General features: G+C 38.8%; 3 protein-coding genes across 3 annotated transcripts in view; 2 read left to right on the forward strand and 1 right to left on the reverse strand.

The window, feature by feature from the left end:
* Positions 1–142: 142 nt before the first annotated feature.
* Positions 143–27106, reverse strand: LOC139714983 (dihydrolipoyllysine-residue acetyltransferase component of pyruvate dehydrogenase complex-like). Its single transcript, XM_071626626.1, has 14 exons — positions 26958–27106; positions 25148–25227; positions 24577–24659; positions 23773–23913; positions 22804–22904; positions 21531–21546; positions 21143–21364; positions 19525–19662; positions 18233–18318; positions 16514–16651; positions 15172–15253; positions 11179–11250; positions 3621–3760; positions 143–908 (listed from the first exon to the last, which is right to left on the reverse strand). The coding sequence occupies exons 1-14, from the start codon at positions 27080–27082 to the stop codon at positions 779–781; spliced, it is 1554 nt and encodes a 517-aa protein (XP_071482727.1). The 5' UTR covers positions 27083–27106; the 3' UTR covers positions 143–778.
* Positions 27107–34243: 7137 nt separating this feature from the next.
* Positions 34244–45349, forward strand: LOC139714982 (uncharacterized). The gene is made up of 8 exons (XM_071626625.1): positions 34244–34344; positions 35940–36230; positions 36932–37064; positions 38676–38777; positions 41314–41374; positions 42704–42924; positions 43783–43973; positions 45171–45349. The coding sequence occupies exons 2-8, from the start codon at positions 36087–36089 to the stop codon at positions 45324–45326; spliced, it is 1008 nt and encodes a 335-aa protein (XP_071482726.1). The 5' UTR covers positions 34244–34344; positions 35940–36086; the 3' UTR covers positions 45327–45349.
* Positions 45350–68749: 23400 nt separating this feature from the next.
* LOC139714984 (membrane progestin receptor gamma-like) overlaps positions 68750–72089 on the forward strand; it is a 6005-nt gene continuing 2665 nt past the window's right edge. The window contains exons 1-2 of the mRNA XM_071626627.1: positions 68750–68782; positions 70222–70576. Of these exons, the coding sequence (XP_071482728.1) occupies positions 68750–68782; positions 70222–70576 (388 nt within the window). The remainder of the gene's footprint in view (positions 68783–70221; positions 70577–72089) is intronic.

Below are 72089 nucleotides of genomic sequence, written 5' to 3' on the forward strand. Positions count from 1 at the left end.
AAACGATAAACTAAGTCAGCAACAGCTGTTCAGGATCAGTTGTGAAATGAATACATGTCTTTGACTATTAACATGTAAATAAATATGGACAGGTTTCTTCCTGTGTTATGACCACTTTGTGTGTGTGGGGGGGGGGGGGATGTGTATCTGGTACACCACCATACGGTGCAGTTTTTAGTCCCCCATTATCTGTTGTGCAACACAGCAGGCACGTGACTGATCAAGAGACAGAAATAACTGAGGAACTGAATTCCACTGCACACAGCGTTTCATGGATAGCTTTTCACTTGTGACAATCACAACTATGAATTTGCATAGATTTGGGAATTGGTTTCAGAGACCGTTACTGTGATCGGAGACAATTTGGTACTCAGACAAATGAGAACAAGAGAGAGAGAGAGATAGAGAGAGAGAAGAAATATGGGGAATCAGATTAAACATGACAGAAGAGTCTCTTCCATGTATGTGATCCCTGCACCATGCAAACCTTGCCAAAAACTTTCAACACTTGTCTCCTCCTTCAACAAACACCAGACTGAAACATTATAAAAACATCAAGAGCCATAATCTAGTAGATTAGTCCCTGTTCAGTCATTTGATCTATTCTCCCTCACCATAATTTTATGATATCGATCTATTTTCTTTGCATCTATTGATTTCATCTCCTCTTTTGGCAACAAAGATTATTTTTTTTTTTTTTGTATTTTACATGGTTATAATTCTAGAACAAGGAAAATAAAATTGAAGTAAGATAGGAAGTATGAAGGTCCTTTGGAGACTAAAGCAGCATGGATTCCGGCTGTTCCAGATATCTCTTGAATTGCTGCAGCCACTGGGCCCCGACGGCTCCGTCCACTACTCGGTGGTCACACACCAGAGTGACCGTCACCAGGGAAGCTGCCCGATACCTGCAGGACATCAGGACAGAGATGAATGGTCATTTCAATCATCGTTATCATCATCATCATCATCACCATCATCATGATACATTTAACTTGTTTGGCAAAAGTGTGAACAAATAATGCAATATCTATAACACTGAGAAAATTCTTTCATCGGACTTAAACACAAAGTCTGTATCAGAAAGGAAATCTATAGAAAGAAAGTCAGAAATAAGAAAGGAGAACAAAAGAGTGAGGAAAGAAAAAAACTCCAATAAATGTCTTATATGATATTGTAAAACATTACCCTATGAATATCATACTTATTATACAACCGTCAGGTATTATGATGGCAATTTTTGTAAGTGGTAGAACTCATTTGTATTTCAATAACATCATGAATATTTTATACATCCATGCTAGAAACCATCCACTTAGATGACACGTGACAAAAAGATCATGCTTGGTTTTGGGTTCGGTATGCTGAAATGATATCGCCTCTCTCATCCCCCCCCCCCCCCCCCCCCCCCCCCCCCGATATACACAGGCATACATTTACTATGAACTGTTCATTAATCATCACAGGAGTCCTACAATTTTCCATACAAAAAGAAGCTCAAAACTACAATCTATCAATACCGCTTTGTAAAAGGCTGTCATGTACTGTCACAGCTGAATGGATATATTCAGTCTGAAGCGTAATCATGATATACTAGGCCAATTTAAAAGGGAGAAAAACAAAGACCCGATAGACTGCGCTTGAGTTATGACAGGATGCAAATGGCAATGTACAATTTTCAAACCTTCAGCGTATCAGAAATGAGCAATAATCATTTCTAAAATTTCTTCAATCTCTCTCTTTTTTAATGTTTTTATGTGTGTTTTTTTTAATGTTTCATACGCCCTTATGCCTCATTGCTGCGGAATGATTTTACACAATCTAAGAAATTCATGATGTTCTGATGTTCATGTGTCATGTGACGTACAAACCACCAGAGATGTTGCTCCTACGTGTGCTCATATGTAGCCATAAGGTATTATTCATTATTGTTTCATTTTTTTCTGTTGAAAAATCATGAGGTAGTGAAAAGAAAATACAAGATAACTAGATAATCAGATGGAATTGATATGAAAGAAAGAATGATGGCTAGCTTCTATACAAATAGATAGATACAGGGAATAATTTTCCAACTCAGATTTGATTAGCAATTTCAGCTGATGAACAATATCTAAATGTTATCCTGTACACTTCTATGGAAGAAAACTGCTACACAAAAGTTAGTTTGTGTAGCAGTGTTGTAAAAATGCATAGCAAATTGCAATGCGATACCAGGAAAATTATTCAATGAGATATATGTGACCGTGCACCTCAAAACGAACATACAGTCGCACACACTGATTTTGCGTGAGGACTGAAAATAAGTGAAATGGGTCAACCTAGCCGAACTTGACTTTTTCATATTTTCTGAAAGAGCTGGTCTTCATTTACATTATGCTAAAATTTGGTATCAGAAATGCTTAATTTCAGTTTAATCTGATAATCCCTTCATTGTTGTTACTCAGGTGGTTTACTTCCTTTATTTTTGTCCCATTCATCGCGCAGCCAGCACGGTTTGGTAAAGATTAAGCGCTTGAATAGACACTGTGCTTCAGAGCCTCTTTTCTCAGTTCACACTTTTCCTGAGTTTGTGCTTTCTTTCCAATATTTAGATAGGTTAGGAGAGTCCATAGATTTGAGTTATACATCATTTTAAAGCTTAAAGTCTGCTCTTTCAGAATATGGTCTTAACTAAAAATTCATGTCTGGCGACTTTTTGTTTGTTTTGAGGTGCAGGGTCACATATACTGCTGCTTTCAATTTTTTTCATCAGGCTTTATGTAATACTGCTGTCAGTTAATTTATAATGATTTTACATTTATGATTGTATGTCAATACACGGAAACCTTGTTTTAATAAGCTACTTGAGACCTCAAAAATTCCCCCTTACATTGGGTATAGTCTAATAGTCAAGTCAAATATGGACAGTTGGGTTATTACGTATAATTGATATGACGGCGAGCTGAATACCTAGTCAGAAATAGATAATATTGATTTTGATATTTATCAGGCCTTGTGCGATGTAGTTGACAGTGTATTCAACACGAAGGTGGATACAATTTTGTATTTCAACGCAGGAAAATCTTGTAATATATCGAGCTGCTCGGGGACCACAGAAATTTCCATGTTATACCAAGTATCTCATTATATCAGGGACAAAAACAACATAACATAAACAAAAGGAATGGCAAAATTACCTCAATGTATCAGGTATCTTGTTATATCAGAGGTAAAAACAGCAGATGATACAAGGAATGGGGTTTCCATAATTGCCTCTTAATATCAGCTACTGTAAAAGTGGATATTTTTGCGCGACTAATTTTTCGCGCTTAGCCGGGTAAAACGAGTTTCGGGTGTTTTTAATTCCGCGGACTCAAGACCTCAACTACTGGAACACATGGAAAGCAAAAATATTCGCATGCTTTTATTTTCACGCTAGTTTCTGGTTGCGCGAAACACGCAAAAATTTCAACACCGCGAGAATTTTTACTTTTACAGTATTTCGCTTTATGATATGCAGACTCATCATTAGGAGGTTCTACTCTTCCATGATTTTGATGAACTACACTAAAATTACAATGAATTCCTAAGAAAGCAGTTATCAATGAAAAACATCCATCATTCCAGAAATCAAGCCTCACCCTTCCTCAGCATCGTCATCTGGCACAAATCTCTCCTGCACCGCCCCAACCCCCAGGTGGCAGGCCTGTGGGGAGGGGATGATACCTGCCACACCCCTCACACCAAATTCGCTGAAGTTTGAAACACTGAATGTGCCACCCTACAGTGAGAGGAGAAAAACAAAACAAAACAAACCAAAGTCACAGAAAACTTTCATCAGTTGGGGAAAGAAGTAACACCAAGAAACTTCAAAAGAAGCTATCTATATTCATGACAAACAATAATCACATGAAACATAAGAATTTCATTATTTCTTCATTTTAATGTAATTCTATTCTTTGTTGAATTTTGCTCTGCAATTAAAGGTCATATTCAAATATTTGCATAAGTTAGCTTTTCTGTTCACAGTTAAGTGATTGCCATCACACACTTTACCCTTTTACCCACCACCATCTATTCACAAAATTACTGAACCGTGAATAGTTGCATTTGGTGTGTGTATCTGTGTGTTGCGTTTGGGGTGCATACATGCGTGTGCATGATGGAGATGTGGTGTGTGACGAAAGTGTTTGTTTCTCTGCATGGTACTTACACGGCCGTGATTTGGCAAAACAACGTAAGATCTGCATTTTGATACTTTCGAGATATTCGCGATTTTAGATTTTGAAGCCACAAAGTACTAGAATTGTTCCCATTTCTCTCCAGTCGAATAATTTTCCAAGATACTTTTTTTTAAATATGGCTTACATAATTCTTCTAGTATCAAGTTAAAATCTAAGTAAAAAAGAGATTTTTTGTTCAAAATATCAAAGACTTTTTGTAGATACGTTGTTTGCCAGATCACCTAAACTTCGGATCACGTGCGTGGTTAGGCAAAACAACGCAAGTTGTTCTGCGCACCACGGCAGTAGCATGGCAGAACAACGTATCTTACCTCGCACTGAGCAGTAGCAAGGCAGAACAACGTATGTGCAGCGTGCAGCCTCTCTGCGCATCATTCTGTGCAGGGAATGTGATTTAGCAAAACAACGTATTTGCGTTTTGGTGCTCGGCAGTAGCAAGGCAGAACAACGTATGTGCAGCGTGCATCCTCTCTGCGCATCATTCTGCGCAGGGAATGTGATTTGGCAAAACAACTTATCTGCGTTCTGGTACAGTAGCTGCGCTGCGGCTAAGACCGGGCGGGCAACTGCATGCTGCAGTTAGGTTGTTTTGCCATGTCACACAACGAAGATGCGTTATTCTGCCAGAAAAACCGGAAGCTCAAATGAGATTCTGGGACAGAAACTGTTTTGGCAGAACAACGTAAGTAAGTTATGTTGTTTTGCCAAATTATTTGGACTTATTTTGGGGGGGACATTGAAACCTGGCCTTTGACCCTTAACCTTTGACCTTTGACATTCTGGCTGGAAATTTCCTGGAGAATCTCCATTAGGTAATGCATGTATATATTAAGTTTGAAAACTAATAATGCAAGCATTTCATATACTAGTGTATGAGGGAAATAGTAAAATATTGAGGAGTTGACCTTGACCTTTGACCCCATGACTATTGACCTATGACCCCTAAATTCCCTAGATAATCTCTGCCAGTCAGTACATGCGTATGTACCAAGTTCCATGAAGATACATTGAACCATTTGTGAGAAAAGTGATATTACATTTTCACCTAACCTTTGACCTTTTGACCTTAGACCTTATGACATGAAACCCTCTGGAGAATCTTTATGCAGTAGTACATGTCTACACCAAGTTTCAAGAAAACACCTTAGGGCATTGCATAGATATTGGGGAAATAGCAACATTTTTAGCATTTGACCTCGACCTTTTGACCTTTGACCTCTTGCCAATGTCAATAAAATCTACTCAACTAATTGTCCCATCATTGGACCAAGTTTGGTGAAAGCTGCTTCATCCAGTTTTGAGTTATAACGTAAACAGATAAATTTCAGGATTTGACCTTGATCTTTGACCTTTGACCTCCGTCCGATTTCACTAAAAAATTAATCAAGTAATTGTCCCATCATACATCATCCTCCGACAAAGTTTGGTGAAATTTGCTCGATCCAGTCTTGAGTTATCACATAAACGGATATATTTTCACGATTTGACCTTGACCTTTGACCTTTGACCTTTGGCGGATTTCACCCAAAATCTAATCAACTAATTGCCCCATCATACTTTATATTTGGACCAAGTTTGGTAGAATTCAAGTCAATATTACTCAAGTTATCGCGTAAACGAAAGCGGACGGACGTACGGACGTACGGACGTACAGACGTACGTACGGACGTACGTACGGACGTACGGACGGACGGACGGACAACCCGAAAACATAATGCCTCCGGCACCACTTCGTGGCGGAGGCATAAAAATCGCTGAAATTTAAATGCATTTTTCTAAGAATTGATATCACTTTGAGAGCTGAAATTTTGACAAATGTTCAAAAATGGCTTAATTTATCTAAAAAGCCAAAAACCTGAAAAACCACAAATTTTCAGATACGTTGTTTTGCCAAATCACCGCCGTACATCATCCCGACATCATGCTTCTATGCACGCCTATTTTAGATAATGGTCTAAATTTTGTACCATGGTGTAAGTTTAAACGACCTTTGTGAGATCGGACCTATATGTCTATTTCTCTTTTTTTCCCCCTCTCTTTTTTGTTTTATGTGCTCTGTCTCTCTCTCTCTCTGTTTACCAGTATATCTCCACCCTGCTCTTTCTCTTTGTTTGTCTCATTCCATCTCCTCTGTGACTCTCTGTGATTGTTCCATCTGTTTTTACCTGTGTCTGTATATTTTCCTCTCTCCCTCTCCCTCTCTCTCTCTCTGCATCACTCCCCACTCTCTCTTGCTTGTTCTCTCCGTGATCTATCACTTGGTCTACTCCCACTTCGTCTAATAGCCATTTACACAGTCTCAACCCACATGGTCTAATCCCGTTTGGTCTACAACCAGTTCGTCGATTGACCATTTAGTCCAATTGCCACTTAGCCTCATTACCAGCTGGTCTACTTCTAGATGGGCTATACCCATTTCGTCGAATACCCACATGCTATTAGACAAAGTGGGAAAAATCCAAGGAGACAACACTGCAATTAGACCATCTGGTCATTAGACGAAACGATAATTAGCCAAATGGGCATTACACCAAGTAAGGATTACACCAAACGGGCATTAGACAAAACTGATAGTACTCAGACCAAATGAGTTTAGCCGTAGTGGTGTTAGAGGAACTGGGAAGTAGACCATCTGATAGTAGACCAAGTGGCAATAAACCATTCTCTCTCCTGCTCCGAGCCTGCACCTCTGGAAGGCAGTCAAGTCTCTCTCTCTCTCTCCCCCTCTGTCTCTCTACCACTCTCTCTGCCCCTCCCCCCTTTCATCCCCTTCTTTATTTCTCTCTCTCTCTCTCCTCCTCCCTCTCACCTCTAGAAGACAGTCAAGTGTCTCTCCTTGTCCATCACAAGCACATCACATCACTTATTCATGTTGAACAGTTTTCTGTCTCATCAGTGATTCAATACCGGGTCCTACAAGTAGCAGCAGCAGTGGCATCCCAGGGGAGATGGGGTGCGGGGGGAGGTGGGGTGCGGGGGAGGGGGGAATACATGTGTAGACAACGAAAGCTAATCACCCATGGCCCCATTATCTTCTTGCAGCCCTGCTAATTCGCTCACACCTTGATCTTGTAAATATTGAGTGAGTGGGGGTCACGCCGTGGCATTGAGCTCGCGGAAGAACGAGGATTCGCAATAAATGACAGAGGACTTGTTGGGTGCTTACAATGAGCAGTGAGCATTTTTTTTTTACGACGTGCACAGTCCCAGTAATTGAAACAGGGTCAAAGTACCGTAGAAAATGGAGTTTGAATGAGACAGAATATCTAGATGTATAATGCATGTCTTTGATTCCCTTCGCTTTCAACATCATGCATAGTACAACATAATATCGGTATACTGGCCTTTCTCTTTTATCTCATGTTCAATTCATTCTCCTGTTCTGTAGCATCCTTTAGCAACACTCCACATGCATTTATGATAGGTTTGATAAAATTGCCAATCATTGAACCCTCACCTTTTACATCAAGAGCAGTGAGAGTAATCTTGAGTGATGAAAATAATCTGAATTTTCACTTAAACTTCAGAACTTTTATTTCAACTCTTTCTTTTTTGTTTTCTGCCATATACCAAATTCAAAATACATTGGATGAATGGTGCATTTTTTTTTTTGCCAAGCACCATCAAACAGTTACAAAAAAAAGAGAAAGATTTTCTTTTTTATATTCATGATCAAAGAACACACAAACTGAACAACTATACCGGGTGTCCCCAAAAAAGCGGAACGGTGGATTTTCATTATCTTGCATTCTAAAAGTAATATATTTTTTGACATCATTAGAAAGAGCATCTTCCGCAGAAGACAATGATACCAAAATCTTTATATTTGGTTCAGTACTTTTTATTCTACGCCAATTTCTGTAAATGCAGTCATTTTCAAATTTCGTCGGATTTTTGCAACTTATGAGATAATAATTTGAGCGCCACACGCGATCCACACGGTGAATATTGTGTAAGCTCGGTGATCCGTGTCAACAAACGATACAGCTTTAACATTGGGCGCGGGCCAGGAAAAAACAGTGTGTGTGTGTGTGTGTGTGTGTGTGTGTGTCTGTATGTGTGTGCTGAACCAAATTTAATGATTTTGGTACCATTGTCTTCTGCGGAAAATGCTCTTTCTAATGACGTCAAAAAATATAAAACTTTTAGAACGCAAGGTACTGAAAATCCACAGTTCCGCTTTTTTGGGGACACCCGGTACATATACATGCCTCTCTTAAATGTTCTTAGAAAATGTTTAGTATTCACCCCCTCCCATCCCCCCCCCCCCCCCAACTCATTGCAAATATTGCGATGGTGAAAGTAGAGCCTACTCTATATTGAGGAAAGTCAATGATGCATGGTACAACATCTACTCAAAACTAAATGAATGAAAGTCGTGGCAGATGCGAGATAAAAATACACACAATTTTACATCAAATATGATTAGATAAGCTTCGGTGTGTTTAATGCGCGGAATTTATGAATCGTGCGAAAAGGAATGATATTGCCGTGTCGACGTCAGCGCTATCCAGTCTGTTGCCTCACTGTCTATGTTCCTGACCAACCAGAAAATTAAACGGTCATCAGATATTGCCAGAACTCTGCAGCACTACCTCGCGAATGCCCTCATTCCATTTCATAAATTGGAAGGGGAAAGAAGAGCACAATTACAATAACAGCTGCTTCAAAACTGTCTCCCCACCCCCCCCCCCTTTCGAAACAGAAAAAGAATGAAATGGCATTACTTTACTTTGAAATAAGCCTATCTGCTCCACGGACTTTTGCATATGAAATAACTAATGGATGTCGGTTCCAATTGCAATTCGCATCAATTACTCTAACAGGTCTCACGAGATGATGAAATGAGTGTTAAATGAACTACTGTAAATGTATTCCTTGTTACTTTATTAGCATAATCATTGTCACTTCATCATTATTATCATCATTATTACATTATCATCATCATCAGAGGATTATCATAATAAACATTCTTTACCACAGGCATTTTCACTATCACCATTAGTAGTACCATTTAAAGGCAAACAATACAAGGATTTGCCCTAACCCGATAAAGACGGACTGATTTTTCTACCACATACATTTTGCTACGACACTTGCCCGAGTATACTCGGGACTCGCCCTCAATAGGTTAACCCCATTAGGCTGGGCTTTTTTGGCTATGCTAAATCACCCATGTCATAATGTACAAGATTGTGTTTTATCACTTTTTTCTTTAAATTACCAGTTTTTAACTTTAATCAACTAATATGCAAATTAAGCCCAACATCTCTTTTTAGCCTCTTAAACACTAATTAAAAGCATTGAGAGTCTTTTTTTTTTTTTTTTTGGTTTGCATATCTGTTTTAACATGTCCAAGAACATCATTGTTCATCATAAAAACTTCCAAAAGTCTTTTAAATTCTAATGTATTTTATTGTTTATGGAATTTCTTACGTATTTCTTCTTTTTTACTTTAATTGTTCTTTCACTTTCTTTTCAATGGAAATTGTCATGGACCACTTTTTTTCCATAGGAAATGTACACAAAATTCCAACACTGTGCCCATTTAGATCGAAGGCACATTACAAATGATGTACTTATTATCATTATCATTGTTATAAAAATGGGTGTGGCTCCATAACGGTATGCATGGACATCACAAATTTGGTCTCAAAAGTTGCGCGAGACTTGAAAGAAAAACGTCAAGAAGCCTCGCAGCGAGGTCTTCATGCATTGCAGAATTGGGAGGGGGGAGGGGAATCTGCCCTTTTAGGGGTAAAATTCTACATTGTACTCACAATCCTCATGGTATTGATAGGTTCTGTGTTAAAAAACAATGTGTATTTTTGTTCTTTCAAATTGTCTTTACTGATTTCAACACATGAATAAATCATATTACCACAAATATGTAATCGTATTCGAAGTCAAACAAAAAATCATGGGGTAAAGAAGAAACAGACACATTTTGATACTTTGAAAGACAGTTGAAACATACATTTGTATTAAACAATCATTCAAAGTGAAATACATGTATGTCAGGAAAATATACATGTATATGAGTAATTCCTGTATGTTTACTCACTCACACACAAACACACACACACCATTCACATGTGCTTACACCCACACTTACACACGCACACAACAGGGGCGGATCCAGGAATTCTGTAAGGGGGGGGGGGGGGGGGGGTGTGCAAAGCGAGGGAGCGTAATGATTGAGCCCGAGGGAGCGGAGGGAGCAGGGGGGTGTGGGAGGGGAGTGTCTGCCTTCCTATGGTAGGGATATATTTTTTTTTTATTTATGTTGGTCATCGTGTGATTTTATGCATACTTTTGGTATTTCAAAAAAAAATTAAAGGGGGGGTTGTCCACCCGGATCTGCCACTGCACAAATGTACACATGTGGGAAGGAACGCAATATTCTAAGCTCTCTATACAGCTGAAAACTAATACCAAGACATAAATTTAGATAACTTTGCACTGTCAAAATTTTCTGGCTCCTATAGCACTCTGTAAATCCAGCAATGAGATTAAAAACATGCAACTATTTTGCTTTCAACATTCCCTTTCCCATGCATACTGTAAAACATGTTATATTCGCGGCATGAAATTTTCGCAAATTGGAGCCAATGGCCTTTTTCGCAAATTGCCACTAGCAATTTCGTGTGCATGTTAATTTGGCAAATCTTGGCTCTCACGAATTTCACGAAATTAAAATGCACATGAACATTCCTCGTTTTACCGTATGACTCTGCAATAGAGAGTGGAAATTGTGAAAACTATGCCGTTACATTCTTGTTGGTTCATTTGTTTGTCTGTTTGTTGTTTGTTTGGTTTGATGTGTTTTGTCTCATTAGTTTTGCTGGGGTTTGCTTTGGTCATGAAAACAGAAAGTTTTACTTAGAAGGATGAATTAAGAGAATACACAACATTTGTTTTTTACATAAAATGGGAATCAGTTTACTGGCCATACCTGAGGTTGAATTTTGCCGTCTTGGACCATGGCAGTCAGGTAATTCACTTCTTGTCGTATAGCCTCAAGACCCTGGAAGTGGAAAAAGACAGCAGAGAGTAACAAATGCCCAGTAACCTTCCACATCTAAGCTACCAAGATTTGGATGAAGCAATCAGGGAGGTCTTCCAACAACAGAGAAAGTCTACTCCCAGTCCTCCATTGACTGCCGTAGCAATCTTGACAACTTTCTTTTTTAAAGGGATGGTATAGTACTGGTGGAGATGAGGATTGGGCTTTTAACTTTTTGCGAGATACCAAGAAACCACTTCTGAAATAGTACAGAGCGTATCATTCATAGAGGAATTAAAAGTTTATTTGATTAAAATCGGTTTGGAAATGGCCGAGACATCCAAAAATAAGATAAAACAAAGTGATGGCAGCAAAAGGTGGGACTTATCAGGGTCGCTCTGTTTTGCGCATCTAGGCCATTTCAAAATCAATTTTCATCAAATATACGTTGAATTCCTCTTGAAATTACATGCTCTTATATATTTCATAAGAGATTTCTCATCATCTCACCAAAAATGTTAGAAACTTGAGTGAAGTTATAGGTCTCAACCAAAACTATACGATCCCTTTAACCCTTACTTTGCTTTGTGCACCTAATGGCAAGAACACAAGAGTGCTTTCTGCCCCAAAAGCATGGATATCTGGAAACTAACTGTCACTCAATGGAAATTACATAACATCGCTGGGGTGACAAAACCCTGTTTCTCAAATTTTGGCAAAAATCATTTTTTTGGGGGGATTAACTGCCAGATAATCAGTTTGAGTGATATCCTGTCCAAATCCTATTTGTCTCAACCCAAAAAATGAAGCCACCATATGGCATGTCAAAGGAAGGACGATCCCATTTGTTACAGTGCTTTGGCTGCCATGTTTTTTCGCTCATCTGAACATTTGATATTTTTGAGATATGAGGTTTTGTCACCCTCACAGCAATAATCTCCCTGCAACTGATTGACAAATTGCCCTGCATCGACGTAAATGGGCACTGAACTGATCAGTGTTTTAGTAGTAGCCATGATATAAAATCATGGGCATACATGTACATACTCGACCGGGACTCAAACCCACGACCTCCTGATCACTGGACAGACGTCATCTCCACTAGACCATCGAGCTTTCGCCCGACAGCAAGTGTAGGTTCTAATCCTTATAGCATGCAGCGGGTACTGCGTATTTATTCAAATTCATGAAATTCTTCCGTCGAGATGCTTTCATTGCAACTGATTGACAAATTGCCCTGCATTGACGTAAATAGGCACTGAATTGATCAGTTGATTGATTGATTGATTGATTAAGGATTAGAACCTACACTTGTTGTCGGGCGAAAGCTCGGTGGTCTAGTGGAGATGACGCCTGTCCGGTGATCAGGAGGTCGTGGGTTCGAGTCCCGCTCGAGTATGTACGTCCATGATTTTTTATCATGGCTACTACTAAAACACTGATCAATTCAGAGCCTATTTACGTCGATGCACAGCAATTTGTCAATCAGTTGCAATGAAAGCATCTCGACGGAAGAATTTCATGAATTTGAATAATAATCTCCCTGATCCCTATCGTGTCACCTTGGTCTTCCAGTGGGGCTGAGACACATTGCTACACTGGTTCCATGACATTTGCTCCTGCTACAATATTGCTCCCATGAAATTTCTGCATGCTATCAAAGCCAATCATAAATTCAGCCCACAAACATAACCTTAACCCTAATCCTAGTCCTCACATCAAACTAAACCTAAAGCCCTATCGGAACACTAACCCTAACCACAAGTCCTTGAAGAAAATGAGACAAGAGCAATTATCGCAGGAGCAAATGTTGTGTAACCAGCTACACCACAATGTGTTGCTCAGTGTATTCAACACTACAACTACAATAGGTTAAGTTTGGATGGATTACATGCTGATTAACCCTAAAAAGACTGGGGGGGGGGGGGCTAAAAGGCCCCCCCCCCTCGACATTTCGCGTGATTACTCTGCAACACGCAATGCTCTCGCCGCGATGCTCTATGACTTTTTTCTTTCGAGTTTCCCACACATTTTGACACCAAATTTGTGACGCCCAGGGGTATGGTTCTGAATTTACATAACTTTTTGTACATGCACGTGAGGCCGAAAATGGCTAAAAAATGTGATTTTGTGTACAAAGTCAATGCAAATTGAGTTTTTTCACATGGTTCATATAAATATGCTTACTTTTACTCTGAATGGCTAAAATTAATTTGTTTTAGGGGTATCATGCTTAAAAAAGTGTCTGCCACAAATTTTGTTAAAAAAAACAACAAAAACAAAAGGTCGAAAAAACAAAGAAATACATACAATGTAAGAAATTCATGAAACAATACAATAAATAAGAAATTAATTTTGATACCGAATTTTTTTTCAAGTACATTTGCTAAGAATGCCACAAAGAATAATTACAAACTGTACACCAAAAATGAGCACTTTTGGAGCTTTATTTATTGATTTAGATCAAAGAGTCTAATTTCTCGCATTAATTAGCATAATTAATCAAAATAAGATTAAAAAAGGCTATTTTAGAAAATTTGAATATACCATCTTGTAGATTACATCGCACACTACCTTTGTACAAATTTCCGCGGTGATCGCGCAATCCACGGCCGAGATCTTAAGGGGGGGCCCTTTAGGCCCCCCCCCCCCCCCCCCCCCCAGTCTTTCGAGCTACCAAAATAGCCCAGTCTTTTTAGGGTTAAAAGGCTTGCAAAGTTAATGGCTATCATAAGTATCTTTACGCATCAAACATCTAAGGGCATGGCATGTAGTGGCTGTGGTCCAGAGGTCTGGCTCTAGACCCCAAAAGGTGTGGGAGTAAACCCACTCCACAGACTGTGGGCCCCAAACCTAAATATACTTGTACTTTGAGACCTCGGCAATTAAAATGCTTCAAACTATATGTGACCCGCTACAACAAAAGGGTCCTAAAGTCGCGCACGGTCGAAGCCGTGAAAATCGAGTTTGAAGTCAGAGCATCAAAATTGGTCAAAACTTACGATTTTCTGACGTTGACATATTATTGTAGTCTGACATATTTTCTATCATCTATCGAAATTTTGAAGCAAAATGGTGAAAGGAAAGACCAAAAAATAGCGTTTTTCTGGGCCATGTTTTTTGGCGTTTCAACGAAGCAGAAACTGGTTCCAAAATTTGGATTGAGCGCCACAGATAGGCTCCGCCCCTAACAACGACCAGAGTGATCTCATTGGTCAGTTTGCTGCTTGCCGCTAACCGAAGCGTGAAGCTCACACACTGCCCAGTCGACTGGTGCGTGTAGGCGGGGTGCGCTATGCCCAGCCGCTTCTCCTGGCATCCTGGTCACTGATTGGTCGGTGAGGAGACCGCCGACACTGTGCTTGAATGAGCATTTCGGGAGTTGCTAGGGCTTGCCTTCTATTGTCCGGAGGTGAAAACTGACTTGTGTGTCCCTTGATCGCGATTGCGTCGCAAGGAAAACTTTTAGGGTGCTTTTCTCGAAACAGTGATTTCCCAGACGTCTCGACATGCTCTCTTTTAAACATCGATATCTCCGCAGCCGATTATTTTTATAAGATGTGTTATATATCAGCTTAAAGCAGAAAGATTAGGAAATTAAGCCATGCAATTTTCAAATAATTGACCTCGCCCGACTTTAGGATCATTTTGTTGTAGCGGGTCACATATGCTCATTTGGGCATATTTTGAGGTTACAATTTGGGGTTTCTGTGTTACAAAACTGATATCAGAATTATTAATCACAGTGACAGTAGCTATGATTAGCAGACTTAACAAAAAAAAAAAAAAAAAAATCCCAAGTTTTTAAGTTTGAGTTTCGTGCTACACAAGTTTCGAATAGCGAAACTACACAAGGGTCTGAGCTGAATTTAAGTATCAAATCTAATACCTCAAAAATTTTGAGCATGTTGTTTGTAGATATGAGAGGGATAAATTCCTCACCTTTGTGTTTGCCGCATTAACTACTGGAGTCACTGTACCAAAGTCTGAGGTGACTGCAATATTGACGTCGACATTGTGGTATCTGTCAATACACAAGAAAGCATTGAGGAAAAAGAAGATCATGTTACATAATCATAGTAGAAAGAGAACTGATGAACTAAATTACATGTATCATATCATTCCTGTCTGTGTCTATACAATGCAAGGCTGCCCATCTACTGAATGTGTGTTGATGTTTACATTTACAGACTTTGATCTGTCAGCACGTACATTCTACATACATGCTTTTTCATCTCTAATTTCAATATTACATGAATTGTAAGGTTAACTTTTTTTTCCTTTTATCACACAACATAATTCCACAATTTTTTCATTGAAATCTCAAGTTATTTACTTAATTATAATTATCATTATTACTGCTTTTACTATTGTTATTAATATTCTTAACATTATCATCATTATTATTATCGGTTCACCTCATTAACCTGCCTGGGCTGAAACAAAATTATTTCGAATAGCAAATATTTGTTGTTAAAGAAAAACAACCCCAAAGTAAACAAATGCTTAAATCAACAAATGTATCAGATGGCACTTTTTTAATAATTTCACATGGATTTTTATTTCTTTTATATAGTGACAACATCAAAACATCAAAAATTTTGAGGGAAAATTTGTAGTTCTTAATATTTCATATCATTTTTTTTTTCTTACATTGAACATGCAGCCAGTAAAATGCAATTCACAGCTCTCAACCAATGAGATTGCGGAATTTTTTCAAGCGGTTCTTTAACTCTTTATGTGCTACATTCACACGCCTGACTACGTCGACCGCGTGCTAAGTTTGCATATTCTGCTCAAATGCACGAACCAGCCCAAACTGATCTACAAATCACCAAATGCAACAATATAATGAAAGCGTTGGTTTTTTTTTTTTTTTGTGATTCTATTCCTGTCCCATGTAGCTTGCATTTTATGTGGTGATTGACTATCAAGCGGTGTTCCCTACTGGATTTGCTAGTAAATTGTAAATTTCTGCAGGGAGGTGACTGGTTTTTGTCACTGTTTTTGTGTGCAAAGGTCATGCCTGGACAATAATGTAGTTACTGGTCATTTGAAAGAAAAACAATCATAGATTTGTCATACCATTTTAATATACATCACAGCAAAGCTTGGCATTTTTCTACTACTTTGCTCATTACATGTCCAGGGTAACAAAAATCTATAAAAGCTACATAGATTTGAAAAACAGAATGTTTTCCCCAAAGTATGACTACTTTGCTGTCTCAGAATAATGTGGCACACTAATGTGGCACATTCATTTTAAGAGTTAATTAAGACTTACTGTCTGATCTTGTCACCAAACCACGCTGAGTTTGCATCTGGTATCTTCATACAGGCGAGGGAGGCAGCTTTAATGATGAATTCATTGAGGGTGATTTGATTATCCTCACCCACCATTTCATTTAGATTCCCTTGTAACCTAATACAGAAAGGAGACAATGGTAAGAGTCAGTTCTGTCAAATCAAATCAAATCAATCAAAAGAACACTAATTGCAACTTTCAACTACGATAGTACTTTTTTCATGGACAAAGATAGTTGTGTGGTGTTTTTTTTTTTAACAAAACAAAACAAAAAAAAGACTAAAATGTCTGTGGGCGTCAATGGGAGACTTGTGGGTCCATGACATCATCAACTGCTCAAATTTGTATCTGTGGTTGTCACTATAGGGCTTTTTACACTTGTAAATTTTTGCTTAGTCCCGTACCAACGGTGGGGCTAAGGGGGGGGGGGGGGGCCCTTAGCCCCACCGTTGGTACGGGACTATCCTTAGCCCACTTTCTGTTTACACTCGTTTTTGCCAAAGTGGGCTAGCCCCACCGATAGTCCGGTACTATCTGGCCCTGCAAAATAGCAGGGTTAGCACCGCAATTGCAGTGCCAAGCAAGGGAGTGTAAACAGAACGAAAAAATAATCCGGGGCTAAGCAACGGAGACGAAGTCCGACCCCCACCGACCAATCAGAAACGAGGTATGTGTAATCAAGTGCTGCCGGTGCGTGCGTGTACGTGTACAGTGCACAGCGTAATCATGAATAGTCATGTGGTTTGGAAAGTCCAGGGCTAAGAAATACGAGTGTAAAAAGGTCAGTTTTCTCCTTAGCCCCGGACAAGAGATAGTACGGGACTAATTGGCCAGTGTAAAAAGCTGAAAAAATTGGTACGGGACTAACGATAGTCCTGGGTCAGAGAAAGTCCAGGGTTAAGAAACACAAGTGTAAAAAGGGCTTACAGCATCTTGACTGACAAGCTCAATTAGGCCAAAGGAAGTTGGTGGCCAAACTATAGTCAAAACATTTTAGGAAACATATAACACTAAGAATAAACATACCCCAGTCAGAAAGTAATATGACCACCTTGTTGTACTTGTCAACCCATGAGCCGAGGTCTTTGTTATGGCTTATATGTCAATCATTCAACTGTATTTGGGGGCTGATCAAATGCATATTATGGGCTGAAGGAGTTGGATACAGAGGCCCCAATGAAATACAAAGCATACACCACGAGATTGCTCTGCAGTAGTTACTCTTCCGATTTAAGTGCAACGCTTGATTATAAAATGAAGAATGCTACAGTTACTAATATCAATGAGTCATGGAAATGTGTGGAACTCCAAACTTCAATTACTTATTCATCTTCGATCTGATTTTGCTGAAACCTCTATCACTCCCTTCTATCAAGTTAACTTTATTCATAAAAGTTAACTTGAATATGGAGTGGAGTTGTACTTTCCGACCACAGGATTTTTGGTAATCCTGCTGCTTACGCATTATAGATTTCTGTCACGCCATAAAGTACTGTATGTCACAATAACAAATACATTGCAACATGATCCTTTTTTTTTCTTTCCAGATCTTTAAACATTCTTGATGAATGCAATATACCTGAAATGATCTGCATACACTCGGCATAAAAATGCGCTTTCAAAATACCGTATGGTTATTCCTACAACGTATACTGGCGCACATCAGACTGTTCAGCAGATTCTTTGGGGACTTCTTACCTAAGCACGGCGGCGACATCAATGTCTGCCATGAGATAGTAATGTGGGATGGTCTGCTTGGAGTAGATGGCAGCGTTGGCTTGCTCCTGGAGACAGAATGTGAGAAAGTTGACTATCTGATGATGATAGAGGGCGCTGTTTAACAACGTTTCCAGAGAGTGAAAGATTGAAACTGTGTAGTCCTACACGCTACCTGAACTTTTGATTTGTGTGCATACAAAGGTATGAACACGTTTTGGTCGAAAATTGAGTAAACGCTGTATGCTTGAAAACAGTAAAAATCTGTGAGAAACAGAACTTACCACATTACTAGCCAGTAGTGTGAGAACAAGTCATTCACTAAGCATGGTGACTTTGTCTATAGACCTCTCTATAGTGACAGCACAATTCTAAAACTGGTATGCTGGAGAGTTTTGGTATTGTGGAACAAGACATTTTTGTGTGCATGAAACTTTCACAAAATAAATTTTACGAGGAGCTACAATTCATGATAGTGAAATGCACAATAGAATCCCGTACAAGTCGAATACTCAAATATTTTTCATAGAAGGCAATTTGCAGGAGTTTCATGCTGCGAAAAAGGCTGCCTGGCTCAATAAAAAACTATTGCAAACCTACTACACGGCAGGTACCATGCAGGGGTTGGGGAACATTTTTTAAACTGGAAAGGCTGCGACCACCGAGTGGGGCAGGGATGAAGGGTACCCCCCTCCCCCCTCCCCCCTCCCCCCCCCCAAAAAAAAAACAACAACAACACACAACAAACAAACAAACAAAACCCCAAACTACTATACCTGCAGGTAACATGCAGGGGTTGTGGAACTTTTCTCTTCTTTTTTTTTTAAGTGGAGGGGCTGCGGGCAAGGAGTGGGGCAAGGAGCGGGGCAAGGATCAAGGGCACGCTCAAAACAGGAAGTTACTAACGACAACACCTTCAGAAAAAAAAAAAAAGGTGTTAAGATTGTCCTGATTATCTCTTTTGAAGACCAAAATAGGGGGGCTGCAGCTTCTCACCTCTCACCCCCCCCCCTCCTTAGTTTAGTGTCCCCTGCCATGGGAGCAGCATGGTCACAACTGATCAGTTTGGGGCATTATCACATGTTGTCATGGCAACTGTAACCACCTATCCTAGCTCCAAAATACTTGAAAAATCTCTTCATGAAATGCCGTCCTAATACACCTTGTTGAAAATTTTATGGGTTGTTATAACCATGATGGTATTCACTGGGTCAGTATCATTATTATAATCTGGGAAAGGAGAAAAGGCATGCACATTACAGCAGCTTCTTTACCATTCTAAGGGCATCAACTGGTATGTCGGTGAAAGCAGCAGCCACTGGTGCGCCAGGCATCGCCACGGCAACACCTGGTACGTAAGCCTCGATGTCAGCCTTCACAATTCGACCACCAGGGCCTGTTCCTTGGACGAGCTGCTCAGGACAGGGAGGATTCAAACATAAAAACTTAAGTATACATTTCTTTGGTGAAGTCTATGCTGTAAACCCTTTTTTTTTTTCTCTCTCTCTTATTTGCACTATTTTCTTTCCACATTTGAACACTGTATCAATCAATTTTAAGCGCTTGGAAACACAGTATGAGGCATTCATCAGTGTATGATAGCTTTATCATAAGCTCAAAATCTCTTTTTGGGGGGCCCTACTTGACACTCTGCACATCTGAACACTGTATTAATTAATAAACTGCTTAGAAACAAAGTATGAGGCAGTTTATCCAGGGCTCGACACTAACAGTGGCCTGGTGGCCCGGGGCCACCAAAAATGAAAGTCGGGCCACCAAATTTTTAAAAAGGGCAAATTTGGTGGCTTGCCTCGGGCCACCAACATTTTTTTTTAATTATGTTAATAAATTTGTAACTTTTTGCGCCGGAAATGCATAAATGCATGCAGTGAGTTAATGGTTTTTAATGTTTTTTTCGGGCCACCAAATTTTTTTCTCGGGCCACCAAAAATTTGAAATTGATGATTTTGGTGGCCCCATTGGGCCACCCCAAAAAAAAAGTTAGTGTGGAGCCCTGGTTTATCAATGTATACAATAACTTTACCATTATCATTCGAACATTGTTTGTTTTGAGCTTTGCAGCAAGATCAGCATTTTGCTTGCATTCTGCTAAATCCTGATGCATACAGAAATGGATTGATGAGTATCATCCTTTTGGTGAACTTGCCTTGATGTCGAGCAAAGAGAGACTACCGGTAAACATATTTATCACATTGTTGCTGATAGTACACGCTTTACATCTTCATGAGCAAAATCAGCACAAAATGTATCAAGTTTCAACAAAGGAGCTCTACTGAATGTGCTCATGGCTAAATAGTGATTCAAGAAACACACCCATCTACAGGCAGCTACGGGTAACAATTTTCAAGCTACGGATGAAGTAGGTATCGCCTTGGTGCATCAAGTCTGAACCCATTGAGGACGGACTAATTTTGCTATAACACTCATTTCCCATAGACACCTGTCTGAGTATTCTTTCGTCTCCAACAGGTTGATACTATTTACATTCTTTGAGTTAGGCAGATGCTCACTACTGATTGGATTACTATGATCATGTGATTAGTGGTTTATTTGTCATGTTCTCCCATCGAGAACATTTTCACATACATACTAGAGAAGCAATACTATACACAATGAAATAATATCTTAAGCAAAATCATAGCAATAACCTTTTCATATTACATTCTATGGGTGTGCACAACTTAACCCATTGAGGACGAGTCCCGAGTATTACTCGGGCAGGGGTCTACGGGAAATGCGTTTTGTAGCAAAATCAGCCCGTCCTCAATGGGTTAAAGCATAATGCTTGCTACCGGCTTCATAGTAATTGCATGAAAATGGCTAGATGACATGCTCATTGATAAACATGGCACAGTGAGGGTTAATACTTACACCAAGCTCAACGCCCCTCTCTGCTGCCATCTTCCTCGCCAGAGGGCTCGCAAAGACTCTCCCCTGGGGTCCCGAGGCTGGGGGGACCACCCCTACCCTCGGGGGCTGTGGCGGGGGAGGGGGTGAGGTTGGAGCTGGGGCCGCTGGGGGTGGGGTGGGAGCAGCGGGGGCCGGGGGTGGCGTGGGCCTGGGAGGAGGTGGGGCTGGGGCTGCTTGAGAGGCCTAGGAGAGAATGTAAAGGTTGTAAGGTCATAGGGCAGGACAGGGCATACATTTCAATATTCTCAACAAGATAATAAGAGATTAAATAAACTGAGTGTATCTTCATTTGCTTGCTTGTCTAAGACAAGTATGAATGAATTGCTGTAATTGTAACAGTTACTGGAACTGGTGGAAATTGAAGGCTTGTTTTAATCAGATCACTTTAATGTTTTTCCTTGTGAATGTAGTTTTTATCAAATTATTCTATTTTAATCTTGTACATTATTGGAATAATTGAGAGGATAAAACAAACTATTTTGGGGTAACAGTATTGTTGAGAGTTGGAACTGCATCAGTTTGAAATAAAGGATACTTACTGCAGCTTGACACAAAATGAATTTCACACAGTAACTCTTCTGCAACAGATTAAACCATTTAAAGATCACCTATCAGTGACAGTTTGAGTTAAATATGGCACATCAAATATCAATTTATCATCTGGGTGGCAAAGAACTGTCTTCCATGTGACATCAACATACATGTACATCTAAGATGACTACAACTGTACTCCAAAGCATGACATAGCTAGAATTTTTCATTACTTCAGAAACGAAAGAATTCAAGGAGCAAGTCTCCTTGCCATTGTGGGAAAACAGCGTCTCAACCAAGTCAATGTTGAGTTTTTCATATTTTCTGAAAGAGTTTTCCTTCATCTACATTACTCTTTAGTTTGGGATCATAACATGAATGGAAAAGTGTGTTTTCAGCAGTTTTTCTACAACCCTTTTTTTTTGGGGGGGGGGTGAGTAGAATGATAAGGTATGTCTTAGAGACCCCCTTTTCACTTCTTAAAATCCGTTGCACACTCTTTACTTTCAAGTCTAACAACTTTTGAATGGATAATGCTACTGCTTTGAAAGTTAGTATTATTCATGGACAGAATGTGTTAATAAAGTGTGCCAAATTTCAGCTTAATCTGATAATCCCTTCATTGTTGTTGCTCCTGTGGTTTACATCCTGTAGTTTTGTCCCTTTCATTACACAGCTAGCACGGCTTGGTAAAGATTAAGCACTTGAATGGACCCTGTACTTCAGAGCCTCGTTTTCTCAGTTCACACTTTTCCAGAGTGTGTACTTTCTTTCCTGTATTCAGCTAGGTTAGGGGAGTCCATTTGAGTTGAGTTATACATCATTTTAAAGCTTAGAGTCTGCTCTTTCAGAATCTGCCCCTTGACTAAAAATCCATGTCTGGCGACTTTTTGCTGGTTTTGTGATGCAGGGTCACATATGCAATTGTATGTTAGATGAAATCTCTCTCATACCAGTACACACCACAAAGGACTATCCCACAGGACCAGTCTGGGTCACATGTCCATAGGTTGTTGTCCACAGTTGTCCTGGAGAAAGAAACTATGTATATGTATGGTGTTGTGGTGGAGGAACTTACCGTCTCTTGATGCACCGGGCTGGGTGGAGACGGAGGGTCCTCTATCACTCCAAGATCCTCAAAATCTTTGAACGCCGCCACATCCGATTCTTCCTCGGCCATGATACAAAGCAGCTAAAAAGCACAAACACACACATCTTTACAATAATAATAGTAATCGGCATCACATAATCAATCTGTCGTCTCTAGGGTGACAAGACCTAGTATCTTGAAAATCATTAATTTTCAGGAGAGCAAAAGAACTTGTATATTTTTGCAACATAACATCATTGTTGATGTCAGATAATGCAGAAACATTGTTTTGGATGACATTAAAGATTGCAATGTTTTGATACTCAAATTAGTATGTTTCATATCAAAAACTAAGATATAGGAAGTTTTTTAGTAAATGCCTATTGAGATATGAGGTCTTGTCAACCATGAGATGATATTTAGTTTTTTGTTTGTTTTTTCCCCAAGGTTTGATGACAAGCAAAAACAAAATATGAGAGTTAAACTGGTCAGTTTGCATAACAGAGTGCTTCGATACAGTAAAGAGAACGTTAACACAAAACACAAATGGAGCACAGCCCTTTGTTACATTATATAACTTTCAGGGCACCGTTTCAAATCGTCAGTCCTGATCCTATGACAAGTTGTCAGTCTCTGAAAATTTCAGTAAAATTCTTGGTTGTGATAGGGTGAGAAGCTCTGGTCACTGACTGTTTCATAATATGGTGATTGTCAGAGACTGAGAACTTGTCAGGGCTAGCAACTTTCATGAAACGGTGCCTAGGTGATCATTTGTTAAATTTAATATACATGCTCAGCTCAGTTATGATTGAGCTTGAGAAACTACAAACCTTTAGATGACTGTACAAGAGAAATGGGAAAACACAATGAAGTACCAAACACTCAGTTTACAAATCCTTATTAGAGGAAAAGAAACACAGACTTATGGGAAGCATCTGCCTTCTGGTTGGAAAAAAATAGTCTTGATTACCCTTCCGACGGGAACATCCTTGGCACCCTCGTCCACAAAGATCTTGGCCAGATACCCCTCTTCCGATGCCTCAAATCCCATCGTTGCTTTGTCCGTCTCAATCTCACATAGCAAGTCACCGTCTTGTATCTTGTCTCCAACCTTTGAATTGTATCAAGGAAAGTCAGGAAAGATTTGGTTCACCTGTGGTGCTGTCTACGGCATTTTCTATCTTTGGGGTGAAATGCCAATTCATGTTTACATTGATGTTGTTACTTTCTTTTTCTGCAAGGCACAATATGGACAGTTGATACCATTTGCTGACTATTGCTAGTCACCTGGGGTGGACCATGAATCTTTGACCAAGTCAGGCGTGTCAATGTGGTGCATAAAGAGTTACATGATATTTGATTTGTACACTTACAATATTGTCATAATTTATTGTTTGCAAATCCCGATACTTGAAATGCAGTAAAAATTGCAGTCACATGAAAATTGAGGGTACAGAGTGATTTTTTTTTTAAATTCCACCTACTGGCTCTGCAAACTTTTGTCCAATTACTTCTTTCAATGGAAGAACATCTTACAATGTACATGATTAGTGCATGTACCTTAAGAGAACATTGTACAGTACATTATGTATTATTATCTTGATGTGTTTCATAACATTATGTTGATTGTACATGGAGTTGGTTCACTTGGTGACCGATAGAAAAAAAAAATCTCGTATGGAATTTCCATGGCACAGACTTTATGAAGAGAGTGCAAATGGTATCTCCCCAGCAAAGTAAAGAATTCTTGGAGGAAGGTAGATCAATAATTTACCTGTTTTTCCCATCTGACAACACTTCCCACTTCCATGGTTGGTGAGAGAGCTGGGAGAGTGATTTTGAAATGGGCTGGCAGATCTGTAAAATATGAAAACACCACAAGTTTTCATACACTGTAAGCGGACACTTTTCATGGTGTTAACATTTTCAGCACTGTTTGTGTCATAAAGGACAGGTGAATAAATGACCTATAAAAATGCTGTCATTTGTGACATTCACAAACACACATGGTTAAAAAAAATAACTGGCTAGATTTTAATTCTGACTCAAGACTGCACTGCAGTTTCCATTTTCAATATTATTTGTCAGTTGAAATTCAAATCTCATACTTACACATTTGTACTTTCTAAAGAATTCATATTTTTTTTAAAATGTACCTCAACTTCATTCAAAATTATAAAAGTAAATTACAAATGGTGTTGCATTATGTTCAGCTACAATCATGATCATTCTTAACATAAAACATGTGCAGAACAAATCATTCCCAGAGTTGTGAAAACAACGATAATCACTGAAAATTTAAACTGCTAACACCTGTTGACCTAAAATGACACACTACAATGTACCTTCTGATGAGAACAATCTGCAAGGGTTTCTCAGCTGGTACAGAAGCCGAGGCTTGCTCAGAGTTGAGCTGTGGAGACATCTGCAGGATGGACAAAATAACAATGAATACACCATTAAGGTAAATGTGCACATATTGAACTTATATATGTACAGCCAAGGATACATGTAGCTATACAAAACCCGCTAACATTCATACATCTTAAGTTTATAGGGAGGTAGAGTATGATAACATATAAGATATATACAGCTGTAAGTATAGTATAAGAATGTCAGGGCTTGTACTTGTGTGTCACATCATATTCATCCCAATGGACCATAATGCCTAAACCAAGAAGTTTATAAATCTTCTCAACAAGAAATTTGAGTTTTCAGAAAATCACCTTCAGAATCAGGTAGTAAAAATTTGACAGGTCTGCATGCAATGGGTGGAGATTCATCACTATAGACATCGAGGTCAAATATGTCACAAGTCATTACTGGCAGGAAGAGCACGGTGAAAATTTGATTTGCAATACATTTACAAATTCTCCCGTGGAGCTGACCTTAATATTGTGCGTACATCCCTTTTAAATCAACAATGCAAAGTAGAATGTAGATAATGATTCAAATGACTGTTTTGCATTCAATAAAGACTCCATCATTATTCCGATAACTGAAAAATGTCAATGTTCTTGGTTATAACAGCTAACAGGATGTCTTTTTTAATTTTCTCGAAATTCTCTGTAGGCCTACCACAAATCACAATCACAATGTCAGTTAAAGCCAAGGACTTGCTGGGTCTTTTTTAGGAACTCCACTAGCTAACCAGGACTCAGTGCAGGAGCCAGGAGGGAGGGCAGGGGTGGGGTGGAGCAACCAATAACCAGGAACACACAGACATGACAGATGAAGATAAGACATTAATGTAGGAATTATCTGGACTGGATGCCACACTGTTAGTGTAAGTGTAACATAGATAGTTAGATACACATACATCTCTACATGTATACACTGATGCATGATGTGGATCTATCAAAAGAAACTTGTGTAAATTACAGCGACAAGGGCAAGGCTGTGTGACTGAGTGTGAGTTTGCGTTACAAACTTTACTTGAGCTGGATGAACAAGAAATTGGAGAATTATTGTAGACCCTAGCCTAGCTAGCCAGCCTAGACCTAGTTAAAATTTAGAAAGCACTGTAAAAATAAATTCAGAGACTCCAACTCTCCCGTTTTCGACGGGAGATCTCCCGCTGAACATGCTGAAAGCCCAGTTTTACAAAATCTCCCGTTCTCCCACTTGAGATTTGATTTCTCCCGCCCTGGGCAAAGTGGCTCTGTGTCTTCCGGTGGAAAGGATTTCTTACTTATTGCTATCGTATGTTGAAAAAATGAGCCTTAGATAGCAGCAGAGAACATCTAGAACCCTATAGCAATAGGAACTTTGCGCTTCGCACACATCAACTTGGAGTCTCCCGTTTGCTAGGGGTTTCGGGCGGGAGAATCTCCAGATCAGAGGGCGATTGGGGTTGGAGTCTCTGTAAATTTAGGTGTAACTTAAATCATGAGAACTACAGACTACACGCATATGATGATAATTCATGAGATGTATAAGTTTGAAGAATAATTCCTCTCATGCTTACGTAAGGTCTTGTCTCTGGCCGTATCATATTTCTCAACGGTGCATTGATCACGTTCAGTAAACGTGACAGATCAACAAGTCTTACAAAACACACTACATTATTTGCTATGTATGGGACAATGATAACTTGCACCGACTGAGGTTTAGTGCCTTTGATCCACATGCAATTTCAGACGACATGACACCAACCTTTCAGCTTGATTTATGAGCCTCAAAGTCCTGTATGAACATGTTCCAACATTCCAGGCTTTCGTCGAGCTCGAGAAAGATCGAGCTCGAAGGAGACATCGAAATATGGAAGAACTTCTCTGCATTCTCGCCGGTGTTACCCTACCCGGGTTAACCTGGATGAAAAGATCCTCGATCGGATCGTGCCGGATGACCTTTACCCTCTATCGTGGGATGTCGTTCGTGTTTGGTGTCTGGGCTCTCTCTCTCTTCCGTCTCAAAGCATTATGACTATGCGGCAAGCATATACATAGACTATGACTTCTTATATTTCTTCTTCGTTCTCTCTGTCTTTCTTTTTTTTTTGTTCTTGATTGGTGTAGGTTTGGAGTGAAATAGAGCAATATAAACAGTCATCACAACGACTATTTAGTCAGATGGATTTTGATTGGCTTGATTGAACGTCGGTATGGGATACGAAAAAGGAGTAACATGATCACCGTCCCCACTCCTCCCTCTCCCTCTCCCTCCCTATGTCAACATCTAACCATCTTCTGAGCTTTTGCAGAGAAGTGCATCCTTCATTGCATTCAGCGCACTGAAGGCACCCTTGTTGGTCGTAAACTGTGCGCCAAGATACTATAATATATGTACCACTGGTACTATTTTTACCTCAAAAACATAATTTTTTATTCTTCAAACATGATTCAAGATAATTTAAGATCGTGGATCATGGTTGTGTATTGTGTTAGTCTGTATGTACCTACAGTTTTTTGTTTGTTTGTTTTTTCAGTCTCGTGGTTTAATTTCCTCAAAGGGAATTATTCACTATCAAGACACGCAAGGTCAGTGAGGTAACATAAGTTATTGAATTTGAAAAAGTTCCTTGAAAAATGCCCCCAAAATACGTGTAGTTTTGATCCAGCTGAAATAAAAAAGAAGACAACATTTAAAGTAAAGATCTAACCAAACGCCAATCCTCAAGTTGGTAACATAGCTGTGTTAAGTGAACAAGATATCTTTTGACATAGATAGTTTGGTTTGAAAGGAAGCCAAGAGAAGCGCAGGCCTTCTGCAAATCGAAATAATATTCGATCATTTCAGAATTAATTTATTATATAGTCCCAAGAACCACCCCCCTAAAAGGGCCTGAGGTTTATACAATCGAGCAGCCATGAACCCTGAGGCTAATATCATAATAAGATCCTGAACCTTACAAGAAAAAAAAAATCATCAGAAAATACGGCGTTGTATAGTTATGATGCTCGACCAATGTTGTCGCTAATTTCCAATTACTACTAATGGAATTCACTATCACGCTGTGATCAATGAGAGTAAATGAATAAAAAGTGTAAATAGATGAATGAATGAATAAATGAACAACATTATTTGGTGCACCATTAGGTAATCCGTGTAAAGGCAGAGATCAGTAGTACACGTAAAGACGACTTCGGTAATAATGGTACCTTTACAGTTGTCTAATATTCAATACATCAATATTTCGTTTAGAAGCTGCAGGATAATTATGTTAAGCTTTATCATAGCTTCTGATGAGCGATATATTATATCTGTCAATTGATTACTGAAAACTTGTTTTCCCAAATAATATCTACGGCTTTCGTGACGACGCATCAAAAATGAATAGTAACACTCAATCTTCCATGATCATCAAATCCAGGAAATAAATCAATTGAATAATCAAACATCAAACAAGCATGATGGTAAGCAAGTGTCGTTGTAGATTCTACATAACCATCATTGTACGGCAAACTTATACCAAAAACAAGATTGTGTTTGCTGGCTTGCTTGCTTCATCCTCCATTAATTAATTGATTAATTAATTCATTAATTCGTTCATTCATTCATTCATTCATTCATTCATTCATTCATTCATTCATTCATTCATTCATTCATTCATTCATTCTAGTGTGCACATATTTGTTTATGTGTTTATTTATTTATTTCTCAATCCATCTATTTTTATTAATTCTCTCTTTCTATCACTCTCCTCTCCCTATCTCTCTCGATCTCCCTCTCTCTCCTCTCTTGATATTGTGACCTGCAATCGGAGCATTATTGTAATCAGGCCTATACTGAAAAAATATAAGAACTTCCGTAGTTCAAGTGCCTTTGCTTCCCAGAAATCATTAATTTTGCGCTTTTATGATCATCGATTTGTTTTGACTCAAGATCATGACTGCAGGGGTCGCAGAACCACAATAGTGTGCGTCTCTCTGTGCGTGTGTGTGTGTGTCCGTGTGTGCGTATTATGTGAATTGGGGGTCCTCTATAGCCCTTGAAACGCCTCATGATGCAGTGGTTTATTTGGAAAGTGGATAATCCCCACTGACCATGCGCTCAAACTTCCATACACCATGTCCTTTGTTTTTGCTACTGGCTAAACACTTAATCACCACACTCCATGCATTGTGCTACTGCCGAGGGTCATTCATAGAATCCCTCGGACATTGCATACTGTATAAATAGTCTTAAACATATTCCTCTCCTCATTAAAGTGATATTCTCGTATATATTGGATATCGTTCATATGCATTATCGGGCCCTACATTTATAATCTTCCCTTATACGTTTATACGTTATTAAATAACTCAGCCTGTATGTCGACATTATGTGCTGTTATGATAATGGTTCTTACCTCTGATAGTGAGAGAAAAATAAAAACATTATTATCGCAATAGCCAATAATAAATACAATCACTGCGGCATCCATGGGTATGGGGGGGGGGGGGGTATGATAAACAGGCCACCACTTCATCGAGCGCAGCTGCACGTCGACGTCATCTTTCGGGACTTTATATACACCTGAGACTATAAACGTTTATTCTTGGACATACTGACTGATAGCCATGACTTTTTTCGCTCTCTTTTTTTTTTTTAGCGTATTTCTGCGAAATTCACTTTGAGCGCGTTGTTACTCGTTGTGGACTTCGGAGAAAATCATGACGTCATCGACGTTGTCCAAGGCTAGCGCCTGCATTTCTGCGAAATTCACTTTGAACGTTGTTACTTGTTGTGGACTTCGGAGAAAATCATGACGTCATCGACGTTGTCCAAGTGCCTGCACGGTTCAGCCCCAACATCACATTCACATCTCTCTCACACATTTTTATCGCACAGTACTAGTATACACGACACTCGTCGTCTATGGAATTACGCTGTTGCTGTGATTGAAACGGCGAGGATAATGATAACTTTGTCCGTGGCATTCGGGCAGTAAAACGGTATGTTGAATCAGTCTTTTGTTGTTCTCATGTTTATAAAAGTAATATTTCCAAGCGGTTACAGGTAGCAGCTAGCGTTATGCGTTGGTTATGGTGATTACTGAATACTGTGTATACTGCCCCTAAAAATTAAGTTGATTCTGTACAAAGCAAAGCAAAGCCCTCGGTCCTCGACTCGACTCTTGCATTTTGCTGACGAAAGTTTGTATCTCACAATAAAACTGTTTTCAGGGTGCCTGCTATTTGTGTTTGTATAATACAGTTTATTATGTTGTATTTATTAAAGCCTGTAGGCCTATGGCTATACAAGCTAGAAGTGTTGTGCACTGCAAGATTGCATACTCTATACTGCATATCACCACAGCAGACGTATAGACCATTCTATGTCACAGCTGCAGTCCTTTTGATAATACTACCTCTGATTTTTGCCCAAAGCATCATCACTGGCCATGATGAATCACCTCCTTACAGTAAAACACTGCCATGCCACCGACCTCGCGCTCCCCGCCTCCCAAGGGTAAATAGCCCTTTCAAGTGTTACATAATATTATAGCAGAAACAACCTGACGTGGAAATAAACCAGTTGCCGTCTGACACTTGCTAGTAAAGCCAGTCAGTCAGAAACAAAGTCTGACCGCAGAGACGTTATAACTTATGGATATTTTGCATCGTTTACATTCTTCTTGCTGTGAGTTTGGTAAAGACCGCCGCTCCTCATCGATCGTCACCGACTCACCGCCGCTCCTCGCACCCCAACTTCCCGGGTCATCTGAATCTCTTTCACCCCCTGTAATGTCTTTCGTGCTTTGGCGTCCAAGCAGATTGAGATACATAATGAAAATATTTGGTCCAGTAGCTATAGGCCTCTTCCCTTTCTTAACACCCAATGAAGAGTCCAAAGATTATTAAGCGAACTATGATAAGCTGGGGTATAATAATATCCAAGGGGAATGGAATTCCAAGAATGAGATTTGTATTTCCACCATTAAATTATTTCAGCAACAGGAGTTCCATCCAAGTAGTAAGGAAACTCCAGTTTTTAAGTCCAGAAAGCTCAGTAAAAAGCCGGGATTGGAAAGCCGCAAATTTGCGTGGACAAAATCGGCGAAGAAGCTAGCTTGACCACGCAATAGCCAAGGGCAAACGACGCGAGTGCGAAGAAGAGGATGCGATCTGAGTTTTTTGATGACGTTATACTCATCATTGCTCGTAAATATTGCGCTCAATTCGGAGCCAAGAAGGTCGATCGCAGTCACAGGGTTCGACCAGGGATCGAGGTGGCCTGGTTCGACTATACTCGCGCGATTAACACAGACTTGGCGAGATTCAGGTGGAACAATGTTGACATCATAATAGGGGAAAGGTATCCCATTCTCCGACGTCGACGTTTTAGGTGAGGTCGACGAGACCGATGGAGGTATGAAGGGACAAATTGAATTGGGAAAGTACGATCTGCTGTGTCGATATCATAACATGACACGATTAATCTCACAGAAAAGAAGTTCAGTTCAGACGCTAACGAGATTGTGTGTGCCGAGATCAGTAGGGATATTATATAGTATTGGTTGAGGTGATGATTGACCCATTCAGCTTTAAACTTTTCGCGATATACTTAAAAATGACTTATGAAATAATGAAAAAGCGTACAAGGTGTAAGAGGCATTCAAAGTTTATTTGATGACGACGGCGGATGAAAACCCGTTTGAAATTTCATTTTTAAAAAAACTAAAGAAAAATACGATCTTAAGGAAAAAAATGGGTCCCAAAATGATGAGGGGAAATCAGCTGAACTAGCTGATCTCGATGGCGACCGACAAGTCAATGGCAACTTTGAAGGCTGTCACTTCCGAGGTTTTATGGTTTTGTATTGAATTGCACTAAATCGAATTGATTCTTATATTTTACATGAAAACCATAATACACAATTATTATAGAATACATGTACATATCACTGGACCAAAAAAAAAAAATAAATGAATAAATAAAAAGCATCATAGATTATCACAATGCATAACATTAAGGGGAAAAAAACCCGTATAAGTGCTACGAAATTAAATCGACAACACAATGCGATATAGATCTGTTTTATAGTAAATGACAGAATCAGAGCATTCGGTCCGTTAAGAATAAAAGCGTGAAATATGATGGAACCTACTTAGAGCAAGTACGGTGGTTCCTCATGTTGAATGCCTTTCATAATTACTATGGTTATTGATGGAAGGCAGAATTAGCCATGAGAATACAGATGCTAAATCTTTGCTCTATGATTATGCATTAAACAACAAAAACGGAAAGGAGAAAGAAAAGTAACCATTCACGGGGCGAAAATCATAATTAATATCTATTATATATTAATATTTACTTATGAGTAATTTTATTTAGTGTATAGATGATAGACTCGCGTCCTCGAGTGTGCCCCCTGGCCCCGTCTTATAAAGACTTCAAATCAATCAAAACTTTACGATTGAATGCAAATCCATTCTATATAAAAAAAAAGTTATGATTGAAATTAAGACGGAGAACTGCACTAAATCAATCAATCACAGGTTGCGATTGATTGCAGCTTTCAAGAGATTTGTGATTGATTGATTTCTATCAAAAGTTTTATAAGACAGGACCCTGTGAAACATACCTTTAGTAAACCTTACAAAGAGTCCCTTTCTTCTATGCTTTTTAGCAATATAAGATTTACTCGAGCAATGCGATCATTATGAATACATTTCAAACGAATGGGAAAATGAAAGTGGCTCGCTCTCTCTGTCCGTACATTATGGTAAAATGAACAGTTTTCATAAGTTATGATGATAGTCCTTCGCAGTGATTTTAGTTTCACTATGTTTAATTCCCCAGAAATTTGAATCAAAATGTTCTGTAAACGCGACTTTTACACTCTGTTTTTACAAAAAGTCCCTACCGTGATACCCCCCTTCCGCACCCTTCCTCACTCGGTCGTTTCGCTCCCTCCCCAAGGATCTCACACCGTCACATAATGTACTCCCGTATGTTTTAACTGTAGTCCGTCACACTATTTTTTTCTTTTGGCATGTTGACTTCCCTAGAAATTTGCTTTTAAATGCTCTATAAACGCGACTTTTTTTTACTCTGATTTTGCAAAAAAATCCCTTTCAAGGGAGGGGGTATCCCCCTCCCACACCCTCCCCCGCTCGGTCACTTCGGAATCTTACACCGTCACATGAAATATGTAGGCCCCCTACCCCCGTATGTTATAATCGTAGTCCGTCACACTAAATTTTTATTCGCCATGTTTAAGTCCCTATATGCTTTTAAAATGCTCTATAAACGCGACTTTTGCACTCTATTTTTACAACTAAAGACATTAGTCCTTAATACCGTGATATACCCCCGCTCGGTCGCTTCGCTCCCTCGCCGAGGATTTCACTCCGTCACTTGTAAGTGCGCCCGCCGAGATTTTGCCCCCCCCCCCCCCAAAAAAAAAAAAAAAACAACAACAACAACAACAAAAAAACAACAAAACAACAACAACAAACAAACAAAACAAAAAACAAAACAAAACGCAAAAACAAACAAACAAACAATTCACAACAACCAAAAGAAAAAAAAAACATAAGTGTTCCGGTTCGCTTGCCGTAAAATTCAAGAATCACTAGCAAAATTTTAAACATATGTCATTGTCAACTTTTCCTGCAAGTTTCATTCAAATTCACTCATAAAGTTATAAAGTTATTTTGCAAACAGACAAACCAACGACGATGAAAACATCCCCCAGCCTCCTTCCTTGGCTGGACCACAGAACTCTTACTGTACCAACCGTACGACCGTAAGTGCGAGTGCGCCAGCTACTGCTGACTGCGCGCGTGCAAACCACCCGTGGTTTGCAGCTGAATCAAGTGCGCGCTACATTCAGTCTAGTCCGATATACCAATTCGCATGTATTGCATGTATGCCCGCAACAAAAATTACGTAATGTAGTCGAACGTGTTCTCGACAGAGGAGACAGCGACTTTCACTGCGTGAACTAGTACAAGCGCTAGCATGTGTGATGAATACGTGCAGCGCGCGTGGTGCATGAATTTGAGTGCAGAATACTCGATGGTGGAAACTAACTAGTGGTGGGACGTAATGTGGAGTGTGACAACTCTAAAACTATAAAAATAGAAGAAGTGGATGTACAGTAGATATGCAAGGTAGGCCTAGGGTACATGCTTTCAAAGGGGGCTTGCCCAAATGTGTGTCTTACAGTAAGATCGTGTCACGTATGTCGCAGTGTGATAAATTTTTATCGGCATGCTATTTTTATTGTTTGCTCACTCCCGATCCCGTCACTGTCATGACTGACCAGCGGCTGCATGTAGACTGTCAACAACACTAATGTTAGCACTGTCAGTAGAAGCTTCTAGTCATGGTAGTGTCACTGACACTGACAATGCTTTCCTGGATCCCTGACATCGCAATTCCCTGTCATGTCGGCTGTACCGACCGTGCCAACATTGGAAACTAGTTGAGAGTGAGACTCCCATAGGCCAATGGAATGCTATAATTTAGGAGTCAAAATAAGTGAGATCAATAGAAATGCATGCAAATGAAATAAAGTTGTATTTTATTGTAACGTGTCGTTAGAGTGAGAAAGGACCAAACTGAGTGAGTCTCACTCTCGATGAGTGAGACTCAGTTGGCAGCCCTGCACGTACAATGTAAAGTAAACTTTAGGGTGTGTACAGTTCTGGTCGAGGTGAAGATTTAGCTTTTAACGTTTTGTGAGATATTCAGAAACCACTCTATGAGATGTCACTCAAAGAGCATGCGGTTCTAACTTAAGGGGTATCAAAAGTTTATTCGATGAAAATCGGTTTTGAAATGGCTGAGATATCCCAAAACAAGGTAAACAAAGAGATATACTGACTACTAATATTAACCCGTTTAGGACGAGTCCCGAGTATACTCGGGCAGGTGTCTATGGGAAATGCGTGTTGTAGCAAAATCAAACCGTCCTCAACGGGTTAAAGTTGGGGCATGTCGCCTTTTATTATTAGCACTTTTTTGGATATCTCGGCCATTTGAATACCAATTTTCATCAAATAAACATTGAATCATCCTTAAAATTACATGCTCTTTCATGTTTCATAAGAGGCTTTTCATTATCTCACTTGGGAATTTTCAAAACATGAATCCCTACCTCAACCAGTAGGTCTACTGACACTGTACAGTCGTTCGCATATTCACTATTGAAACTAACTTACTTTTGTAGACTTTGCCTTATTCCTTGTAAGCATAGCAGGGTTTATTTAAATCTTTGTTTTGGAACTTCACTGCTGCTTCATCAAGTTCAAGAAATGTTGCATTGTCTATAACTGTAAAAATCTCCGTCTCTGTGTTTCCTTTTCTTTTAAATTTAACCATAAAGCCGCATTTGACAAAAAATTCAATGTAAAGCACTTTGTCTTTGCCAAACTTTGCAACGGCTCACCAGCAGAGCTGTGAGCTTGAGCGGTGCAGTGAAGTAATAATTGCCTGATTGAAAGATTTCACTATTTTCAGTTGCCAGTCGATCAACAACTAACACTGACCACTGTTTGCATATGCTAGCCTTGAACTTACAGAGAAATTGTGGTACTTTTGTCTTACCGAATTTGAAGAAGATTTGCAAAGTTCTTGGGTGTGCAGACCTTGACTTGAGTCATAATTTTTATTTGTAGAATTCTAGATCCTAGTTTGTTGGATTTCTGTGTGTTTCTTTTCCTTTCCCCATTTTTATTGATGACCTAAAATCTACTCTTTATAGAAATCCAAACCATTGACATCAGCATTTGAGCAGCGACTGCCTCCTTTATGCGAGGTGATTCCCAGGAGAAGTAGTTCTCCATCCAACATCTGTTGCCATGGCGAAGAGAGGAGGGGTTTCGACACCATCATCAGCAAGGATGAGTACATGCAGCCCGAGCAGCGAGCTGTACCAGTGAAGCTGGCAGACTCGAGCACCGTTGATCCGGACGAGCTGGTTGAATGTCCGTACGACAAGGTGCATCGCATCCGAGTCTCGCGGTTCCCATTTCATCTCATGAAATGTCGCAAGGTAGAGCATTAATATATACCTTTTTTTTTCCAGAGCTACAATGCCCTAGACTAGGATACCTCGTCATCAAAACTTCTTGTGAAAAGTTCTCCTACTCATCCTAGAGTCTTCTTCTTCTCCTGGTTAAGTCTGCCTCCTTTAATAAGCTGAAGATTCTTGCAGATTCTTGGGGCATTAAAAAAAACCCACCAACAACAACTTCAATTGAAATATTAGGAGATTTCTGGACCATAATTTTTGGGACAGGCGCTGCTTCAATGGGAAATTGATACTTTTTTAAAGCATGCTTGAGTGACCCCACTTTTCAATTATCTTGTTTCCTTTTTATATTGCACAACCTAACTCTTAAATGTAAATCACTTTTCAGTGGGTTGTTGAGATGGTCCAATTTTAACAAGTTCATATATTGAAGCTGAAAGCTTACCCTTGGAAGTACAATATGTAGAAAGTGGACATTCATTTTAGCCTACTTTTTGTGGGTTTTGGGCTAGGCGGTCACTAATGTTGAGTATTCAAATGAAAGGGGAACATTTCTTAAGAATCATTTCCTGTAGTTTCTGAGTTCTAATGGCAATTTTTAGCCACCCTAACGATGGTAGTCCATTGGCCAATCTTGAATGTGTTAGAGGATGTTTTCCACATGTGCTATATTAGAATAAGCAATTTCTTTAAATTTATTGTTTCTTCGGTGCAATCTTTAGAACTATGTTGGAAAAGAGATGTTCACATGTCCATTCAACGCCCGCCATCTTGTGCCACAACCAGAAGCCCGCCACCACGTAGCGAACTGTCCAGACAAAGCATGCATAGAGAGGGACATGGCGCTACAAGAAGGTATGTTCTACGGGGATGACAGTAGATAAAGAAGACTTGGGTCAAAAGTCATCAATTCTGCTTTTTGTATTTGCTCAAACAGCATATTAAAGCTAATATCACATGTGGGTTTCATCTGACTTCATTTTAAGAAAAGTATGATGGAAAGGAAGGGGCAAAATCCACGTATTGGGGAAAGGATTATGAATCAAATAGCTTAGTGAGTTCACCTACTTTGGAAGGATTTGTCCTTTTCATTATGAGAATTATTTACAATTTCTGGAGGTATTTGTGATGATACCAACAATGTAATTCTACAAGATGCAAGTGTGGGAGGAAAAATTGGAATAAATTGGATCATTGATGAGAAGTGTATTCTTAAAAGTAGGTAGGATGTGGTAGACACTTAGAATGCACTGGTAAGATCAAAGTCTGATTAATGCATCATTTCACGTCATCTTGGTATTTTAGATTTGAATTCTTTTTTGGGGGGCTGGGTGGGGTGGGGGTCATTGAAGATGGGAGAAAGGGATGTAGGAAGAGTTGGTTAGATGAGAATCATTAAAAGATAAAGTCTCATGTCAAGAGATAACAAAAAAAAATTACACTCATTAAACACTTTCTCTTCCAGATTACACCCATCTCTTTTTATGAGAACACCATGGCACATAAAGAGTTCAAAGGTCATCAGTTACCATCATGATGGGTTTCAGTCAAGCAAGTGCAAGTCTGCACTTGTGCCTCAAACTTGTTTAAGGACTTTGGACAGTGTATGTGACACTGGGGTTTTCCATGGTTGTAGGCACTTGAAGTACTCAAAGAGATTGGTGTTACCGTGATAGTGCGCAAGGTCAGGTGAAAAGAATGTTTATAGGTTTCTCATGTTTCACAAACCAATGATATTAGTCACAACAACATTCAAGATTGGCAGAGGCATCTAATGTCATCACACCTCACAGGTGTCGCATTGACCTGTACATGAATCTTGTTACAATGTACTGTATGTCCATGAAATCAATAAGAAAAAGGTGTATCAGTATCCTTAACACACGAGTCTTGTACACACCTAGCAACGGTAACTTTTTTCTTTCTTTTTTTAGGTGTGTGTGTGTGTGTGGGGGGGGGGGGGGGGGGGGGGAGGGGGATTGCAGTTGCTAAATCATCTACCAAAAGTCCAAAAGCATGATTTTTATCTGTTTGTTTTTGCATACGTACCAATGGGAGGGTTGTAGAGTGATCATCACCTTTGTCCTCTCACTCTGCATGTGTTTGATGAAAAAAAAAATATATGAAACTTTTAAAACCCACAACTTTTGTATTTTATGTCTAATATTTGACGAAACTTCACTAGTTGTGGTACCTGGTAAAACAGCAGCTTAAACTGACTACCATGATGATGATAAACATAGGAAACAATTGGATCCTGGTCATGAATTTCACATGGGAGTCCCTTTTCCTGATTAATTGAACTTCTCTGTCAGTTTGACACATTATTATTTGTTGATTCCAAACAGTAAGGAAAAAGCTGGAGATAAGTAATAATTCATGTCTTGTCTCTTAACATATAGTAGGTAGAAGTGCAGGGCAACCATTCTAGGTGCTAACCTTAAAATTGTAACATTGTGTCTACAGGATATGACTCACATACTACTTACTGCAAAGGCTACACTAAGGTGCCATATTACAACAATGACGAGGAATACCACCATCCGCCGACCGAAAACTGGGATGACGGTAAGGGATGAAGTTCTGATAGAATGCTGGTATGAATGCTCCCTACCATTGTTTTGTGATGTCCTTGAGTTCAGGGGGTCTGTATAAACCCCTCTTGACTGCAGTAGCTGACTGTTGCATGTGTAGAGAGATTTTGATTGTGGAGAATAATGTTGCCCTTACTGCCTCCATTGTAGTTTTGACACAGAGTTGTGGCCAACTATTAAGATGCAGTGTGTTTAAAGGGGAAGAGTCTCCAAATATATGTATGAATGGAGTGAATGCAGCAATATTAGCAGAACACATCAGTGAAGTTCCGGGAAAATTACTGTATACGCTATAATTTTCGCGTACATAAATTTTCGCGAATTGCCGCTGTCACACATTTTCGCGAGTGGTTAAATTCGCGATTGGGGGACCAGAGAAAATATGAAGTGGCAAAGAAAGTGTGAATTTTCAACTTACTAGCAAATAAGAATGATACTAGAATACACTGCATGAAAAAAACTTACCAAACTCTGCGAACTAGTAAGTTAGAATTCAACATTTTTGAAGTGGTTAAGTCCATCGCACTAGATTTCTGACGAGTGGTCCCCTTGCGATAATGGATTGGCTCTCTACAGTAGTCGTAAGTAGACGTGGACGTGCGTAAACAAGCTTAGCCAGTATGGTCTGTTCGGTAAGCCGTGACGTGGTATACTAGTACTGAAATGTTCGTATCATCAAGGCAAGGGATTCTTTTTGGAAGGTAATATTTTCGCGTGTTGTTAATTTCGCGAATAGCTCCCGACTCGCGAAATTCGCGAAAATAAAACCCCCGCGAAATATATAGCGTATACAGTAAACAGTAGGTTAGAAATTAGATAATTCTTCATGGAGAACTGTTGTAGTCGTCTCATCCAGCAATGGCACCACTAAAACTTTCAAAAACCCATAATATTGAACTGATTGTCCAATCTTTCTCAAACCTTAATGTTGTGTTCCACTCATTTTGCTGCATTCATTCAATCCTGGCATGCATTTTTGGGAACTTCCTATTTAATTTATGAGGTAGAAGCTTTAAAGATAGGAGTGAAATCAGATACACAAAATTGAAGAGCTTTCATCAAAATGAGACCATAAATGAGTCAGTTCCAGAATTTTAAGGATTCACAATGTTTTCACAAGAACTATCCCCAAACATGTTGATGTGATAATTGTGAGTGGACATATTGGCATAACAGGCAGTGAAAGTCTGTAGAAAATCACACAAGTAGTTCAGAAGGATATGAATTCTTCATGTTTTGAATAAGTCTATGTGCCACCCTCTCTAGGTGTGTAAGTTGTCACAACTTTTTCCAGATCACAGTGCTATTCTATTTTGTCTTTTAAAGACTGGGTAGAGGAGAGAGGTTGGCCTGATTGAATTGACCTTCATGGGCACATTTGAAAATAGGGAGTAGTGCAGGCCTACTAGAATAAAAGTGCCTGTCAGCGATTCCTTTCATACCTATGTACGTGCATCGAAGTGTACTTGTCAGTAACATCCTACTCCAGTGCAGATTCTTCAGCTGTGTATGTACAAGTTCACCTTCATATGCATGTGGATTATGTGATTACAGCAATACTAAGAGAACACATTAGTGAAAGTTTGGGGAAAATCGGACAATCCGTTCAAAAGTTATGAATTTTTAAATTATCTGTGCAGTAACTGCTGGATGAGAAGACTACTACAGTATAGGATGTCAATTGTACAACGATGTAAGGAAAATAGAAAGAGAATTTCACAAAATTTAGCTTTTTGAAAAAAAGTGCACATTTCGTCATCCTGACACTGATGTACAAATGTATATTAAGGGTAATATCATTCCCCCTGTCTTCTAAAAGAGGCAAGTCAAGCGTTCTTTTATTATGCGAGAAAAGTGAAAATATGTTGAATTTTCTTTATGTTTTCTTTCTATCATTGTACTCATGTGACATCACAAGCTATTATAGTAGTCTTCTCATCCAGCAGTGACTGAGCAGAAACTTCAAATATTCATAACTTTTGAACGGGTTGTCCAATTTTTCTCAAAGTCTCACTGATGTGTGCGGTACTAATATTGCTGCATTCACTCAATCCACATGTCTATGAAGGTGAACTTGCCCTTTAAATGTACATAGAGATCAGTGATAAAGCTCTGCATTATACTGTAAAACGAGGAATTTTCGCGTGCACTTTAATTTCGCGAATTTCGCGAGCGCCAAAATTTGCGAAATTAAAATGCACGCGAAAGCTTTTGTCTACACTACATGCATTGAATGGCAGTAGCAATTCGCGAAAATTTCATGCCACGAAAAAGGCTGTCGGCTCCAATTCGCGAAAATTTCATGCCGCGAATATATCATGTTTTACACTAATTTGTAACAGAGATTCCCAAATACACCCGAGTCGAGCCAGCTTTCCCATTGCACTGTATTTCTGTGCTACTGGGCCTTGCACAGTCTGATTTGCGTGCAATTATTCATTTATTTTGGAGGTGTTTCGTAGCGCTACATTTGTATTTCTCCTTTTATTTTTCTTCTTCCTCTTTGCTAGACCTCGCCATGGATAACAGAGAGAGAGAGTACTGGCAGTCAAGAAGAGAGGGGCAGAATGGGTAAGTTTTCTTTAGTCCCATCTATTGGTTTTCATGCGTTGCTCAGCAATAGTGTTTCATCCTTTTCTGAGGGGAAACCAGTGAATTTTCGTGGAAAAAGTCCCATTGATCTGTGCATGAATTTCGACAGGAGAGTAAGCATGGATAATGCTCATTGGCAAAACCATTCACTTTCCCTTGTACAAAGGTGATTGCTATTCAGAGATGTGCTTCTTTACACAAACTGCTGTGGAAGTCACTATGTGTCACAGTTTGTAATGGCCAGTCTTTAGATTAAAGGACAAGTTCACCTTCATAAACATAAGGATTGAGAGAATGTAGCAATATTAGTAGAACACATCATTGAAAGTTTGAGGAAAATCGGACAATCCGTTCAAAAGTTAGGAATTTTTGAAGTTTTTGTGCAGTAACCGCTGGATGAGAAGACTACTGCAGTGTGTGAATAACTTAGATGTCAGATGCGTACAACAATATAAGGAAAATATAAAGAGAATTTCACAAAATTTCATCTTATGAAAAAAGTTCACATTCCCCCGACTCGTTACCGACAAATGTTATGGGTAATATTATTCCCCCTGCCTCTAGAAAGAGCCAAGTCAAGTGCTCTTTTATTATGTGAAAAAAGTGAGAATATGTTGAATTTTCTTTATATTTTCTTTATACTGTTGTACGCATATGACTCACAAGCTGTAGTAGTCTCCTCATCCAGCGGTTCCAACACAAAAATTTTAAAAATTCATAACTTTTGCATCGATTGTCCAATTTTCCTCAAACTTTCACTGATGTGTTCTACTAACATTGTTGCATTCTCTCAATCCTTATGTTTATGAAGGTGAACTTGTCCTTTAATGTTTCCCTTGATACAGTGCACTGCCGTTATAACAAAGTCCACAGGGCTGGCAGTTTTCTTTCGTTATATCGAAACTTCATTATAACTGAACAAATAAACAATAAAAGTCCTCAGGACTGGCAGTTTTCTTTCGTTATATCGAAATTTCATTATAACTGAACAAATAAACAATAAAAGTCCTCGGGATTGGCAGTTTTCTTTCGTTATATCGAAATTTCATTATAACTGAACAAATAAACAATAAAAGTCCTCGGGATTGGCAGTTTTCTTTCGTTATATCGAAATTTCATTATAACCGAGCAAATACACAATAAAAAACGTAGGTAGGACAATGCTGCCGCCTGGATTTTTATTTTATTGTAACTGGAATTTCATTTTTACCGTATTTGTTATGACAGGAGTACACTGTACAACTGAAGAGGAAAAATTGAGAGATTGCTTGAGGATTGTATGTGGATACTTTTTCACTTTTCCTTCAGTAACCACCTGCCACAGCCAAAGGGCAGGGGGGCACCAAGAGCTGTGGGCAACTATCAGCCAGAGATGCGGTTGCCGCGGCAGCCGGCACAAGCCGCGGCCATCGCACAACAGCTCCACCAGCAGTTGCAGCAACAGCAACAGCACCAACCACAGCCTGGCTTGCCACCACAACCACAACCTCAACCTCGGGTCTCACCGCCCACCACTAACACCACAGCAGGTAGGTACTCTAGTGGCAAAATGTGTCTTTTTGTGAGATTTTTTTTTATTTTTTTCAGTTTGAATTTACAGTTGTATTTCTTCAAAAGTTACAATTATTTCCAAAATGCAAGCATCTGCCAAGATGCTATCTAAGAAATAGTATTTTAAGTGTGAATTTACGCCTTGTCCTTTTGTGAAAAGTTCTTGTATGGTTTTATTTTTGTTTGTTATTTTTACCAGATTAATGAACAAACCTATTTGATGTATGACCAATTTTGTCTTCAAAACTAAATGACTACACATGCATTGAGCAATATTTCAAGTGAACAAAACAAAAAGGAAAGAGAAGGGAAATAGAAGGGATTTTTTTATTCATAGAGTGAAGAGGATGGAGTCAAAAGGGGCCTGAGCTTTCGATCGTAGCAGAATCTTCGTCAGAGGCAAAATGACAAGCAGGCAGGGAAAGCAATCACATAAGGACTTCACACAACAAGAATAGAAAGGGACAGGCTGGGTACACAGAACAAAGAAAGTTCTTCTTCTTTGTTTTCTGTGTTCTGTGTACCCAGCCTGTCCCTGTCTGTTGTTGTTGTTTGAAGTTCTTATATGTGATTGCTTTCCCTGCTTGTTTGTAATTTTGCCTCTGACGAAGATTCTGCTAGGATCGAAAGCTCAGGCCCCTTTTGACTCCATTTTACTCCATTGACTGGCCTTCATTGGATAAGCAGTTTTCAGCGCTTTTTTTGCTTCATATAGTGAAGAGAATATTATACATGTAATATCTAATCCTACCAAGTGCTATACATATTACATGTGCAGTGGCCTCTTTGGAATGTCTGGTAATTTGCAGTACAAATGTCTGTGTGTGTCCATTCAGATCGGACAGCAGGCCCGACCCCAGTGACCACCAAGAAGCAAATCAACACAGCGGGACTGGGCAGGGGCCAGTTTCGGGGCCGTGTGATGGCTGCCAACCTTTGGGGATCACAACCCCAGCCGGCTGCCAGCCAGCCAGTGACCGGTGGGCCCAGGCCGGGCGGAATGGCGGCGAGTCCAGGGGGACTTCAGGTAGGTTGTCAATTCATGACGCTTTTCTTCAATCAGTATGCATCCTTGAGGATCTTGCATATCGTCGCTGGGGTGAAAAGACCTTGTATCTGCAATTTTGGTGAAAATGACTTTTTTGGATTTATGGTCAAATAATGGGCTAAGTGATGTCCTGTCCAAATCCCAATTGTCTTTCTCCAAAAATGAAGCCACCACGGCATGTCAAAGGAAAGGCTATCCTATTCGCCACAGTGCTTTGGCTGCCATGTTTTTTGGCTCTCCTGAACATTTGACACTTTGTAGATACGAGGTCTTGTGGCCCCAGCGACGATATGACACTCAGAGTTGATTTCAGTCGTACTCATGTCATTGACAATGACGATGACAATAACAGTAGTAATGACAATTTATTAATCCCATGTCACTGTGACAAGTATTGGAAATTAATAGATTAATTGATAATTAAATAGGTGAAAGATGAAGATGTGTGTTCATGGGTCACTTCACCTGGCTAGATATGCCAATATCCAACTAGGATCATTGAAATTAAATTTGTCCGCAATATACTTCTTAAAAGGTCATAAGTTAATAACTGGCATTATACATGCGCTTTCTATTATCCTGTTGTCTCTCATAGGAGAGAGGTACAATAGTTCTAAAGCTTTTACCAGTACATTGTATTTGTATCAGCTGAATAAATTTTACCTGCAAATCGTAAGTTAAATGGGTGAAACTTCCCATTCTTCCAATATTTTCTTCCATTTAATCCCACCAATAAGACTTCAGGATTGGTATGTTTGTACACCTAGTGTCGTGAAGAGATAGTGTGAGAGCAGGGAGGTGGAAAGATGGTCTCTTCCCACCTCCCTGGTGAGAGGTATCCCAGATGACCGTGCATGGTCGTAGTATTGTTCGTGTTGACCGTATGTCATGTACAACAGGAACCCAGATATTTTCAGTAGTGTAAACAAATCCTAGTGTGATTCATGTAGTGAATCTTGTCCTATAAACCTATTGAGGACAAGTTGATTTTGCTTGAACAGCCATTTCCCAATGACACCTGCCCAAGTATACTTGGGACTAGTTTTCAACAGGTAAAAGGCATACCATGCACCGTTGGACTGCTGAAGATTTTTTTTTTCGAGATTTTGAAGTATTTTCTTCAAATAACTAAGAGACGTTTGTTTCCAACATCTATATCTCCTCTATCCCACACAGAACAAATCATCCATACCCAATGGAGTGGAGGATTTCCCTCCTCTCGGTGCATCGCAACCACCAAGAGTTGGGCTTGGGCGTGGCCTTGGAAGAGGTGCTGTCATGGCAACCCCTCCCAGCTTGCATCCTGGAGGACTGCAGAACGGCTCCATGTGAAGTGTGGTGATGTCACCATCGCCAGGAATGCGTAGGAAAACTTCCTGTTGGTGATAACTGTGATTGATGCAGGATGTTTTACAACGATTGTATATGTGTTCATAGCAAATCTTTTTTATATAGTGTACAGTTTTAGCATATAAACCAACTTAGTTTTTGTTTTGTTCATTTATTTGTTTCTGCTTGTCTTACTCAAGTTAAAGTTGCAAAAGTCTTTTCTCATGTTCAATGATAAGTAACTAAAGACTTTTGTTGTTATGATTCAGCGTGACAATCTCTGTAACTTTAGGAAATTGTGAATCAGGTAGGATTTCAGTGAAGTGGAATTACATACACAATGATTCAGCATTTATCCCCTCTAATGCTGTTTGATGCATGCTTTACAGTTGTCATACCATACTTTGTTTATGTTCTGAGTAGCTTCATCTAAATAGCAAAAAGCCATTCATTAAAATAACCAAACAGTATATATATCGTCGCTGGGGTGACAAGACCTCGTATCTACAAAATGTCAAATGTTCAGGAGAGCAAAAAAACACGGCAGCCAAAGCACTATAACAAATAGGAGAGCCTTTCTTCTGACCTGGGGCCCGTTGCATAAAAGTTACAATTATGGTAACTCTGCCATCCGATGGTAACTTCCATGGAATTCTTGATTTTGATTGGCTGTTGAGTGTTGTTGCCATGGTAGTTACCATTGGATGGCAAAGTTACCATAATTGTAACTTTTATGCAACGGGCCCCTGATGTGGTGGCTTCATTTTGGGGGTAAAACAGGTAGGATTTGGACAGGGCATCACTAAAATGATTATCTGACCATTAATCCAAAAAAGTCATTTTCACCAAAATTTCAGATACGAGGTCTTGTCGCCCCAGCGATGATATATACATTTTTTTTTTCAGTCTTTATCATAATCAGCAAAGCTTTCTTTTTTATAGGCAAAGGTAGGGAGAAAATTTAGAAATTTGTACACAATTTGAATTTCAGAGACGGCACATTGTTTTATCACCAAAGGTCTAGAGATTTGTTACATCTGTAGTGTTTTGTTAACATGTTTCTTTGGTAATTTCATCTCAGAAATTGAATAAAGATTCGCTACATTGCTCGGCAATATGTACATGTATATGCTCATTTTCAGCCGTGAGGAAAGATCCGTAGAAAATTTTTGGAAGTTGACCAATTACCATGAGTGTACATGAGACTTTGCTGTTTTTAGAAACAGTCAATTGTGTTAACACAAAATGTAAGCATAATCATCTTGAAAGAACCATTTTGTATGCATCTTGTTACTTGTTCTATGTAACCTGTATTGTCAGGCAACTCTCCCTTAGTTGCAATTATCTTTTTTCTCCAGTTTTCCATTCTTGTTTGTTGACAGAGGCAGAAATTGTATACCTCAATACATGTATCTCATGTTTTGTTTTGAGTACAGCTGTATATGTGTAAATATTTCAACAGAAAGCAGATCATTATTTATTATGCAACATTCTTTGCATCAACACGTTCCTCTTTCAAAATTGTGTTTGGATACTTTTTAAATTAAAGAGGTTACAAGAAAAGAAGAACGAAAGTGGTGTTCTTGCTGATGCCATTGCATGAATTGTTTTTACTAGTGTATGTGCTTGGTGTATTTGATGGTGTCACTTAATGTGAAGATCTGGTGTAAGATTCTTCAAGGTGTATTTGGTTGGTGTATTCGATGGTGTCATTGTGTGTGAAGAACTGGTGTAAGATTCTTCAAGGTGTATTTGGTTGGTGTATGATGTAGTGCCAATCAATGGTACAGTCATGCTTTTCATTCCGTGTGAGATGTGTTGGTGTAATTCCTTTCAATGATGATGCAATCATTTACATCAGTGGTTTGTGTATTCAGGCAAGCTATTCTACCACATTTCAGTCATTTAATTATCATTAATTCATTTTTTTTCCATGTTTTTGTTAATTCTGCAGTCATTTAACCTGTTGAGGATGGATTGATTTTGCTACAACACGCATTTCCCATAGACACCTGCCCGAGTATACTCGGGACTCGTCCTCAACGGGTTAACCTGTTCCATCAGCAATTCCACAAGAGCCTTTAATGCCTCCAAGTGAGATTCTTTTTTGCACATCAACCAAGAACGGACAGGTTGGCAATCCACCTGTGCGAAAGCACTCAAGCAGTACATGCAGCAGCGGATCCAGGGGGAGCGCACCCTTCCTGTAATTTCTGTTAAAACAAAAGATATAAAAAAAAAATGGGGGGGGGGGGGCATGTGCGCCCCCTTGAATTTTGTGAAGGCGCCCCCTCTTTACAGAATTCCTGGATATATTTTTGGAACCTGATACCAATTAAAGTTCCCAAAAGGAACGAGTTAATTCTCTGCTTGGTTATGTTGTATACATAATAATCAAAATCATGAATTCTCTTTAATAGTGTTGTAATTTTAGGGTTGGCACATGTACTGTATGTGTTTTGTGTTTCTGATTAGCATTGATGTTAAACGTATTTTTGTACACTGACGTTTGGAAGGCTGTCGTATGTATTGTGTTAGAGTATCCTGTTTTACAGTCACAATATAGGAGTAAATGTACTACAATAATTATTGTACTAGTATACTAGTATAGGTACACACGAAGGCATCTCCAACAGATTGAAGCTTTCATGCTAAATACAAAAAAGTAAGGCACACTCTGCTCCACAACATTGGTGCCAGACATGCAACGTTATCACTCTTTTTCATTAGCCACAAAAGAAAACGAAAATATTTCTGTAATACATGTATTAAGAACAAGAACACAAACTTCCCAGCATTATTTTTGTTCTGGGAGACACTTTTATTTAGTCTTGTGGAGGATTAAAAGTCTTCTTCGATTGGTACTGACATGGATTTTATGATAATTGAATTCAGCTTCGATGTCTGAGAATAGTCGAGCCTTTGCGGCAGTTATATGTCTTAAAGAGTTAAAGTTGTAGCCTAATACACCTCTTCAACTCGTCCACATAACTACGCATTTCATCATTACATAAATATTGATGATTGTGGACAGTTCAGGCTACCACTACCCCATCTACGGCGAGTCTGCGACAGCCTGAACAAACTTTGGCTATGGACACAAATCAGGAATACAGCTGTACAACATCACAACAGTGTGATACTTTGTGTGTTAAGGTTTTTCCAAAAACGTTTAGGCCTACGTATATACATCACAAAGGTACACATTATTTTTCTGTTTGTAAATAAGGAACATCGAATACTACAAGCGGTTTCAGTAATCAGTTGATTCTTATCAAAGAATCTCATAAATACCCGAACAACAACAAAACCAAGAGATTACAGTCTACATTGATTGTAATGCCATATACGTGTGCTCAGTATACCCCGCTGGGCGTGCAGATTATACGATGATTTGCTTGAATAATGAATCTTAGAAATATATTGGTTATTGTGTGCTGAAGTGGAACGCATAATTAAAAAAAAGTCTGAATACCGAAATGTCGGTTGCCATGGCAAATAAGTACCTTCTTCATCCTGGAGGTTCATACTTATTTTCATTGTTGTAGGTCACATAATAATGGAAATCATAGGCCTAAATGCTTGACAATGCACAATTTTCCATGATATCATGTGAGACAGTGAATTGTAGACTTTTCATTGAAAATAAGAATTTTTGTCTTTAATAAATTTCCACAGAATCCATAGAATTTTTATGGAAAGTCAAAATTAGTGAACTTCTAGGAGATAGATATGGACGGGCAAACATTAATGTACAGTGGATGTGCGATACACCTGAAATGGATTATGCCGAGCACAAGATGGCGCTCATCATGATTCTTTGACGCACTCAAGACACACTCAACTACCATTAGTGTGTTTGTCCTGCCTGAAGCAGAATATGTGTTTCTTAAGACAATTCATTTAACACGGTCTGACAGCAGGCGGAAGGACTGGTTACGGAGATACAATGCCATGCACCCTGACTATTTCGTTGCGGGAGTTCTCTGGCGAAGATTTCGAAGACAATTGTGGGTAAAGGATTTCAAGTACCACCACCACCTGCAACCACCTTCCACGCGAAGAATCTCTGACAGGCGGAACCTTCAGGAATTGCGGCTGCTGCTGCTGTTGTTGTTGTTGTTGTTTTCATACACAACTAGTGCGTGGGGAGGAGTGCCACCCCCCCCCCCCCGTTTCATTTCATTTCATTTTGTTTTATTTCACTTCAAACATAAACGATTTCAACCTTTGAATACACACAAGTACTACATTGCAATGAAAAACAAGCTGTGAACAGAGATACTTCGTAAATCTCAAAACAAAATATACCAAAAAGTTGTTAAAAATGAAGGGACTGGTTGAAATCAGAGCTCAGTCTGCAGTCCCCTCAATCCGCATAAAAAATTTAGATAAAAAACTGATGAAACAAGGCAAAAAATAAAGAAAGACAGAGACGAAGTACACACACAGACACATTGATAAACAAACACGAGACAGCTCTCTAATAAATTGTTATTGAAGAAAGAGGAAAGGTATAGTAAGCGTGAAAAGAATGACAGAAAGAGACACATACTCAATCTTCGTAGTGGACATGTAAAAGGGAAAAGAAAGAGGAGATGATGGGTCAATCCAGGGCACGGGAGCCATGAGAAATAAGCTCACCAATATAAGGAGTATAAAAATAAGTTCTATATTATACCTTGTAAACAATAAACGATTGTGATAAAAATGGGACTTGAGATTAAGACTTATGAAGATATAACTCATTCTGAAATGTAAAAATTTCCTCATTATTTGAAGAGTTTATTCGCAAAACCCGATAAGTCCATTTTTGAATGATTTTGAAGTACGGTCTCTGTCATAAAGTACAAAATAATAACTTTGAAATGATATATTGGTCACTTTATACATACAGGTACATTTTTGAAGTTATGGTCAGAAGAAGCAAAAGTGTTCTTATTATTCTTTTTATTTTTCTTGACCTTTAATCGCAAATATTATCTCCATTCAGTGCCAAATATGGACTTATCGGTCTTTGCGAACAAACTCTTCATTTCTTTAATTTAAAGATAAAGGTATTCAGACTTGAAGTATCGTGTGTTGAACATTACTATCAAGAGAATTCTAAAATTTCGGGCCAGGGAAAGAGAAAACAGATTTGGCAAAAATAGGCCATAAGGGGTGTCAGTCCTGATCAAATAGGACTATACTGCGGCCTGTATCTCCACACCGCAGCATGTCTATTATGCCCCATTAAAATCAAGAATATAAATTGTTATATACCCCATCGCCCTTCTTACACAAACCACACTATAAAATTAATGCACCCAAAACACAAAAAACAACAACAAGCTGCGAACAAGCAGCTAGACAAATATGAACTTTTCAAGTCAAGAAAACGTGACAAGGCCAAGACGTATGGGCATGTAAGGCATTTCATCGTATACCAGCAATAATTCGTTATGTTACCGTATTGAGGTAGTAATTTGATACAATCCATTAATGTAAAGGTCAGTACTTTTAGCTTCGATTCAAGACCATCTTGGCCCCTTTATTCATGGAATATCAACCAAAATTCTTTATAACCACAATAACGAAATATAGGCCTATTTGACTATATTAAAGACTTGTCAGTGCACATCAACAATGTATATAAAGTGGGATAATTATTAAGCATAACTTTTCATATTAAAGTTATACGATTCCACAAAAAGGAGCGTCACCTTTCTGTATAGCTCACTATAAAAACACTAATTTTTATCTGCAGTTTTCATATTGCACTTTAATAAATAATCATCAATGGTGACGGTATTTTTGTATTATAACAAAACCTATTAGGCTTATATATAAAGCTAATTCTAGTAAGACATACCATCAGTGAAAATTCCGTGTATAAGATAGGCCTAAGCAGATTATTGCATCATTTACTCGATGGATATTTATACCATGTTACATCGTAAAAAGCAGTTGAAAAAAAAATAACCCAACAATAATCCTATTGGAGACAAATGACTGCCACTAATCATAATAAGGTGATGCTTCTAAATTCATTCAATTATTTTCTTCCATCGGGGGATTAAACCTATTCGTGTGTAATGTGTATAGACCCCGATTTGGTCTGCAGTTTAATCCAGCCCGGGGGGGGGGGGGGGGGGGGGGGGGGGGGGGGGGAGTGGGTGATATCATTAGGCATAATGCAGCACTGGTGCAATATGGCGGATCCAGGAGGGGTGCAGCAAAATGAATAATTTCTGGCGCCCCTTTAATCTATAAAGGAATTCCTGGACCCGCCTCAATAGGCCTACTTGTATTGGGGGCGACGGGTAAATGAAGTTGGAATAGATTGGGGATTAGGTCCTCATATTAAAACCCGTTCGTAACATAACCATTAAGACGTGTATTTGCATCAACATCATGTTAAGAAATAATAAAAAAAAAATCCATGCCCACGTCAATGGGATATCCAATAAACACTGATAAAGAAGAAATTAAAAAGGTGGAGTATCAAACCACCGTAAAGTGAAAACTTTGGACTATAATAAAATATCTGTTTTATGTGCCTGCCGCAAGTGATATATTATGACTTGTGTGTGCTTATACTGTCCTAACATTCGCCGCCGTGAACACAATGTTTAGTGGTCATAATAATAATTCATTGATTGCACCAAGTGTCCATAGGCCACCTGCAGAATTACGATAGCGAAAATTAATCTTAGGGAATTTGAGGCGACCAATCAATTCGTATTTTGATTTTTGATTTTTTTTTTTTTTTGCGTGATATACTGGGCCTGTATCCATCATGCATTCACTGCAAAAAATGCGGTGTTAAAAGTGTAACACCAACCGGGTGTCAAACTGTGGGTGTTAAATTTGGTGTTAAATTGACACAATTTGACACCCTTCGGTGTTAATTTAACACCAACATTCTCTCATTCATTGGGTGTTAGATTCTCGGTGTTAAAATGACACCCAAGTGGTGTTATAGTTTGGTCATGAAAAGGGGGTTTTCACTAATAACACCGTATCGGTGTTAGTTGTCCACCAGAGAAGATCACGTGTTCGCAGTCCGATGATCTCATTGGTTACACATGCCAATGCCTGAAATTTGTTGCTGTGGCGCGGAGTCGTCAACGTCTGTCATCGCGATAGTCAGGTTTTCGATGTCGTCTGGGGCTAAAAATGACATTGAATCTATGATGGTGACTTTGCTAAGTCTGTCAGCAGGGATAAGTATCTTTTAAGGTAATTATTTCCTGTACCAGTTATTTTCTATCATAAACGATGTGCATGATTTTCACGGATTTCATCGCATATTATAGACAACTTTGTCTTTGCACGCACACAATACTATACTGTAGTATACTATGTAGCGCAGCATACTAGTAGCCTATAGTGTTTACCATACATAATAGGCCATAACACCAACGCGCTGAAGCGGTGCATTGAGTCCGAATTTCGCTGAGGGTTCCTTTGTCCAATAATTGCATTTTAAAAATATCATCAAATTTTAAATATAAAAGGTTCCGTGGCATTTTGTATCGTTATTGATGTAGTTTTCTTACCTCTGAGCTGAGGCTCTGGTGCGGATCTTTGTTAGCGCGCAAATCATTTGTAACCAATGAACCCGACCCGCTAGCTACTGACGTGCACGAAGACGAAGTTCGAACAATGTTTGTGTGTACATGTTCGTAGGTTTGTACATGTTCGTAGGTATACTGGTAGGCCCCTAGGCCTACTATAATTTTTGTAGGGTCTACTGTAACTGTTCTAGGTCCAAACTGTTAGGTTTAAATTAGTACTAGGTACTAGTAGCAAATATCGCTCTAAAAAGAGCGTAAATACCCGATTAAAGGGGCTGGGTGGGGGGTTCTCCCGACCCGATTTTTGTTTATCACAACAGGTTACGTGATGTTTTCAGTATCTACACGTAGGAACGTAGGGGCCTATATAGGACGCTAGTGTTTGCGCGTGGATCTTACGTTAGAATCTGCTAACTAGTTTCTAATATGAGTACTACTATTTATGAGTTTGCTAACCGCTTACAAATTTACATTATATAAGAATATGCTCTTATAAAGTTGATGATGTCACATGCATGTGTAAAACCGGTATTTCCACCGAGTCCATGTTAAGACAGTGCACTAGATCTAATTGTAAGGTGCAAGTTCAAGGGTAGCGAGAAACAGAATCACAGCCCCTATTGATAACTGGCAGTTGTTCTCTGTCTGAGAACTGATCCTAAATTTCACAAATGAGTCAAAATGGAATACACGTATCGCTTTTTTCATGATTCAGGTGAGGGAATATACGTCTACTTTGATGGTAGTATTGAAATAATCTCTTGAAAAAAAAAAAATCCCTTCTGGAATATGCGTCTTCCCCATACTTATGTTATTGCCACACTTAATGATATTGGCCATAGTGCACTTGAGAATCTTGAAAATGACAGAATTGCAAAAAGACCTTTTATTATCTATCTAAAAAACCTTGAAAATGAGAGTAGATCAATTGCAAAATAGCATTTGATTTTTCCTTTTCTCCTCAAATAATATTTGCATAAATGTACACTGCATAAAGATGATGAATATCTGGAAGCAGGATATTATTGCCCCCCCCCCCCCCCCTGCTGGCTAATTAAAACGACCTTGAAATTATGAGCATATCTCAAGTAGGTATATATAATAGAATCACCGACTGAATTAATCTGAAGCCACCTGAACAAAACCCTTTGTTTTCTGCAGTTCTGATCAAGTCTTTCATGCACACAAGATAAATCTGTTTCATGCACTTGTATACAGTAAATACACTAGTGCAGTTATGTGGATGTTCAGTACTTTGAATCCTAAGCCAGTGCATCACACCTTGCGCACCAGTTTGACAGTTTGCGGACTTGTAGCCACTTGATAATTATGTATGTTCATGGTCCTTACACTTGCAGGTTGAACAGTACTTCTCACTCCTTCTCCCAGGCAACGATGCCAAGCTTTTTTGAGCAGTGGCCAGTTTTTGGTGGAAGGTCTTGTCAAGCTAGCAAGAGGAAAGCCTTCAGAAACCACAGTCAAGCTGTTGAGTTTGCTGGGAGAACACATGCGGAAAACTGATGTGGATTCATGAGACTTGGAGCAATCATCAAATAGTGTACCACCAGACCTGGTAGCAGTCAGGGTATGCACAAAACTATAGGTTTTGAAAGCCCCTTTTTTCTGTTCTAGATGTCTATCCATCCAATATCGTTTCTTGTGTATCATGCCGCAAGTTGAAAACAATCATCTGTGAATGAAACTTGGTAAGGCTATGTAAATCCAGGGGGCGTTCCACAAAACTTGTCATACAAAGAAATTGGTGACAACTGTTATAAGTAGCTGAAATCTTTGCATCTGACAATACATTTTATCAAACGTTTCCCTGGAGTCGATGAGGGTCATGAGGTCAATAATCAATGGTCAGGAGCCCTTCATTATGAAAAAAAAAATGCAGGAAATATCTTGTGACTTTGATTTTTCAAAGGCAGATGAATGGATTTCACCAAACTCAATTGTAATGTAAAAGTTCACAGTCACAAATCAATATGTAATGTAATTTTGTTATTTTGGAGATGCTGATGAAATAAAGAAGAGTTTTTTTTTCTTGTTTTTTTTTTTAAATAGAAGCCACACAACAACCCATGGTTTCATCCTACATGAAGGATCATATGTTTTACTTAATGCTCCCTGATTATGCAGTGCAATTCACTGATAATTTCTCTTGATACCTGGATACTTTGTTAATGAGTTGTAGAATATATTGAATATATCATGCATTTCTTACAACACAGCATAGAATGTAAGTAACCTGCAAATCCTTCTTGTACTCTATCTGCTTCCACCTGTGAACCAGGGCGCAAGGATTGTGCAAGATTTCTGTGGCTTTGGCTATAGACTACCTTATCCGATTTCAAAAGGTAAGTCTACATGACTATAAGGTTTGTTCAAATATGATGCGACAAACCCCCTGACATTTTTAGTGTTCAGATATGGTGCGCTGAACCACGCCACTTTCATTATGTTAATGAATGCACATGACTAAAAAAAAAATAAGATAAAGATAAACTCATGACATTGTATCTTCACTTACTTTTGAGCTTGATTGCACCATAACTTCTTCCCACTGTGTGGCAAAATATATTCCTCTTGCCTCAGTGTTTTTGTTTTGTTTTGTTGCATTTTGATCTGTTTATTTGTTTGTTTTTTACCATCTCATGTCGCATTGATTTGTGCACTAAAATGTTGCCGGAGTTTGTCTCATCATATCTGAACAAGCCTTTATGAGTCATTTTGGACAGGCAATTAGAACTCACAGTACTTTGGTATTCTGAAAATGAAATTGATTTTTACGAGTTTAATTGATTTTGCATTTTCTACTTTCTATGATCTGTTTTTGTATTAGAAAAGAAATTAGAGGTCAAGGGAAATTTTCTGGGTTTTTTTGTGTTGTTGGACTATGTAATTTATTAAGATCACTTGCTTTTCAATGTTTCACAGGTTAACTTTTTTTTTTGGATGTTGTGAATATTTTTGCGCACTTGCCTTTGTCAGGGTTATGTCCTGATGTCGACGAGAACTTTACTCGTGAATGTTTCAAAGTTGATCCTTGAACTTTAAAGATTGTCTTCCCCATATGTAGGCTAAAATTTTGAAGTTGCTTTTTGATCAGTCACGAATAAGAGAAAAGTGATAAATTTCAAAGCTTCTTTAAGAAAAAATAGGTATAAGTGAGTTTTAATTGTGAAATTATAGTGATCTTTAAGTAAAATGGAATAAGATCCATTTATTATCCTCTGCCAAGAAGTGGTGCCTGAATTGTTATGGTTTTGAGTAGTCCATCCCTCCGTGTGTGTGATAGCTGGAAATCTGTTAAAATAATCATAAATGTGAATAAAATGTGTTAAGCCTATGTATGACTGAGTCTATCAAATTGCATTATGGAATCGAAATAAAGGTCACAGTCAAATTTGTCTAGTTTTTATTTGTAATAGATTCATACAATGTCTGTTTGTTTTTCATTGTTTCCTTACATTTTCAGCCTGATGCTAGTTTTGATCACCACTTGAAGAGGGAAAGCAGAAGATGATGCAGCTCTTGATGCAGCTTGCTTGCTTGAAGATCAGAAGATGCAGCTTGCTTGACAGAGGACGTCAGAAGGATAACATACATGTGTACCAATATTACTTCATTGTTGACCACTTGGTATTACCCTGCCCTGGTGATATCATTCAGAGTGCCTTCGACACATTGTTCAAAGCACATTAAATATGTGTTTTGTCTACGGTATGCAAAACCTCTCATCAACCTTTGGACATTTGGAATTACCCCGAGTTCGTGAACCGAGATCTAAACTTTCAAATAGATAATGAAGTGATGCATTCTTTAGGAGTTCCCACTGAAACTGCTTTTTGTTTTCACTGTTTGCCATACGAACATGGACTGAGTGATGAACAAACAATAAATTGCGCCCAGGGGGCCTGTGTACGGACATAATTTGATTCGTTCAATGGTTTTAGAAGACACTTGAAGAATCATCATTGTGACAATGAAACTAAAACAAGTCCAGTTCTATGGAGGAACCGAGATAGAGACTGATGATATACAGTTGATGAAGCAGTACTCTTCATTAGTCGAGGACAATTTTTGATGAGAAGGTGATTACCTTTATTCCAGGGGACATTGAACAACGACCTTGTAATATTTACATGTGCTAGTTTACATGTGTCAGTATGGAGTAATGCATTACCATGGTAACATCAAATTTTCATAAAGATTACAAATACAGAATGTGGATCAAGCTACTCAGTTTTAAATCAATTCTGTTGAAATTCGATTGTCCAGAAATCTGTTGCCATGGCAATTGCAGTTTTTAAACAAATCATACAAAATTGTGTGGATCACGCTGCTCTCTTAGTTTCTTTTTTTTTTTAGCATTTAAATTTGAATTTGATACATATGGTCACTATGATAATATGTTATCGTGCAAGACACTTTGTGGGGGTCATAAATCCGTTTCCATGGCAACAGCATCTTCATACAAATCATCCACAAGTACGACGTGGATTCAGCTAACTTCCTCAGATTTTGAGCATTTGACTTTAAATTTGGCACATGTGACCACTGTATTATGTACCTGTGCAAATTTTATTTTTCGTCATTGTCAAATAGTATGTTGTCAAGTTAATGGTATTTTGTAATGAGAATCGTATAAACTACAAGTGGATTGAGCTTTCTCTCTCAATTTTTAGCAATAACCTTGAGATATGACACCTATATATTGTGACAAGATAAATTCTAGATGTGCAAAACACTTTTCTCGTCAATGTTAAACAATGCGTTGCCATGCTAACTTATTTTTTTTTTAATACAAAGCAATCGAAGATATTGTGATTGACTCATAACTCCCTCATGTTTTAGGCATTTGACTTGAAATTTGGCACGTGACCACTGTAGTGCGCTAATGTGCAAATGTCATCTTTTGTATCGGTCAAAGAAAGTGTTATCATGGCAGTGACATTTTCAAATTAAAATCTTACGCAACAGTTGATTATGCAATCTCCCTCAGTTTCTGAGCATCTGGCCTGAAATATTGCACAGAGTGCTAATGTAATGGCAACCATCTTTTAAAATGAAAATCAAACAAAAAATACTGTGAATTGGGTGAGCTCCCTCAGTTTTCTAGCATTTGACTTGAGGTTTCGCTCATGTAACCAGTGTAATCTTAAAATGAGTCGCACACTGATCTCACTGTTGAGTAATCTTGCTATGGTAACAACTTTTGTTACATTGTACTTTTTTTTCAACAAAAGGCATACAAGAATATCGTGAATTGAGCTAACTCTCTAAGTTTTAGGTGGGGGTATCAATTACATCCAGCTCGAGTTGAAAATATTGGCCCAAGAAGGCCTTATGTGTGTCATTTGAATATCTAAATGATCCGAATTTCACATGCTTGTATCGTCACTTGCAATAGCATTGATCAAAAGAAAGAGTATAATTTTTTTTTTTATGTTAACATTTTACAACAAGACTGGATGATCTATGTTGAATATTTGAATTATACAGCTGAGTAGGCAATTCAATTTGAACATTTGAATGATAGAGCCAAGAAGATATAATACTAGTATCAATTTCATTTGAAAATTCAACTTGATAGTGCCAAGAAGGCCAAAGGTATTCAGAGTGAGTATTTAAATTTGATATTTTAGCCTACAATAGCCATAATGTATCTCATTTGCATAGATAATCAAACAACCAACTGAAAGGGTCAAAGGTATTCCATTTTGATACTTATATTGTAGAGATGAGGCTTTCATTACATGTAATAGAATTATTGTATTTTGTTGTGACAGACAGAATTTATTAAATATTTTGATCAACCTAGTAGCACGTGACTGTCTTTCACCTACTTACATTACTGTGTTATTTTGTGCGATTGAATGTGGAGAGTGTGAAATGATGTCGAGGTATCGACACTTCAAATTGTTAATAAGTTGGCATCACTTGGAATTTATTTCTCACTCTGAAGTGTTGAATCAACACTTCTATGGTGTCAAATAAACACCAAATAATGCAAACTTATAACACTTTGAAGTGTTAGAATAACACCATGACAGGTGTTGGGGTATAGATTCTAACAACAAATAGTGTTGAAGTTACACCGTCATTGGTGTTAAAGGGTGTCAAAAGAACACCAAAGTGGTGTCAACTTATCAATAATCTAAGCAACACCAAAGCTGGTGTTGGTATATTTTAACACCACGGGTGTTGAACTTACACCATAACTGGTGTTGGGATGTCAAATGAACACCATTATGGTGTCAACTTCTTAACACTCTCTTAAGTGTTGAAAAAACACCGAGGCTGGTGTTGGTATATTTTTACACCCTTTAACACCCATGGGTGTTGGATATTTTAACACCAGAGACGGTGTTACTTCAACACCAGATGGTGTGGTCCTTTATTGAAGTTCGGCCGGTGTTAGATTCAACACCAGTGGTGTTAAATCTAACACCACTGTTTTTGCAGTGTTGAAGAGACTACAACTTGTAATAGCCCTTTGAATAATTACTATATCCGTGACCTAGCCTTGGCCTATAGCTCGACAAAAGCTGTATATCCTTCATGAGGACTATAATGTTATTATATGTCTAATTTATATTGCTAGGCCCTTCACTATGGGGGGGGGGGGGGGGGTTATGATGCATATTAACAATTGATCTAGGGCCTATTTAGTGAATACTGTCACCGCTTGTATATATATCGTTCGCAAAAGTACGATTTGACGTTGGCCGGGAATGTTTATCAAGTTAAAGTTTCGTAGTTTTGGTTGAGATGGGGCTTCTATAGCTTCTAGCTTTAAATGTGTGAGATAATGAGAAACCTGTCATGAAATAATTAAAGAGTAGGCCTGAGCACTATATTTAAGAGAAGCCTCAAAGTTCATTTCGATGAAAATTGGTTTCGAAATGACCGAGATATCTAAAAACAGAGATGTCCGTATAAAAAGGTGGACTCACCTTATATTAGGACCATTTCATTCTACTTTGTTTTTGGCAGATTATTTAAGAATTTTAAGACTTGAAAGTCACACAAAGACTACCGGTATAAAAGCGATGATACTCATGCAGGTATAATGTCTCAATGAGGTTAATTCGGAATGTCCTTGCTTTCTGTTTTGCATGTCTGAGCGCCGTCATGTTTTCTTTCAGTGTGTCCAATCCAGAGACCTTATAGTTCTTTGGTGAACAATGCAGTTGTCGATCTTATTGATTTGGCTTGCCCTTACAAAAAAGAACCATGGTTTTACCATGGTAATACCATGGTATGGTAATGAACCATGGAAACCTGGTAATTTTGCCCTGGTAAAACCATGGTACATTACCATGGTATTACCATGGCAAAATACCATGGTATTACTGCTCTTACCATGTACCATGGTATATTACCATGGTATTACTGTGCTTACCAAATACCATGGTACCGGTACCATGGTACAATACCATGGTATTTCTGAGGGGATTTTACCATGGTATTACCATGGTATTACCCTGGTATTACCATGGTATTTACAATTTGAAAAGAAAAATAACATTAATGGTCGTGTATTTACAGCATGCAGTACTAGTATGTTACCTACATAACCTGGCCTCGAATCACATACACCTGTTTCTACACTATTGTACAAGACCTACATCCTAATCTATACAGGTCTACCTATCTGTATACCTAGAGTATACATCCTATTCCTAGATACATTGCTAGTGTATCAGTTCTTTATATATGGGTTGATATCTGAAAAGGTTTAAGGCATGGTTACTAACTACATGTCATGCATAATATTAGTCCTATCAAAATATGAATATGCATTGTTATAACACAAGTTAAAATAGTTGGTAACAAAAGAGAAATTTCCCAACATACTTCAAAGTTTAAACCCAGAATATATACTTTGGGTTTTTATGTCTTTTATCTATTTTCTCACTTTTGCATGTTAGATGCTCTCTCATGAATATTCATGAGCGATACAGAAACCAAGTCAAAACATGGTTCGTGCAACTTGAATCAACTTGTGTTACATTTTCCAGTTGGGTTAATGAGGTTTAAACTGCATGGGAAGAAGTCAGTTCTTGGTACCATGGATATATTAGTACTAACCGGGTGTTTGCACTCACCCACACCCCCCCCCCCCCCCACACACACACAAGCACACACATACACACATACACACACTACACACATTCACACATATACTAAATACAGGCTGTAGTACATTTATTACATGAACATACCGGTATAATATTTTGGGTCGTACTTGGAATTTGTATGAGATAACGCACAATGTGAATTAGTTCCAAAACTTTGCTTATCTTTAACGGGCCGGGCTTATTTGGCTATAAATGCTAAAAATTGCATTTTGGGAGGGAATTTCGCCTCCCCCCCCCCCTCCACAAGATCTCGACCATTAGTATTACGATCGTAGCGAAATTTGGCCCAAGTTACAACCACATTGTAATCTACAAAATTATGTGTTATATATCTTATAATATTTTTTTTATTGTCAATTTCTAATTTTAATTCATCAATTAATTATTTGTGCAAATTAGGCCCATCATCTTATTTTAGCCTAATTAAAAGCATTAAGAGTCTATTTCTTAATCATTTGTAAGTCTGTTTTTACATGTTTAAAGACCATGCATCAGACATTAAAGGACTTCCAAAAGCCAATTTATTATGTACTAGTATATGATTTTTTTTTAGTTTCAAATGTATTTCTTTGTTTTTTTATTGTTTCCTTTGTTTTCTTATGAGATTCTCATTGACCACTTTTATACCATAATTAGCATAAGATCAATCAATCGCAGTGATTAATGTTACAGCAGTGATAGCTCCAGGGGGCCCCTTCTTTAATTTTTGATAAGATAAAAATAAATAAATAAAAAGAAAACAAAATGAAAATGGGCGTGTCTCCCCCCTTTAATTGCGGAAGTGGCACCATGACAGATCCCTCCCCCATCCCCACCCCCACCCCATAAAGAATAGTCAGATTTTTAAAGAGTTTCTTTGTTGCTGTTTTCAATCAATCTTTGCGTCGATTTTTTTTTTTCAATCGGAGAAGGGACCGTACTTCACAAGCTTTGTCTTTTTAGTGGGTCCCTGCTTTTTTCACACAATGCATATTTCATTTATTTCACTTTTGTTACCTCAGCAACCACTGCATTGTACCCCTACTTTAGGTTTTCAATTATTGCTTTCTCTGTACAAATTACATGCATTCTACTTTCATTGAAGAAAGCGAGATTTATGTTCACCAAATAGATTATTTTGCTGTGGAAAAAACAACAATGAATTTGAAGTTGAACTTGAAAAAAAGTCAGGAAAATGTCTCATGACAGGGTCTCTTCCATCGCAGACTCGAAACATCGAGGGTGGATTCCGCCCTTCCCTCTCCTGCCACGTCCCTTAGAGTTTAAGGGGTTTACCTTTAGAATCGGTTGATATATATTTTGATTTTTCCCATTCGTTGCAAGTATACTCATAATGGTCCAATAGTTTTGACTGTAATGTATTGGTACGTTTATAATCGTTTAAAAAGTGGAATCAATTGGTAAAACTGCCAGATTTGATGAACTGGTATGAACTTCCCCAGTCATGCCAGTTTGATACATTACCCGGCTGGGTTCTACTAACTGTTACAGCCTAAACTTTATCAAAGTGCATGTAGGTTAAATCTGCATTGCTTTGAAGTTGAATAAATCTATCAGTTGTGTCAAGTCATTTGCAACAGGTATACAAGAGCCTGGTTCAAAAAAGTTGAATCTGCTGGAATCATGGAGTTGATGTTTTAGTATGCCAGTTCTTACTGGTAAATCTGCCAGTTGTGTCCAGTCGATTCAACCTGCACCAAATTGGTCCAACTTTTTCGGGGTCATCCCACAAGTCATACGGCCCACAAGCTCGACATTGCATCATGGGGCTTATTGTAAAAGTGTCGTGGGCCTTATTTACCTAGTGTTGCAGTCATGTGGGCCTTGTTCGCTAGGTGTCAAATTCATGGGTTGTTTGATTTGTTGGCTGTATGATTTGTGGGTGTCGAACTCGAATGTGCACTCATTGTTTCTACTGTAATCAACTGGTTGTTGTATGCCATTTCACACAATTTCTTTCAAGTGGATCATCAACTGAAAAATCTGCTTGTTGTGTCCAGTTGATCCCACTTTGTCTAAGGGCATACTTTGGTCTATTTCTTCCTACTGGAATCAACCAATAGGCTTTAATGTTCCAGTTTACACAATAGATCTAATTTTTTTAATCTGTCATTTTCATTAGAACAGTTCAACTGTTAGTGGTATGGCAGGGCCCTGTGGTATAGAGCAGCGACAACACTGGAGAGGCTCTCCTGGATAAGACCTTATTATTATTATTATTATTATTATTATTATTATTATTATCATTATTATTATTATTATTATTATTATTATTATTATCATTATTATTATTATTATTATTATTATTATTATTATCATCATCATCATTATCACCAGTACCACTATGCTACTACTATTAGGTATTGTTGTTATTACACACATGTAACTCACTCATCACAGTTTGATCCATTTGTTCAAACTGGAGTCATCTATGTTTTCTCAGTGTACCAGTCCATTCCATCGCTTTCAAGTGGAATCAACTGGTAAATCTGCCAGTTGTGTCTAGTCAAGTTCAATACAATTATTGTATCTATACAGGAATCGGGTAGTTGATATTTCAGTATGACACTTTATTCCGTTTCTTGCAATTGGAATCCAGTGGTGAATCTGTAGGTTATGTCAATGAATTCTAATTGGTAGACAATTGCCTAGTTTATTTCATTTGTTTCAGTCTGTCAGTTGGAATGAAATGTTAGTTTGGAGTCAACTTGTCTAAGTGGAGTCAACTAGTGAGTCTGCCAGTTGAACGACATGTTTTCCAGTTGGTACAAATAAAACTTCATAATCAATGATTTAGAGCCAGGCCATAATATTCGAATCAGCTGGAATTGATTGGGGTTTTTTTTTTCAGAGTGTGCCAGCTCATTCAATCTAGTGTCAGCTGGAATGGCGTGAGTTGGTATTAATTTTCATCTTTAATTGTATGGTAATTCACACCATGGTAATGTGAACGAGTATCGGCCTACTTCCAGTTTGCAACTATTTGAACAAGTTGGGTCAAACGGATAGCTATAATGGGACCATTTTTTTCCTTGTGATACCAGTAGAGAATGTACCTTTTTTCGTCATTATTTGACATTTAAAAGGAGTATACAGTACTGGATGAGATGAGCTTGTAACATTTTGCGAGATATTTAGAAACCACTCTTTGAAATGATAAAGAGCAGAAGAGGACTCAAACGTTTATTTAATGAAAACAGGCTGAGAAATGACTGAGATATTTAAAAACAAATTAAAACAAAGAGCTCCTAATGAAAGATGGGGCCTGTCAATTTCATTTTTTTTTTGGGGGGGGGGGGGGTTGGTAATCTCAGCCATTTTCAATTTTCTTCAAAACGTTGAATCCTTCTTGAAATTACAGCTGTATATGCTCTTTCATACACTTTATTTCATGAGAGGTTTATCATCTAACAGAAAAAAATAAGTTGTAAATCTGAATCCTCATCTCAACCAGTACCTACTGTACAGTCCCTTTCAGCTGTAAGAATATCATAATGACTATGGTTATATATGCTGCGGTACGATTAAAGACCCTGTGGTTGTAGTACATGGTATGATGGTTATCATATGGTATCTCCGTGGTTATTCTATGGTACAAGTAGGCCTAGTAGTGCCAGAACCGTGCCATGGTATGATGGTTATTACATGGTATATCCATGGTTAATTAGTGCAGCGATACTGGGGTTTTTCCTTATATACCATGGTTATTTTATGGTACAAGTGGTAATACCGTGGTGATGCCATGGTATGATGGCCATAACCCGGCATCACCATAGTTATTTTATTGTACCTGTATACAGTATATTATACCAGGCAAATACAGTAGATGGCATGGTTTTTCCATGGTACTGGTAGTAATACCATGGTAGTGCTATGGTATAAAAATTATAACATACTATTACCATGGTTATTTTGTGTCGCCTATGGTAAAACCATGGAAATACCATAGACTTCACAGTTATTCTATAGTATACGTATCAGTACCATGGTCGTGTCATGGTATTGATAGTTTACCATGGTTTTTCTGTGGTATCACCGTGCATCACAATGGTTTTTCTGTGGTACTCGTAGCAATACCATTGATACCATGGTTTTACTATGGCAATTGAGGTTTTACCATGGTTTTTCTGTGGTATCACCATGCATCACCATGGTTTTTCTGTGGTACTCGTAGTAATACCATCGATACCATGGTTTTACTATGGCAATTGAGGTTTTACCATGGTAATACCGTAAATTTCATGGTTATTTTTTGTAAGGGTGGTACGACACTCTAATAACCCATATTGTTGACCTCAAAGGATTCTAGAATCTATAACAGGTCCTTGCGACTTTAGGATCGATTTTTAGTCCTCCAAAACCTGATTCTTTTTGCTGCCCAGAGCAACCACGCGTGGTAAAGGCATTCAGGCGTGGGCTGATAGAGGAATGCGTGGGATCGATGGGCGCGGCCACGGCCATGGTTTGTTGATGCTCATAGAATATGAAAGCGAAAACTTTCGAAGAGATCATACAATGTACAATACTCTACAGTATGAACGTGTGTGGCTCGGCGGCTGGTGTGTGTGTGTGTCGACTGTCATACTGCCTAGCTAACGTAGCTGTGTGTATCGTATCGCTATCTCTTTGAAACGTCCACATCAACAGACAGGAGTGGTGAACGCATCGTGAAGTTTGCTGTTTCTGCTGCAAAGCCGAGACCGACGGGCCCGTTTTCGTGATTTTTTCGCATGGAAACTTGCACCAGACGTCGCTTCTGGTAAGCCAGTGTTGTCATATCATACTTATCAGAATATTCAGTGATGGTCTTGAATTGTGACATTTAGAGTGGGGAACAGTCATGTTTTGTCGCCCTAAACTAGTCTGGCCATCCATCGAACTTTGTCGTGTTTACACGCCCGGGTGGATTAGCCAGCGGAGATTGTGTTGCGAAGCGACCGGACTCGGTCTGCCGATTCGCGATTGTAATCTCGCCTTGAATTTGATCGATGCACGAAAATATATTAATGGCGAATCGGGGTAGATACTAATATACTAATACTAATATAATTGGCCTACCAAGTTATTAGATAGCTGTAGTAGATCTCAGACTCATTGACATCGCTACTTGAATCTCGTGGTATCTCGATCTACACATATTGCTCGTGGAGTTTATAATTAGACCTATATTGATAAAATTTGCCTAAAAACACAAGACTTTTAGAGCCTAAAAAAATTAACGTTAGTAACAGTTACAGTGTACTGTTAGTTTGGTGGTCTCTTTACTCTTGATCAGTTCAATGAGTTACCATACCAATCGAGATTATTAAATCATTTTGACCACACAGAACCATGTCCATGAATCAACAGTGGCGGATCCGGAGGGGGGCGCAACCAGCGCACGCCCCCTTTATTTTTCGTTAAAAACAAAAGAAATAAAAAGAGGAAAAAATGAAATGACACCCAGAAGTGGTACTAGACATATCTTAGTTGCCCCCCCCCCCCTTTACAGAATTCCTGGATCCGCCCCAGATCAACATGGCATGATAAACAAGAGGCCACCGTTACACACATCAGGCTACACCAGCTAGACGAGGCAGATTAGTCCACATAAAATCTTTCAGAGAATTACATTTTTCAAATATCGATATGATCATTGCAAATCCAAACTTGATATGCATCTGTTCCTCTCAAAGTCAAACTGAGGACTGGTATGATCATGATGATTGCAATATTAGCTGTATATTAGTGTATATTTTCTAGGGGCTTAATGTTGGGAACAATCAATGGTATTCTTTATCTGGTAGGTGTAGCTGTCTTCTATGCGTTTGTTTGTTATTTGCCATTTTCTTCTCCTGTCATGTTTGAACATGTACACACTGTACATGTGTACAAAATAATGTGTACCCTATATCTATCCATTTTTTGAAGTGCCATGATGAGCACCAAAAAGGTGGACCTGTGTGGTGTGCTATACAACTTACAAACTGTAGCCACTTTATTATTGTTATTTTGAATAATAATAATAATTATTATTATTAATGATAATAATAATAATAATAATTATTATTATTATTATTATTATTATCATTATTATTATCATTATTGTGAGTATTGATTGGTAATCTTAATACGTACATTGTATTGCCGTGCGCACTGAACCCTTTACCTGCACAGGCACTTTAATTGGCCTACCGGGTAATGTATAGCTTCGGTAAAATGTAACTTCCCAAGCTTTTTTAACCCATTGAAGACGATTCCCAAGTATACTCGGGCAATTAAGTGTCTATGGGAAATTATACATGCTGTAGCATGAAATCATCCCTCCCTCAATGGGTTAATCAGCATTCAGTACCTCTTCAGAGACTCCAACCCAACCCAAAGCACCTTCTGATCTGGAGATTCTCCTGTCTGAAACCCCTAGCAAACGGGAGACTCCAAGTTGATGTGTGCGAAGCGCGAAGTTCCTAGGGTTCTAGATGCTCTCTGGTGCTATTTAAGGCTTATTTTTTCAACATACAATAGCAATAAGTAAGAAATCCTTTCCAACGGGAGACACAGAGCCAGGGCGGGAGAAATTAAATCTCAAGCGGGAGAATGGGAGATTTTGCAAAAATGGGTTTTCGGTGGGAGATCTATTGAAAACGGGAGAGTTAGAGTCTCTGCCTCTTTCAAACTTACAGTAGGGGTAGGGCCGGGGCTAACCGCAGCAGCGACCCCATACGGACAAAACAGCGCCCCGCGATGGGGTTAGGCCGGGGCATGCCCACCCGTGCACTCATGTGTAGCATGGTGTGCCTTCAATCCAATATGATCGAAGGCCATATAGGGACACAATAGGGATTAAGGGTATTAGGTAATCTCTTTCCATTCATGATAAACAATAAGTATCCAGCTATCTAGTTCCTGTCAGTCAAGAAATAACTCACTTTAATGCATTCACACACACTACCAATAGTCATAAATATTTGGGTCAGGACTCAGAAACCATTTGTTAAGTGTGCGTACAAAATTTAGGCTAGATACACTGTACCTACAGTGTATGTGTTTGGACATAATCATGACCATTTTTGAGATTCACATTGCGATCCATGCACCACTATTAAAAGTGAATTGTTTCTGATAAAGTCATAATGCTTTAAATTTTTCTGGATAGGTGTGAATATTTGCAGAGCGCACAGTAATTGCATGAATGCTGTGCAAAATTATGCTGTTTTTTATACATCTCATTCTGCGACTGTTCTGCATGAAACAGTACATCAGTTCAAAGTTGGAAGTCAAACCTCAAGACTCGCCCAACCACAGTTTGGCCTCGCTCAAACTGTGAGATTTGAACTGCAATTTTCTCTTGTGAACCAGTGTGAATTTTTGCAATTCTTTTCTTGCCGTCTAGATACATTGTATGTGAGCCATTATGCCAAAATGCGTAATTTGAATTGCGATTTGACACGTGCGCTTTTTCAATGTGCATGAATGGGCATATTGTGGGGGAACAAAGGACATCCTCAGAGTTTATTCCTACGGGTAGTTTTGATTGTGGATGCTTATTTTTATTTCATTTTTTAATGATATTTACATGTATCTTTTTTGAATAGTGCACTAAGGAAATCCAGGTGACAGGAGGCACAAGACTTTACAGACATTCTGTCTGTAGGCTCAGTGGGAGTCTGGTAGTAGAGACTAGCGTCCACAGGTTCATGAACAGACTGCTATACAGGGAACAATTTTAAGCAAGATGTGGACAATAAAACTCCTCAGATTCAATCAGGTAAGAAGAAGGCCTACAGCTGGCCATTCTCGTAAGTTTCCAACTCTGTTTTAAATTGCTGGGATTGTGATTGGCAATGACTTTAAAGGGACTGTACAGTACTGGTTGAGGTGAGGATTCAGGCCTATAACATTCCTATTAAAGTGAGATAATGAGAAACCTCTTGTGAAATATGAAAGAGCAGTAAATTTTTAAAAGGATTCAATGTTTATTTGATGAAAATCGGTTTTAAAAAGACTGAGATATCAAAAAAGGTGATAATGCTGAAAGGCGACAGGCCACACCTTTTATTAGGATCTAATTGTTTCACCTTTTTTTTAATATATCTCAGCCATTTCAAAACCGATTTTCATCATATAAACTTTTGATTCCCCTTAGAATTGCATGCTCTTTGACATCTCATTGAGTAGTTTCTGAATATCTCGCTAAACGATAAAAGCTAAATCCTCACCTCAACCAGAACTGTACAGTCTCTTTAATGCTCACAACTGATTTGATAGTTCTGCACACCTCCGTACCATTCTGAACTGGGGAGAAAGAATCACAATTTTGACCATTCCCAGCTAATTGTTGCAACAGGAGTTTCCTACTTTTCTTGATAATTCTATTACACACTGCCATGGAAACTGCTCTGTCTTTCCGACTTTCAAGCCAAATCATCCCTATTTTTAAAGACAGAAAGGATGGGAGGTACAAGTGTACGTAAAACTGCAGTAATTGCAACTTGCAGTCTCTGTGTGAAACAACTCCCTAATGAGTTTACAAGCTCCATACTCGCTCTCTCTATTTTACTATAAATCTGTATACATGTATGCCCACAGACCCCTGTTGCTGTACACAGAGCTCTACCCTAGCAATCAAAAAACTGAACAGAGAAGGAAAACAAACTGCACAGTCAGTTTAATACTTGGTCCGCCTCTCTGAAAGTATCACCATCATTCTTTGATATTGCATTCATAATGCATATTTTTTCCATAACTTGTTGAAAAATACATGGTCATTCATGCCACATATACTGTAATGATAAGAATTCTTTTTGCCTTTGATACAGAAATGCGTCTGAAATCTTTCACAAAGTGATTTCTCATCTGAAGGCTCCAAACCTAAAACATTGATTCCAATGCTGAAGATGATCCAAGTCCTAGTTATGCTGGCTTGGATGCAGGTACCAATCCATGTCACATAGATAAGAATTTGGTGTGCTGTTTACATACCGGTATGTACCATCCTTATATAGAAATGTACTGTACAACATCTTGGGGGCAACAAATTATATATTAACACAATTTCAGAAGCATCAGCAAAAAATAAATAAATAAATAAGAATAAAATAAAAATAGTAGTTTGAGCATTGAAAAAAACAAAACAAAACAAAACAGAACAAAGAGGAATAGCCCACTAATGCCCGGTGGTGTTGAATAATAAATCTCAATGTCCAGGTTCCGTCGGACTTCCGCGAGCCGTTCATCATCTCTGGCTACCGCTCCTGCCGCAGCAGCATCGCCACATGCCTCCTGAGCGCTGTCCAGTGGACTAACGAGACCGTCAACTTCTGGACCCACTTCTTGTCCTTCGCCGCCTTCGCCTGGATGACCTGGGGTCACGTCCGCGACCCCCACGACCTTGCCGACCAGTTCACGTGGCCGTTCATCGCCTTCCTCGCCTCCTCCTGCCTGTATCTGGTGGCCAGCGCCACGGCGCACCTCTTTAATTGTCTGTCGGAGACGGCGCGGCACGTATGCTTCTTCTTTGACTACGGTGCCATCGGACTCTACAGCTTGGGGTGCTCAATAGGTGAGAGAAAGAGAGCCTTGAAGGGGTCTAGGGCAATTACCCCCTGGACAATTACCCCCTGGGCAATTACCCCCTGGGCAATTACCCCCCTGGGCAATTACCCGGGACCCTTCCCCTTCCCCTGGCCCTAATCCTAATCCTGAACCTAGTCCTAACCCTAGCACACTCTCAACCCTAAATCTAACCCCAACCCTAATCTTTGCTCTAATCTTACCATTAACCAGTACTTAATAGCGGGGGGGGGGGGGGGGGGGGGGGGGTAACAATTTACTATTCAATTAATTGCCGGGATACACCTTGAAGTATTATGTTAATAATTCAGGCTCTACAGTCTCTGTTTTTTCTTTCTTTTTCTAGTGTGAAGCAACAACAAAAGAAGTGAACAAATAACAGCACACCCACCAGATGACATGCACTCACTCAAAGTATAAAGATTAAATGATAAGATGTGAAAGTAAACAATGTCTTAATAAAAGTGCATTTAAAGCCTGTACTATCAAAGAGTGAAGCCTCATAATACCAAGCAAATTTGAAAAAAGGCAAAGAAATTTGAATTATTCAGTTGTTCGCATACAATGTTCAAAAATTCATACTACATTGTAGTTCCTTTCAAATACTGTCACAGCATAATTTTTACTCACAGTGCAATGATCAAAATGGTATATGAGATATGCAATATGTATTCTGATTGTTTTTTATACCAAGCAATTAGACCATACAAAACATGCAAACAAACAAACAAATTTAACTCTTTCTTCATGAACTGATTTGTTACTGGTATGAATTTTTTAGTGCCCATGTGTGAGAAATTAGGGACCAACCACACAAGCGCAAAATTAAAACTACATGTAGTGTGTATCTTGCTTGACTGTACAGCTAGTGCAGTGTACATGCTTGTATTTTTGTTTTATATGAGGATCTGGGGCAAGTAATACAAATTTCTGTGAATTCACCTTGAAATCTGAATATTATACTCTGCTGTACATACATGTAGCCCACTGAAAGGTTTGTTTTTGTTGTGTGTATGAGTGTGCGTGTGTGTGTGTGTGTGTGTGTGTGCATTTTTTACTTGTAAATCCTTGATTTCCTGTTTATTTATAAACTGAATAAAAATCTGTATTTTATTATTCGTATGACCTACATTCTTGTTTTTTATGTTTGTAGATGGACACCAATCTCCTCGTAAAATTCTAGTGCTCAATAAATTTGTGACCTTTTGTGTTCACACGTCACTGCACATTCTGAATGACACACCTAAACAATAAATTCGTACGTAGATGTTTATGGGTCCAGTTTAAGGCTGGCACTGCTATTTTAACACTACATCCCACATACTGTCATGTGGCCACCATCCATGCCAAGTTTGCAGGGGTGTATTAAAAACACTGCATTGAGCATGTACAATCGTATCCCTGTGATCTGTGCAGGATCCAATGAATAGGTAGGGATCTGGCAGTATTGAAGTCAATTTCGCTGTCATTGTCTGTTGCTGGTTAGGTCAAGGTCTCAGCTG

The sequence above is a fragment of the Diadema antillarum genome, unplaced genomic scaffold, assembly GCF_040938485.1.
Source record: "Diadema antillarum isolate AM-2024a unplaced genomic scaffold, OU_Dant_1.0 seq00002597_RagTag, whole genome shotgun sequence".
NCBI lineage: Eukaryota > Metazoa > Echinodermata > Echinoidea > Diadematoida > Diadematidae > Diadema > Diadema antillarum.

Bases quoted from the DNA above. Each gene is read 5' to 3' on its own strand.
- LOC139714983 (XM_071626626.1), bottom strand. From the start codon at position 27,082: ATGCAGAGAAGTTCTTCCATATTTCGATGTCTCCTTCGAGCTCGATCT. The intron at 25,228-26,957 runs GTTGGTGTCATG...TCCATCCTGCAG, and splicing joins CTCATAAATCAAGCTGAAAG to ATGTCTCCACAGCTCAACTC. The intron at 16,652-18,232 runs GTAAGAAGTCCC...TTTCTGTATTAG, and splicing joins GATGTCGCCGCCGTGCTTAG to GTTACAAGGGAATCTAAATG.
- LOC139714982 (XM_071626625.1), top strand. From the start codon at position 36,087: ATGCAGCCCGAGCAGCGAGCTGTACCAGTGAAGCTGGCAGACTCGAGC. The intron at 37,065-38,675 runs GTATGTTCTACG...TTGTGTCTACAG, and splicing joins GGACATGGCGCTACAAGAAG to GATATGACTCACATACTACT. The intron at 43,974-45,170 runs GTAGGTTGTCAA...TATCCCACACAG, and splicing joins CGAGTCCAGGGGGACTTCAG to AACAAATCATCCATACCCAA.